This window comes from Chiloscyllium punctatum, chromosome 8 (assembly GCF_047496795.1).
Source record: "Chiloscyllium punctatum isolate Juve2018m chromosome 8, sChiPun1.3, whole genome shotgun sequence".
Classification (NCBI taxonomy): Eukaryota; Metazoa; Chordata; class Chondrichthyes; order Orectolobiformes; family Hemiscylliidae; genus Chiloscyllium; species Chiloscyllium punctatum.
The window spans coordinates 130847100-130919188 of NC_092746.1; the positions used below are offsets into that span (position 1 = coordinate 130847100).

Sequence of the window (72089 nt, forward strand, 5' to 3'; positions counted from 1 at the left end):
CAGGAGTGCAAGAGTACAGGAGTGCAGGAGTACAGGAGTGCAAGAGTACAGGAGTACAGGAGTTCAGGAGTACAGGAGTACAGGAGTGCAGGAGTACAGGCGTACAGGAGTACAGGAGTGCAAGAGTACAGGAGTGCAGGAGTACAGGAGTGCAAGAGTACAGTAGTGCAGGAGTTCAGGAGTACAGGAGTACAGGAGTGCAGGAGTACAGGAGTGCAAGAGTACAGGAGTGCAGGAGTATAGGCGTACAGGAGTACAGGAGTGCAAGAGTACAGGAGTGCAGGAGTACAGGAGTGCAGGAGTACAGGAGTGCAAGAGTACAGTAGTGCAGGAGTTCAGGAGTACAGGAGTACAGGAGTGCAGGAGTACAGGAGTGCAAGAGTACAGGAGTGCAGGAGTATAGGCGTACAGGAGTACAGGAGTGCAAGAGTACAGGAGTGCAGGAGTACAGGAGTGCAAGAGTACAGGAGTACAGGAGTTCAGGAGTACAGGAGTGCAGGAGTACAGGCGTACAGGAGTACAGGAGTGCAAGAGTACAGGAGTGCAGGAGTACAGGAGTGCAAGAGTACAGGAGTGCAGGAGTACAGGAGTGCAAGAGTACAGTAGTGCAGGAGTTCAGGAGTACAGGAGTACAGGAGTGCAAGAGTACAGGAGTGCAGGAATGCAGGGGTGCAGGAATAAAGGAGTGCAAGAGTACAGGAGTGCAGGAATAAAGGAGTGCAAGAGTACAGGATTACAGGAGTGCAGAAGTACGGAAGTGCAGTAGTACGGCGGTGCAGGGGTACAGGGGCGCAGGAATGCAGGGGTACAGGGATGCAGGAGTGCAGGAGTACAGGAGTGCAGGAGTGCAGGAATAAAGGAGTGCAGGAGTGCAGGAGTACAGGAGTACAGGAGTACAGGAGTGCGGGAGTGCAGGATGTTGCAGCTGTACAGGACCTGGAATGGTGAATAGGTCGTACGAGGATAGGTTGAGAGTTCTCGGCCTTTTTTCATTGGAACAGCGAAGGATGAGGGGTGACTTGATAGAGGTTTATAAGATGATCAGGGGAATAGATAGAGTTGACAGTCAGAAACTTTTTGCCCGGGTAAAACAGAGTGTTACAAGGGGACATAAATTTAAGGTGAAGGGTGGAAGGTATAGGGGAGATGTCAGGGGTGGGTTCTTTACCCAGAGAGTGGTGGGGGCATGGAATGCGCTGCCTGTGGGAGTGGCAGAGTCAGAATCATTGGCGACCTTTAAGCGGCAATTGGATAGGTACATGGATAGGTGCTTAAGCTAGGACAAATGTTCGGCACAACATCGTGGGCCAAAGGGCCTGTTCTGTGCTGTATTGTTCTATGTTCTATGTTCGAGGAGTACAGGAGTGCAAGAATACAGGAGTACAGCTGTGCAAGAGTGATGGAGTACAGGAGTGCAGGAATGCAGGAGTGCAGGAGTGCAGGAGTACAGGAATACAGGAGTGCAGGGGTGCAGGAGTGCAGGAGTACAGGAGTGCAGGGGTGCAGGGGTGCAGGAGTGCAGGAGTACAGGAGTACAGGAGTACAGGAGTGCAAGTGTACAGGAGTGCAGGAATGCAGGGGTGCAGGGGTGCAGGAGTGCAGGCGTACAGGAGTGCAGGAATAAAGGTGTGCAAGAGTACAGGAGTGCAGGAATAAAGGAGTGCAAGAGTACAGGAGTACAGGAGTACAGGAGAGCAGGAATGCAAAACTGAAAGAGTACAGGAGTGCAGGAATAAAGGAGTGCAAGAGTACAAGATTACAGGATTGCAGGAGTACAGGAAAACAAGAGTGCCGGAATACAGGAGCGCATGAGTACAGGAGTATAGGAGAGCAAGAATAAAGGAGTGCATGAGTACAGGAGTGCAGGAATACAAGAGTGCAGGAGTACAGGAGTATAGGGGTGCAGGAGTATAGGAGTGCAGGAGTATGGGAGTGCACAAGTACGGGAGTGCAGGGGTACGGGAGTGCAGGAGTACGGGAGTGTGGGGGTATGGGAGTGCAGGGGTACAGGAGTACGGGAGTGCGGGAGTGCAGGAGTACAGGATTGCGGGAGTACAGAAGAGCAGCACATTGGGAGTACGGGAGTGCAGGAGTACAGGAGAGCTGGGGTATGGGAGTACGGGAGTATGGGAGTGCAGGGTTACAGGACTACAGGAATCCAGGACTGCAAGAGTACAGGAGTACAGGGGTGCAGGAGTACAGGAGTGCTGAAATAAAGGAGTGCAAGAGTACAGGATTACAGGACTGCAGGAGTACAGGGTTGCTGGAGTACAGGAGTGCAAGAGTTTAGGTGTGCAAGAGTACAGGAGTGCTGGAGTACAAGAGTGCAGGAATACAGGAGTGCAAGAGTATATAGTGCAAGAGTATAGGAGTGGTGGAGTACAGATGTGCAGGAGTATAGGAGTGCAAGAATACAAGAGTACAGCAGTGCAAGAGTGCAGGAGTACAGGAGTGCAGGAGTGCAGGAGTACAGGAGAGCAGGAATGCAGGACTGCAAGAGTACAGGTGTACAGGAGTGCAAGAGTACAGGATTACAGGAGTGCAGGCTGCAAGAGGAGCAGGAGTGCAGGAATACAGGAGTGCAGGAATGCTGGAGTGCAGGAACACAAGAGTACAGGACTGTAAGAGTACAGGAGTGCAGGAATACAGGACTGCAATAATACAGGAGTGCAAGAGTACAGGATTACAGGAGTGCAGGAGTATAGGAGTGCAGGAGAACAGGATTACAGGAGTACAGGAGTGCTAGAGTACACTAGAGTACAGGAGTGAAGGAGTACAGGAGTGCAGGAATGCAGGAGTGCAGGAATACAGGAGTGCATTAGTGCAGGAGCGCATGTGTACCAGAGCACGAGTACAGGAGCACATGTGTACAGGAATACAGGGGTGCAGGAATACAGGTGTGCATGAGTCCAGGAATGAAGGAGTACTGGCGTGCAGGAATACAGGAGTCCAGGAGTACAGGCATGTAAGAATACAGGAGTGCAAGAGTGCACGAGTACAGGAGTGCAGGAGTGCATGAGCACAGGAGTACAAGATTACAGAAGTACAGGAGTGCAGGAGTACAAGAGTGCAGGAGTACAGGAGTATAAGTGCAGGAGTGCTGGAGTACAGCACCACATCAGTGCAGAAGTGAAGGAGTGCACGAGTAAAGGAGTAGATGAGTACGGGATACAAGAGTACAGGAGTACAGGAGTGCTGGAGTAGAGGTGTACAGCAATACAGGAGTACAGCAGTGCAGGAGTATAGCAGTGCAGAGTACAGGTGTGCAGAGATGCAGCAGTGCAGGTGTACAGCACAACAGCAGTGCAGGAGTACAAGAATACAGAAGTGTATTGCACGGGCCGCACAGTGGCTCAGTGGTTAGCAATGCTGCCTCACAACACGAGGGACCGAGTTCGGTTCCAGCCTCGGGTGATGGTCTGTGTGGAGTTTACACATTCTCCCTGTGTGTGTACCTGGGTTTCCTCCCACAATCCAAAGATGTGCAGCTTTGGGTGGGTTAGCCATGCTAAATTGTCCATAGTGTTCAGGGCTGTATAGGTTAGGTGCATTAGTCAGGGGTAAATGTACAGTAATTGTGTGGGGAAATGGGTTTGGGTGGGATACTAATCGGAGGGTCCGTGTGGAGTTGTTGGGGCCGAAAGGCCTGTTTCCACATTGTAGGGATTCTAAGGAGTACAGTGAATAGTGTTTAATGTCAGCACACATGGTGACATCTCAGGCACCATGTTACCTGAGTGAGGATTTAAGGACAAAGTAGTAAGAGAGACGAGAATTAAAAAGTTGAGAATTACTTCATAGAATAGTAGAAAAATAAAGAAATCAGTAACGGTTTATAATCTTCCATAGTTTAAACTAGGAAATTAGTGGAACACTTTAAATGTTCTATGTTATTTGAAGGTCATTTGCTTATCTCGCTCTCCGAGAGACCTCAGCGTCTGTTCTCAGCGTGGCTGCTACCAATACCATCACTGCTACTGAAACTGTTGCCTCTCTGATCTCCCCCAGTGCCTCAGGAACATGTTCCAGGCAGGATCCAGCAGAAAGCTGCTTCAGATCTGATATGGTAAAAACAATGACTGCAGATGCTGAAAACCAAATACTGGATTAGTGGGGCTGGAAGAGCACAGCAGTTCAGGCAGCATCCAACGAGCAGCGAAATCGACGTTTCAGGCAAAAGCCCTTCATCAGGAATAAAGGCAGTGAGCCTGAAGCGTGGGGAGATAAGCTAGAGGAGGGTGGGGATAGGGAGAGAGTAGCATAGAGAGCTGCAGCATAACAATGAGAGTTGGTGGTAGAGCCCATGGTGCAGGATTGAAGTGCCGAAGAGTCATGTCCGTGGATCGGAGATGTGCCATGAGGGATTTTAAAGGCTGGGATATATTAGATGCCAATGTCCATGTGTTTGGGATGTACACAGTCAGTTTCCATGGAGCATACCCTGAGAGATTGGTGCCTAATGTGCAGTGAATTCCCTAAATACCCACTCTGCTTTCCGGGTCAAGTTTTCCTAACATCGGGTTTGTTTGAATTTGGTAAGAACAAGGCCCAAGAGCAGGAGGAGGCCATTCACCCCTTCGGGTCTGCCTTACCATTTGATACAATCATGGCTGACCTCATTCTCAGCCTCAACCCCAATCTCCAGAGCCCTTCAGACCCTTCCTAATTAACAATCTGTCTCTCTCCATTCAATTTACTCAATATCCCAGTATCCACCACATCCTGAGGGAGGGAATTCCACACATTCATGAACGGTTTGTCCACTTTTGGAACATTGTGTGCAATTCTGGTCTCCTTCCTATCAGAAGGATGGTGTGAAACTTGAAAGGGTTCAGAAAAGATTTACAAGGATGTTGCCAGGGTTGGAGGATTCGAGCTACAGGAAGAGGCTGAATCGGCTGGGGCTGTTTTCCCTGGAGTGTCAGAGGCTGAGGGGTGACCTTATAGAGATTTATATAATCATGAAGGGCATGGTTTTGGCAAATATCCACAGTCTTTTTCCCCAGAGTGGGGTAGTCCAAAGCTAGAGGGCATAGGATTAGGGTGAGAGGGGAACGATTTGAAGGGAACCAAAAGGGCAACTTTTTCACACAGAGGGTGATGTGTGCATGGAATAATCTGCCAGAGGAAGTGGTGGAGGCTAGTACAATTACAGCATTTAAAAGGCATCTAGGTGGGTATATGAAAAGGAAGGCTTTAGTAGGATATGGACCAAATGATGGCAGATGGGATTAGGTTAATTTAGGATACCTGGTCAGCATGGATGAATTAGAGCAAAGGGGCTTGTTTCCATGCTGTACGTCTCTATGACTCTGAAAGAAGTAATTTCGCTTCATCTGTTTTAAATCTGCTACCCTTTATCCTAAATGATGACTTCTTGTTCCAGAGTGCCCACATGAAGAAACATCCCCAGTATGTTTATTTCATCAATCCCCTTTGGCATCTCATACATCACTGTGGAACAATAAGAATGTAAATATTACAGAGGTGTGTTGGGCTGTGAGTGTTTCCCAATTAAAAATGAACATCCGTTGGGATCTCACCGATGCTTCATGAGAATCCTGCAGCTCTGTTTGTGAGAACCAAGCCATTGGGGGAGACTCCACACAGATGTTGTTTAATTGATCCAATTATAGACTCATCATCAGACAAAAACCTTATGTCCAACTCATCCGCACTGACCAGACAGCTCAATCTGACTTAGACCCATTTGCTTCTTAGAAGGTGGAGGGACCTGCAACTTTCCAATGCAGAGGGACAGATCCTATATCTAGGGAATTCTGAAAGATTATAATTAGGTAATCTACAATAATCCTCTGCTTCCTTTAACATCGGGTCCCAGGGATTTCCTCACTTTTTAATTCCATTATTTTACTGAATTCTTTGCAGTTCCATTGGTGCCTGGCTGCTGTGTTTGTGCTGTATCTGGTGTATGGGTTTTGCGATTTCAGAGTTTTACACCCAGCATCCCTTGCTGTTTGGCCAAGTTAGCAATCTATGTGCGTTTTAGCTTTCAGGAGCTGCTACATAGCCTCCCTTTTGAATGGAAATAATCTTATGCAAATGAAGTTCAAACCTAATTGTAAAAGTTGGTTATGTTTATTGTCAGGGGACAATATGTGTTCTTGTGAAAGCCATTGTTTACACTGGTTAAGCCTACCGTACAACTGTATATACAAAAACGGAAAACTCCTGTCGCAATAATCCATTCCAGATTGATGTGCATAGACAATATTCAGTCATCAGAACAAATCGAAGTGATAATATTGACAATCCCGGGAGTTCCATCCACCTTAAAGCCCCAGTATGGATGCATCATATTATTCATAGTGAGAGTGCGGACCTCTGCAGGGCAGCACGGTGGCTCAGTGGTTAACACTGCTGCCTCACAGTGACCTGGGTTCAATTCCCGCCTCAGGCGACTGTCTGTGTGGAATTTGTACATTCTCCCGGTGTCTATGTGGGTTTCCTCCCACAGTCCAAAAATGTGCAGGTCAGGTGAATTGGCCGTGTGAAATTGCCCGTAGCGTTAGATATAGGGGAATGGGTCTGGGTGGGTTGCTCTTCAGAGGATCCGTGTGGACTTGTTGAGCTGAACTAATCTAATCTAATCGAATCTCTTCAACCTGTAATCTTAACAGATTCATGGAGGTGTACAGACCAGAGACTGAACAGGCTGGGGCTGTTTTTCCTGGAGCGTCGGAGGCTGAGGGGTGACCTTATAGAGGTTTACAAAATTATGAGGGGCATGGATAGGATAAATAAACAAAGTCGTTTCCCTGGGTTGGGGGAGTCCAGAACTAGAGGGCACAGGTTTAGGGTGAGAGGGGAAAGATATAAAAGAGACCTACAGGGCAAAATTTTCACTCAGAGGGTGATACGTGTATGGAATGAGCTGCCAGAGGAAGTGGTGGAGGCTGGTACAATTGCAACATTTAAGAGGCATTTGGATGGGTATATGAATAGGAAGGGTTTGGAGGGATATGGGCCAGGTTATGGCAGGTGGGACTAGATTGGGTTGGGATATCTGGTTGGCATGGACGGGTTGGACCGAAGGGTCTGTTTCCAGGCTGCATATCTTTATGACTCTATCCTATCTACCTGTGACTCTACTTTCAAGGGACCATGAACCTGCAATCCAAGATCTCTGTTCAGCTACTCTCCCCAGGACTTTATCATTAAGTAATTAAGTGTAAATCGTGCTCTGATTTGCCTTTCCAAAATACAGCACCTCACATTTATCTAAATTAAACTCCATCTGCCACTCCTCAGCCCATTGGCCCATCTGATCAAGATCCCATTATGATCTGAGGTAACCTTTTTCACTGTCCACGACACCTCCAATTTTGGTGTCATCTGCAAACTTACTAACTCTACCTCTGGTTAGTAGCTATATTAATTTAACTGCTGGTATCCTGAGGTATATTAAGGTAAGTGCAATTAGGTTTGCAGCTAGATATGAGAGGACCTGAATTCACAGTTGACACTGTATGGGCACAATATAGAGGCCTGTTTTCTCGAGTGGTGCCAATCAATTGTCCCCTGACTCTCCACAGCATATGGGAGGGCATCATGGTAACCCATCCAAATACCATTTACTTATAATTCCAATATTTTCAACTTCAAAGCTCCTCAACCCAGCTTTGTCTCTCTGGGGGCAGATGTCAGAGGTAGTTTCTTTACTCAGAGAGTAGCATGGAATGCTCTGCCTGCAACAGTAGTAAACTCGCCAACTTTAAGGGCATTTAAATGGGCATCGGATAGACATATGGATGAAAATGGAATAGTGTGGGTTCGATGGGCTTCAGATTGGTTTCACCGGGTTGGTGTACCATTGAGGGCCAAAAGGCCTGTACTGCGCTGGAATGTTCTATGTTCAATGTTTACTATCCAAATTAGCCAAATCAAGAGTATGATCTAGTGGTACCCCTGCTGTGTTTCCTGTGGCTGGATTGGTAAGGAGTTCCCTTCTCTTCCGTCCATTAGCTGCTGGTCTGGGTTTTCCCACATATTTCCATGTCCCTCAACTCATTATTCTGTGGGTCAGGTAGGAAAATAATCATTTTAATGGGAAGGACACCACTCCAATAACTGTATCCCTGATACATCTATTATAATTGGCATTAGCTCGTGGTAAATATTATCAAACACAATTTTACCTGTGTCTGGATATGGGTTTTGTGATTTCAGAGTTTTACTTGGCCAATATACCCAGCATGCTTTGCTGTTTGGCTAAGTTAGCAATCTATCTGTGTTTTAGCATTCAGGAGGCTGCTACATATCCCCCCTTTTGAACCAAAAGAATCTTATACAAATGAAGTTTCAAACCTCATTGTAAAAATTGGTTATATTTATTGTCAGGGGATCCTCTGTGTTCTTGTGAAAGCCACTGTGTACCTATGCGTTTAATTTTAGTTCTTTGTGAGGGCCTGGTGTGTGTGCGTGGGACAAGAATAGAAGCAAGGACTATTTTCTAAATGGGGAGAAATTTCAGAAGTCTGAATTGCAAAGAGACTTGGGAGCTCTCGTTGAGGATTCTCTCAAGGTAAACTTGCAGGTTTAGTCAGTACTTAGAGGAGAAAGTGAGGACTGCAGATGCTGGAGATCAGAGCTGAAAATGTGTTGCTGGAAAAGCGCAGCAGGTCAGGCAGCATCCAAGGAACAGGAGAATCGACGTTTCGGGCATCAGCCCTTTAGTCAGTACTTAGGAAGGCAAATGCAACAATGGCATTTATTTTGAGAGGACTTTAATATAAAAGCAGGGATGTACACCTGAGGCTCTATAATGCTCTGGACAGACCACACTTGGAGTATTGTGTGAATTTTGGACCCCATGTCTCAGGAACGATGTACTGGTGTTGGAGCATGTTCAGAGGAGGTTCACGAGAATGGTTCCAGGAATGAAAAGCTTTACATATGAGGAATGTTTGATGACTCTGGGTTTATACTTGATGGAGTTTAGAAAGATGAGGGGGATCTAATTGAAACATACAGAACATTTAATGTCCATGGCAGAGTGAATGTTGGGAAGATGTTTCCATTAGCAGGAGAGACTCAGACCTGAGGGCAGAGCCTTACAGTAAAGGGAAGACCTTTTAGAATGGAGATATGGTATTAGGGAAATGTGAGTGTATTGTACCTTCAAGAGAATTAAAAGCTAGCAGAACTACCTGACAGCACCAAGTGTTCTGAACAAGATACAATGTCACATTTTGGTCCAGCAGCTAGTGTAGCTGGATGCCTGGAGACAAAAACAAATTTGAAGTAAACTAATCAGCTTAAATTATACCCCTCCAAAAAAAACCTCCAATGGAGTTTGAGTTTAGTAAATTGGCAATATTAAAAGGCAATAACACAATCTGATGCTTTGGGAGTATAAATTGAACAGTTGGGAGGAGAACTGCCAGAAGACCAACAGATGTTGGCTGCTAGTCAGAAGTCAGAGATGTAACTGTCTAAAGAAGGCATTTGTACAGAGAAAAACCTGAACACCGATCTGGAGAGCACTCTACAGAGGAAGGTAAAGAGAAGATTCAACCGCTGGCTGGTTTTGAAGTTTGAATTTTTCAGTAAACCTTAATTGAGGGGTTTTATCGGACTAGTATTATAGAACGGAAAGTAAAAGATAGGTATGGGGAAGGAGGTGTAAACAGTTGTTAGTTAATTATTGTCTGTTGTACTTTAAGTAATAAAGTTGTTAATATTTACTTTAAATAGTTCTTGACCTCTCAAATTTTTACAGATAACTGCACAGATTGAATCTGTTCTGTGTTGCTAGTTTAACTTAAGCAGGAAGTTTACCCTGTGTCATAACATTTTGGAGGCTGGTTGCTGGGACTTGAACAACTTAGGGAGCTTTTGTCCACAATTTAAACAGTTTGGGTCTTGGATGTGCAATTTGAACTGGTTTAGATTTGAATATATTTGGCGGATATCAGCAGATTTAAGCACCTGCAGGTTCGTGTCCAAGATAAAACATAGGTGAGACAATTTGTTTAATTTCAGTGAATTGTGGCTGATTAAATTAAAGGTGCGAGAAAGGTCTCTTAAAATTGCTGAATAGCTTCTGGGATTTGAAGATGATTCTCAAATTGGCCAAGTAAGTTAAGAAGGAAAGAAAAAGGCCATACTTTTAGAATGAGCAAATGTGCTAAATTTAAGTTTAACTTAGGACAAAAATAAAGCAGAAATGGAAAGAGAATTACTCAAGCACTTAGGTGTGTCAGAGAAACAGACAAATGCAGTAGAGTTAGAAAACTGAAATTACAATTGAGGAAAATGGAGTTAGAAGACAAACAAAGGGAGAGAGAAAGAGAAAGAGAGAAAGGACAAAAGATAGAGAGAAGGTTCTTAGTTAAGCAAAGAAAGAGAGAAGAGAAAGAGAGAGAGAATTTGAACTTGAGAAATTGTGACTTAGCAAAGTCAAGTTAACAGGATGGAGATTAAAAGAGAAGGTAGTGATGTATACAAATATGACAAAACTCTGCCACATTTTGATGAGGAAGATGTTGAAGCCTTCTTTATTTCATTTGAAAAATTGGCTTAGCAGATGGAGTGGTCCGAGGACTTATAGGTAATGCTAGTTCAGACTAAATTGGTAGGCAGAGCTAGTGCAGTATTTGCAGTGCTGTTGGATGAAGGATCAAGAGATTAAGAAGAGGTTAAATACACTATTCTAAGTGCTTACAAGTTGTTACCAGAAGCATATAGACAGCGGTTCGGAAACACAAATAAGGAACCAGGTCAGACTTATGATGAGTTGGAAAGAATTAAATATATTCATTGTGATAGATGGGTGTGTGTTTGAAAAATAGATAAGACATTTGAGGCTCGATGAGAGATTATTCTGCTGGAGGAGTTTAAAAACTCACTTCCAGAGATGATAAGAATTCACACGGAGGAACAGAAAGTTCAGGAAGTGAGAAGGGCAGCAGAATGAGCAGATGAATATGCCCTGGTGCATAAGACAAGCTTCCGGCCAGACTTTCATCCTGTGAGCATAAGCAGTTGGGAGAAGGGGTGATCCTCTACTCCTAAACCAACAGTAGAGAGCACTGGTAAGAATTGACCACAGGTTAAAAAAGAAGCCTAAGAGGGTGGAAAGGAGGTGAACGGCCCCAGGTGTTTCCACTGTGGCAAAGTAGGACATGTGAAGTCACAGCACTGGGCATTAAAGAAAGATACTGTGGGAAAAGATGTGGTCAAGGAACCTAAGTATTTGTGAAGCTAGTGAAGGAAACACCAAGAAGAGTCGAAGAGCTGCAGCCCCGGCAAGGTCTGGGCATGGACTTAGTACCTGATCTCTGCAAAGAATTCGCCTCTGGGTAAAGTTAACTCAGAAAGAACACAGGAAGAAAGACAAGAAGTTATAATTTTGAGAGATACAGGATCTAACGAGTCGTTGATTGTGAGAGATGAACGAACATGCACACTTTCTTTTATGTGTCCGAGAGTGTGGTAATTTGAGGGATAGATGGACAGAAATTTTGTTTCCCCTATGTAGGATCAGATTGGGGTGCCAACTCAAGACTGGGGAAGTAACAGTGAGAGTGATTGACAGAGTTTCAGTTCCAAGAATTCAGTTTGTTCTTGGGAATGGTTTGACAAGGTGGGAGTGAGACCCCATGTTGTGGAGAAGCAAAGAGTAGAGAGAAAGGTGAAGGAGTTGAGGTTCAGTTAGTGAATACCCTGCTTGATGTAATGGTGCAGGAAAACTCTGAACAGGCAGAGGGTCAAAGAAGAACAAAGAGAACAAAGAACATTTACAGCCCAGGAACTGGCCCTTCGGCCCTCCAAGCCTGAGCTGATCCAAATCCACTGTCTAAACCTGTCGCCCAATGTTTAAGCATCTGTATCCCTCTGCTCCCCACCTAATCATGCGTCTATTCAGATGCATCTTCAATGAATCTACCATGCCCATTTCTGCTACCTCTGCTGGCAACGCGTTCCAGGTGCCCACCACCCTCTGTATATAGTACTTACCACGTATATCTCCCTTGGGCTTTTCACCTCTCACCTTGAAAGCGTGACCTCTCGTTATTGAATCCTTCACCCTGGGAAAAAGCTTGTCTCTATCCACCCTGTCTATACCCTTCATGATTTTGTAAACCTCAATCAGGTCCCCCCTACAATCTCCTTTTTTCTACTGAAAAAGAACCTAAACTACTCAACCTCTGTTAATAGCTGGCACCTTCCATACCAGGCAACATCCTCGTAAACTTTCTCCGCACCCTCTCTAAAGCGTCCACATCCTTTTGGTAATGTGGCGACCAGAACTGTACACAGTATTCTCAAGGTCTTGTACAATTTTAACATGACCTGCCAGCTCTTATACTCAATACCCCGTCCGATGAAGACAAGCATACGATATGCCATCTTGACCACTCTATCCACCTGTGCAGCAACCTTCAGGGTACAATGGACCTGAACCCGCGGATCTCTCTGTTCATCAACTTCTCCCAAGGATCTTCTATTTACTGTATAGCTTTCTCTAGCATTAGACTTCCCAAACTTCATAAACCTCACATTTGCCTGGATTGAACTCCATCTGCCACTTTTCCGCCCAACTCTTCAGTCTATCTATATCCTCCTGTATTCTCTGACAGTCCCCTATGCTTTCTGCTACTCCACCAATCTACGTGCCATCTACAAACTTGTTGACCAGACCAACAATGCCCTCTTCCAGATCATTGATGTCTATCACAAACAACAGTGGCCCCAACACTGACCCCTGTGGGACACCACTGGTCACCTTTCTCCATTTTGAGAAACTCCCTTCAACTACTATTCTCTTTCTCCTGTTGCTCAACCAGTTCTTTACCTACCTCGCTCGAACACCCTGCACACCATGTGACTTCACTTTCTCTATTAGAAATGGGTCTGGGTGGGTTGCTCTTCAGAGGATCGGTGTGGACTTGTTGAGCTGAACTAATCTAATCTAATCTAATCTAATCTAATCTCTTCAACCTGTAATCTTAACAGATTCATGGAGGTGTACAGACCAGAGACTGAACAGGCTGGGGCTGTTTTCCCTGAAGCGTCGGAGGCTGACGGGTGACCTTATAGAGGTTTACAAAATTATGAGGGGCATGGATAGGATAAATAAACAAAGTCGTTTCCCTGGGTTGGGGGAGTCCAGAACTAGAGGGCACAGGTTTAGGGTGAGAGGGGAAAGATATAAAAGAGACCTACAGGGCAACATTTTCACTCAGAGGGTGATACGTGTATGGAATGAGCTGCCAGAGGAAGTGGTGGAGGCTGGTACAATTGCAACATTTAAGAGGCATTTGGATGGGTATATGAATAGGAAGGGTTTGGAGGGATATGGGCCGGGTTATGGAAGGTGGGACTAGATTGGGTTGGGATATCTGGTTGGCATGGACGGGTTGGACCGAAGGGTCTGTTTCCAGGCTGTATATCTGTATGACTCTATCCTATCTACCTGTGACTCTACTTTCAAGGGACCATGAACCTGCAATCCAAGATCTCTGTTCAGCTACACTCCCCAGGACTTTATCATTAAGTAATTAAGTGTAAATCGTGCTCTGATTTGCCTTTCCAAAATACAGCACCTCACATTTATCTAAATTAAACTCCATCTGCCACTCCTCAGCCCATTGGCCCATCTGATCAAGATCCCATTATGATCTGAGGTAACCTTTTTCACTGTCCACGACACCTCCAATTTTGGTGTCATCTGCAAACTTACTAACTCTACCTCTGGTTAGTAGCTATATTAATTTAACTGCTGGTATCCTGAGGTATATTAAGGTAAGTGCAATTAGGTTTGCAGCTAGATATGAGAGGACCTGAATTCACAGTTGACACTGTATGGGCACAATATAGAGGCCTGTTTTCTCGAGTGGTGCCAATCAATTGTCCCCTGACTCTCCACAGCATATGGGAGAGCATCATGGTAACCCATCCAAATACCATTTACTTATAATTCCAATATTTTCAACTTCAAAGCTCCTCAACCCAGCTTTGTCTCTCTGGGGGCAGATGTCAGAGGTAGTTTCTTTACTCAGAGAGTAGCATGGAATGCTCTGCCTGCAACAGTAGTAAACTCGCCAACTTTAAGGGCATTTAAATGGGCATCGGATAGATATATGGATGAAAATGGAATAGTGGGGGTTAGATGGGCTTCAGATTGGTTTCACCGGGTTGGTGTACCATTGAGGGCCAAAAGGCCTGTACTGCGCTGGAATGTTCTATGTTCAATGTTTACTATCCAAATTAGCCAAATCAAGAGTATGATCTAGTGGTACCCCTGCTGTGTTTCCTGTGGCTGGATTGGTAAGGAGTTCCCTTCTCTTCCGTCCATTAGCTGCTGGTCTGGGTTTTCCCACATATTTCCATGTCCCTCAACTCATTATTCTGTGGGTCAGGTAGGAAAATAATCATTTTAATGGGAAGGACACCACTCCAATAACTGTATCCCTGATACATCTATTATAATTGGCATTAGCTCGTGGTAAATATTATCAAACACAATTTTACCTGTGTCTGGATATGGGTTTTGTGATTTCAGAGTTTTACTTGGCCAATATACCCAGCATGTTTTGCTGTTTGGCTAAGTTAGCAATCTATCTGTGTTTTAGCATTCAGGAGGCTGCTACATATCCCCCCTTTTGAACCAAAAGAATCTTATACAAATGAAGTTTCAAACCTCATTGTAAAAATTGGTTATATTTGTTGTCAGGGGATCCTCTGTGTTCTTGTGAAAGCCACTGTGTACCTATGCATTTAATTTTATTTTTTGTGAGGGCCTGGTGTGTGTGCGTGGGACAAGAATAGAAGCAAGGACTATTTTCTAAATGGGGAGAAATTTCAGAAGTCTGAATTGCAAAGAGACTTGGGAGCTCTCGTTGAGGATTCTCTCAAGGTAAACTTGCAGGTTTAGTCAGTACTTAGAGGAGAAAGTGAGGACTGCAGATGCTGGAGATCAGAGCTGAAAATGTTGTTAGTTAATTATTGTCTGTTGTACTTTAAGTAATAAAGTTGTTAATATTTACTTTAAATAGTTCTTGACCTCTCAAATTTTTACAGATAACTGCACAGATTGAATCTGTTCTGTGTTGCTAGTTTAACTTAAGCAGGAAGTTTACCCTGTGTCATAACATTTTGGAGGCTGGTTGCTGGAACTTGAACAACTTAGGGAGCTTTTGTACACAATTTAAACAGTTTGGGTCTTGGATGTGCAATTTGAACTGGTTTAGATTTGAATATATTTGGCGGATATCAGCAGATTTAAGCACCTGCAGGTTCGTGTCCAAGATAAAACATAGGTGAGACAATTTGTTTAATTTCGGTGACTTGTTGTTGATTAAATTAAAAGTGCGAGAAAGGTCTCTTAAAATTGCTGAATAGGTTCTGGGATTTGAAGATGATTCTCAAATTGGCCAAGTCAGTTAAGAAGGAAAGAAAAAGGCCATACTTTTAGAATGAGCAAATATGCTAAATTTGAGTTTAACTTAGGACAAAAATAAAGCAGAAATGGAAAGAGAATTACTCAAGCACTTCGGTGTGTCAGAGAAACAGACAAATGCAGTAGAGGTAGAAAACTTAAATTACAATCGAGGAAAATGGAGTTAGAAGACAAACAAAGGGAGAGAGAAAGAGAAAGAGAGAAAGGAAAAAAGATAGAGAGAAGGTTCTTAGTTAAGCAAAGAAAGAGAGAAGAGAAAGAGAGAGAGAATTTGAACTTGAGAAATTGTGACTTAGCAAAGTCAAGTTAACAGGATGGAGATTAAAAGAGAAGGTAGTGATGTATACAAATATGACAAAACTCTGCCATATTTTGATAAAGAAGATGTTGAAGCCTTCTTTATTTCATTTGAAAAATTGGCTTGGCAGATGGAGTGGTCCGAGGACTTATAGGTAATGCTAGTTCAGACTAAATTGGTAGGCAGAGCTAGTGCAGTATTTGCAGTGCTGTTGGATGAAGGATCAAGAGATTAAGAAGAGGTTAAATACACTATTCTAAGTGCTTACAAGTTGTTACCAGAAGCATATAGACAGCGGTTCGGAAACACAAATAAGGAACCAGGTCAGACGTATGATGAGTTGGAAAGAATTAAATATATTCATTGTGATAGATGGGTGTGTGTTTGAAAAATAGATAAGACATTTGAGGCTCGATGAGAGATTATTCTGCTGGAGGAGTTTAAAAACTCACTTCCAGAGATGATAAGAATTCACACGGAGGAACAGAAAGTTCAGGAAGTGAGAAGGGCAGCAGAATGAGCAGATGAATATGCCCTGGTGCATAAGACAAGCTTCCGGCCAGACTTTCATCCTGTGAGCATAAGCAGTTGGGAGAAGGGGTGATCCTCTACTCCTAAACCAACAGTAGAGAGCACTGGTAAGAATTGACCACAGGTTAAAAAAGAAGCCTAAGAGGGTGGAAAGGAGGTGAACGGCCCCAGGTGTTTCCACTGTGGCAAAGTAGGACATGTTAAGTCACAGCACTGGGCATTAAAGAAAGATACTGTGGGAAAAGATGTGGTCAAGGAACCTAAGTATTTGTGAAGCTAGTGAAGGAAACACCAAGAAGAGTCGAAGAGCTGCAGCCCAGGCAAGGGCTGAGCATGGAGTTAGTATCTGATCTCTGCAAAGAATTCGCCTCTGGGTAAAGTTAACTCAGAAAGAACACAGGAAGAAAGACAAGAAGTTATAATTTTGAGAGATACAGGATCTAACAAGTCGTTGATTGTGAGAGATCTGAGAACATGCACACTTTCTTTGATGTGCCCGAGAGTGTGGTAATTTGAGGGATAGATGGACAGAAATTTTGTTTCCCCTATGTAGGATCAGATTGGGGTGCCAACTCAAGACTGGGGAAGTAACAGTGAGAGTGATTGACAGAGTGTCAGTTCCAAGAATTCAGTTTGTTCTTGGGAATGGTTTGACAAGGTGGGAGTGAGACCCCACGTTGTGGAGAAGCAAAGAGTAGATAGAAAGGTGAAGGAGTTGAGGTTCAGTTAGTGAATACCCTGCTTGATGTAATGGTGCAGGAAAACTCTGAACAGGCAGAGGGTCAAAGAAGAACAAAGAGAACAAAGAACATTTACAGCCCAGGAACTGGCCCTTCGGCCCTCCAAGCCTGAGCTGATCCAAATCCACTGTCTAAACCTGTCGCCAAATTTTTAAGCATCTGTATCTCTCTGCTCCCCACCTAATCATGCGTCTATTCAGATGCATCTTAAATGAATCTACCATGCCCATTTCTGCTACCTCTGCTGGCAACGCGTTCCAGGTGCCCACCACCCTCTGTATATAGTACTTACCACGTATACCTCCCTTGGGCTTTTCACCTCTCACCTTGAAAGTGTGACCTCTCGTTATTGAATCCTTCACCCTGGGAAAAAGCTTGTCTCTATCCACCCTGCCTATACCCTTCATGATTTTGTAAACCTCAATCAGGTCCCCCCTACAATCTCCTTTTTTCTACTGAAAAAGAACCTAACCTACCCAACCTCTGTTAATAGCTGGCACCTTCCATACCAGGCAACATCCTCGTAAACTTTCTCCGCACCCTCTCTAAAGCGTCCACATCCTTTTGGTAATGTGGCGACCAGAACTGTACACCGTATTCTCAAGGTCTTGTACAATTTTAACATGACCTGCCAGCTCTTATACTCAATACCCCGTCCGATGAAGACAAGCATACTGTATGCCATCTTGACCACTCTATCCACCTGTGCAGCAACCTTCAGGGTACAATGGACCTGAACCCGCGGATCTCTCTGTTCATCAACTTCTCCCAAGGATCTTCTATTTACTGTATAGCTTTCTCTAGAATTAGACTTCCCAAACTTCATAAACCTCACATTTGCCTGGATTGAACTCCATCTGCCACTTTTCCGCCCAACTCTTCAGTCTATCTATATCCTCCTGTATTCTCTGACAGTCCCCTATGCTTTCTGCTACTCCACCAATCTACGTGCCGTTTACAAACTTGTTGACCAGACCAACAATGCCCTCTTCCAGATCATTGATGTCTATCACAAACAACAGTGGCTCCAACACTGACCCCTGTGGGACACCACTGGTCACCTTTCTCCATTTTGAGAAACTCCCTTCAACTACTACTCTCTGTCTCCTGTTGCTCAACCAGTTCTTTACCCACCTCGCGAGAACATCCTGCACACCATGTGACTTCACTTTCTCTATTAGTTTACCATGAGGAACCTTATCAAACACCTTACTAAAGTCCATGTATATGACATCAACAGCCCTTCTTTCATCTATCAACTTGGTCACTTTCTCAAAGAACTCTATTAAGTTGGTAAGCCACGATCTCCCTGCACAAAACCATGTTGCCTACCACTGATAATCCCATTCTTTTCCAAATATAAATAGATTTTATCCCTCAGTACCTTCTCCAGCAACTTTCTCACCACTGACGTCAGGCTCACTGATCTGTAGTTACCCGGAATATCCCCCTACCCTTCTTGTACATGGGGACAACATGAGCAACCTTCTAGTCCTCTGGCACCTCACCTGTGTTTAAGGATGCTACAAAGATATCGGTCAGGGCCCCAGATATTTCCTCTCTCGCCTCCCTCAGCAACTTGGGATAGATCCCATCCGATCCTGAAGAATTGTCCACCTTAATAACCTTTAGCATACCCAGCATATCGTCCCTACTTATGTCAACGTGATCCAGACTAATCAACATCTCTAATCTCAACATTCATCATGTCCCTCTCTTAGTGAACACTGATCCAAAGGAACCATTCAGAATCTCACCTTTTTTCTCAGGTTCGACACACAGCCTTCCTTCATTTTCCTTTAGTGGACCAATCCTTTCTCTAGATACCCTCTTGCTTCTTATATAAGAATACAAGGCTTTGGGATTCTCCTTCATTCTGCTCACTAAAGCTATTTCATGACCCCTTTCAGCCGCTTGATTCCTCGTTTAAGGCTGGTCCTACTCACCCAATATTCCTCCAGAGCCCATTCTGTTCTTAGCTGCCTGGACATTATGTACACTTCCCTTTTCCTCTTGGCTAGTCGTACGATTTCTCCTGTCATCCACGGTTCATGAATCTTGCCTTTCCTATCCTTTGTCTTCAACGGGACATGCCTATCTTGCACTATCTTTAACCTATCTTTGAAAGCTTCCCACATCTCAAATGTGGACTCCCCTTCAAATAGCTGTGTCCAATCCACATTTTCCAGCTCCTACCTAATTAATCTTCGGGTAAGTGTCCTCCAAGGCAGCCTTCGAGATACACAACTACACAGAATCGCCAAGCAGAAACTGATAGCCAAACTCCATACCCATGAAGACAGCCTCAACTGTGAGCATGGGTTCATGTTGTGCTATTTGTAACCCCACTGTACAGTTTTGTATTTGTGAAGTCTTCCTTATTGCCCTGTTTTGACACCATCATGTGATAACTTGCTATGATCTCTCCACCTTCATTAGTTTGTACAGTTTTGGATTACTTCTTACTTTGGTGAGATCCTTGGCATGTTGGCACTTTACTCACACCGTCTGACACTCTTGATCACCTGCAGAGACTTATTACCCAGCCTATCGACACTCCTCACACCATTTGTATGACCTTGTGATCTCTATGCCTGGACATTCTGTGCCGATGTGCCTCCCTGCACTTCACCTGATGAAGCCTGTAATTTCAAATAAATGTGTTGGACTACAACCTGGTGCCTTGTGACCTCTGAGATTGTATCAGGCAAGACAGGTATGCAAGCTATTTCCATGATTGACTGGAATGAATGAATGCTGATGGATGCAAGGTTTCAGATGAAACAATAGCTCAGAGTTTCAGATGAACTGTTTATGAATCAGCCCAGCTCCTCAGATTGGCTCAATCAATCAGAAAATTACAATATCTGATACTGCTTTACATTACACCTTTTCCTGAAACAGAAACGAATTTACATGGAGGAACTAAAATATGTAAATGACATTGCTGTATCAAACTGCCCGAACTACATTGGAGGAATTGACATGTCAGTTACCTGCTGACAAAGTAAATGACAGTGAGCCTGAGCATTTGGGAGTTTTTGAACTGTATATAAAAGGGAGACTTGGCCCAGAGGAGCTAACACTCCAGAGACAACATCAGTCCATGAAGAAGGAACGTTGGGAGAGAGAACATCAACATTGACCTTAGCTCAGCCAGCTACAACCAGGGTAATACAATCGTCTTTACCATCTAGTGCTGCCGAAGCAGATTTTAATCCAGTGTAAGAATGTAATAATTTAAGAACCGTGAGGTTACTTAGGAAATAGAGGAATAAAAACAATATACAGCATCTGTTTCAATGATAATAATCTGAACTTTTCATCTCTTTATTTTTCTGATTTATTGGTATGATTTAGTACTTTTGAAAGTCTGTAATGCTAGACATTTTATTTCTTTATTTTTGAATCTTTTTTCCTGAAGAATTTGTACTGAAGAATCTGTACCTAGGTATCTTTGTACCAAAAATGCCATTGTAAGTGTTGACTTGTAAATGTTTCACTGTACACATGTGAATACATGTGACAAGAAACCTAATTCGATTCAGTTCAAGTTAAATCACAGCCCGTGCTCAAATACATCTCATTATCAGTCAGTATGCAAGTAAATCTGAAAACCTTGTAACTTTGTTTACCTAGTTCCCAATCCCAACCATCCTGCAGCCACGTCTCAGTAATCGCTACTATCTCATAATCTCCAATTTGAATTTGTGCCTGCAGCTCATTTATTTTATTCCTTACACTCTGTGCATTTATATAGCGAACCCTTATTTGGGCCACATGCTGTAACCTGTCCCTCAGCACTGGTGCTTTATTCATCTGTGTATTCTTTCTCTTTTCCAGTTTAATCAATGTACTTATAGCTTTGCCATTAGCTGCTGTATCTGAAATAGGATTGTTGATTGTTTCTTTACTCAAACATGTTCCTTGATTTTGAAACTTCATTGACTTCAAGCATACTGGAAATTCTTTGCAAGTCTTGAAGAATTGCTATGGAACTGATTAGGTCTCTGGTTGGGATGCCCTTCAGAAGCTCAGGGCAGACTCAATGGGCTGAATGGTCTCTTTCCACACTGTAGGGATTCGATGAGTCTATGATTCTGGAGACAGACAATGGGTCTGGAAAATATCAAGCTCCCAGACTCTTCTCTCTGATGTTCCCTCTTGATCTACCCATGTCCCTCATAGAGTATTAGAGATGTACAGCACAGAAACAGACCCTTCAGTCCAACCCATCCATGCTGTCCAAATATCCTAAACTAATCTAGTCCCACCTGCCAGCACCCAGCCCATATCCCTCCAAACCCTTCCTAATCATATACCCATCCAAATGCCTCTTAAATGTTGCAATTATACAAGCCTCCACCAAATCCTCTGGCAGCTCATTCCATTCACGTACCACCCTCTGTGTGAAAAGTTGCCCCTGAGGTCCATTTTAAATCTCTCCCCTCTCACCGTAAACCTACGCCCTCTAGTTCTGGTCTCCCCCACCCCGGGGGAAAAGACCTTGTCTACTTACCCTATCCATGCCCCTCATGATTTGATAAACCTCTATAAGGTTACTCCTTAGCCTCTGCGCACCAGGGAAAACAGCCCCAGCCTATTCGGCCCTCTCTTATCCCTCACCTCCAGGCTGCTCCTTGACATCACCATCCCAAAGTAGGCTGCTATTTGTCACTCTACACTGATGCCATCCAGCTCTACCTCTCCACCAGCCCTCTCCAACCCTGCACCGTTGTGAAATGATCAAACAGCTTCTCGGATATCCCGGACTGGGGAGCGTAAACATTAAATGTTATGAAGACTGAAGCTGCTGAGCCTTTGACCGACCTGTTCTGTCCCCATGAGGCTCAGTGTTGTACTTTGTTTTGAAATGGTCAGCACCTTGGGATGTTTGATTATGGTTTGATTCTCAGTCCTCTGTCCTGTCACCATCAGACTGGGGAAAGCCACCTCCATGTGACCACATCATTACTGCAATTACATAGCCACCGTTTCCAGAACAACTGTAAGAATGTGTGTGTTTCTCTTAATCACCCAGTGATGTGAAATTTGACTCCTCACTTTGAAAGGATTGATTTTATCGGGAGACTGCCTTGCTCTGTGGTCTGTGTCTCTCTCACCAGCCCTGTTCTGATCTCTTCACCCCCTCCCCTTCCCTCTGTACCCCAGCCCTCCCCACTCTATGCCTCTCCCATCTGCACAACCCCCCTCCTCTCTGTCAGGCACGCCCCTCTTCCCTCTGCACATGTTCAGGAATGAATCTTGTTGCACGCAGTCCCAACCTCCTTGGGCCTGTCTGAAACACAGTGGCTCCATGTTCAGTTTCTACTCCCGGTGAGGGCCTGTTCACAGATAAAGTGTTTTTCTCTTTCTTCATTCTCAGGGTGTGGGTGTCTCTGGCTAGACCAGCATTTACTGCCATCCCTTACTGCCCAGAGGACAGTGAGCAGTCAACCACATTGGTGTGGGTCTGGAGTCACAGGTAGGCCAGTTTCCTTCCCTAAAGGACATGACTGAACCAGGAGGGCTTTTTTGACAAATAATTCATGATCATTAGACACTTAATCCCTGATTTGTTTTTTATTGAATTCAAATTCCTCCATCTTCCATGGCAGGACTCAATCCAGGTTCCCAGAACCTTATCTGGATTAATGTTTCTCGAAATGGAGAAAGGTGACCAGTGGTGTTCCACACGGCTCAAGTGCTGGGACCTCTGTTGTTTGTAATATACATCAATGATCTGGAAGAGGGCACTGTTGGTCTGATCAGCAAGTTTGTAGATGGCACGTAGATTGGTGGAGTAGCAGAAAGCATAGGGGACTGTCAGAGAATACAGGAGGATATAGATAGACTGGAGAGTTGGGTGGAGAAGTGGCAAATGTGAGGTGATGCATTTTGGGAAGTCTAAATCTGGAGTGAATTATATAGTAAACGGAAGAGCCGTGGGAAAAGTTGATGAGCAGAGAGATTTGGGAGTGCAGGCCCATTGTACCCTGAAGGTTGCTGCACAGGTGGATAGAGTGGTCAAGAAGGTATATGGTATGCTTGTCTTCATCGGACGGGGTATTGAGTATAAGAGCTGGCAGGTCATGTTAAAGTTGTACAAGACTTTGGTTTGGCCACATTTAGAATACTGTGTACAGTTCTGGTCACCACATTACCAAAAGGATGTGGACGCTTTGGAAAAGGTGCAGAGAAGGTTTACAAGGATGTTGCCTGGTATGGAAGGTGCTAGCGATGAAGAGAGATTTAATAGGTTAGGATTGTTTTCATTAGAAAAAAGGAGATTGAAGGAGAACCTGATTGAGGTTTACAAAATCATCAAGGGTATAGACAGGGTGGATTGAGATAAGCTGTTTCCCAGGGTGAGGGATTCAATAACAAGAGGTCACGCGTTCAAGGTGAGAGGTGAACAGTTTAAAGGGAGATATACGTGGCAAATACTTCACACAGAGGGTGGTGAATGCCTTGAACGCGTTGCCAGTCGAGGTGGGAGAGGCAGGCACGGTAGATTCATTTAAGGTGAGTCTGGACAGATGCCTGAGTAGGTGGGGAGCAGAGGGATACAGATGCTTAGGGATTGGGCGACAGGTTTAGACAGTGGACTTGGATCAGCTCAGGCCTGGAGGGCCGAAGGGCCAGCTCCTGGGCTGTAAATTTTCTTTGTTCTTTCTTCTTTAACTCAGCAAGAATAGCAAGAGGCCTTTGACTGCAAACATTTCTTACTCATGCATTTATCCAAATATCTTTTAAATGTTGTAACTGTACCCGCATCCACCACTTCCTCTGGAAGTTCATTCCACATGTGAACTACACGGAGTCTAAAATAAATTGCCCCAATATCCTTTTTATACCTTTCTTCTCTCACCTTAAAAATATGCCGCCTGGTCTTGAAATTTCCCACTCGACAGAAAAGATATCTGCCATTCACTTTATCTATGACCCCTCATTATTTTATAAACCTGTATAAAGTCACCTCTCAAGTCACCTTTGCCCCAGTGAAAGCAGCTCCTGCCTATCCAGCCTCTCCTGGTAACGCAAGCCCTCACTTCCCAGCAACATCCTGGTAAATTGCTTCTGAACTCTCTCTCTCTCTCTCTCTCTCTCTCTCTCTCTCTGAAAGAAGGCAAGGCAGTGGCAGTCTGGAGACTGGACCTCTATGTTGCAGAGGCTGAACGGCAACTCTTCGACACCACGTCCTAATTCCCCCTTGACTGCGACCCCACCGTGACCCATCAGACCAAAATCACTCACACTATCTGAGCACTCATCACCTCCGGTGATTTTCCCTCCATTGCCTCCAAACACATAGTTCACCCCCCCCGCACTGCCCAGTTCTACCGGTACCCCAAGATCTACAAGTCCAACTACCCCGGCTGACCCATTGTCTTTGCATGTTTCTACCCCTCAGAACTCATCTCATCCCACTTCGACTCCATCCTCTGTCCTTTAGTTCAGGCACTTCTCACCTACATCCGTGACATCAACCACATCCTCCATTTCTTCAGTAACTCTCGGTTCCCTGGTCCCCAGCACTTTATCTTCACTATGGATGTGCAGTCCTTATACACATCCATACTCCACAAGGATGGCCTCCAGGCCCTCAGCTTCTTCATCTCCAACAGACCCATCCAGTCCCCCTCCACCAATACTCTCCTCCATTTCTCCAAACCTTTAATAACTTTTTCTTTAACTCCTTCCATTTCCTCCAAATCCAGGGGGTGGCCATGGGAACCCAGATGGGCCCCAGCTATGCCTGCCTCTTTGTTGGTTATGTCAAACAGTCCATCTTCTGTCGTTACACCAGCACCACTCCCCACCTCATCCTCCGCTACATTGATGGCTGCATTGGCGCCATCTCGTGCTCCCATGAAGAGGTTGAACAGTTCATCAACTTCACCAATACATTCCACCCTGACCTTAAATTCACCTGGACTATCTCTGACACCTCCCTCCCCTTCCCGGACCTCTGCATCTCCATCAACGATGACCAACTCAACACCGACATTTTTTTTACAAATCCACTGACACCCATAGCAACCTGGATTACACCTCCCCACACCCTTCCTCGTGCAAAAATGCTATCCGGTATTCCCAATTCCTCTGACTCTGCCACATCTGCTCCCAGGAGGACAAGTTCCACCACAGAACACACCAGATAGCCTCCATCTTTAAAGACCACAATTTCTCTTCCCACGTAGTTGAAGATGCCCTCCAAAGGATCTCATCCATGTCCCACACCTCTGCTCTTGAACCCCACCCCTCCAACTACAACAAGTACAGAACCCCTTGGTCCTCACCTTCCACCCCACCAACCTCTGCATAAACCACATCATCCGCCAACATTTCCGCCACCTACAAGCGGACCCCACCAGCTGGGATATATTTCCCTCCCCACCCCTAACCACTTTCTGCAAAGACAGTTCCCTCTGTGACTACCTGGTCAGGTCCATGCCCCCTAAAACCCACCCTCCCATCCTGGCACTTTCCCCGTCACCTCAGGAATTGCAAAATTTGTACCCACACCTCAACCCTCACCCCCATCCAAGGCCCCAAAGAAGTCTTCCACATCCATCAAAGTTTCGCCTGTGCACCCACCAATATCATTTATTGTATCCGTTGCTCCCAATGCAGTCTCCTCTACATCGGGGAGACTGAGCGTCTTCTTGCAGAGCGCTTCAGAGAACATCTCCGGGACACCCACACCAATCAACACCACTGCCCAGAGGCCGAACACTTCAGCTCCCCCTCCCACTCTGCCAAGGATATACAGGTCCTGGGCCTCCTCCATCGCCACTGCCTCATCAACCGATGCCTGGAGGAAGAACGCCTCATCTTTTGTCTCTGAACCTTTCAATCCCAGTGCATCATTGTGGACTTTACCAGTTTCCTCATTTCCCCTTCCCCCACCTTACCCTCGTTCCAACTTTCCAGCTCAGCACTGTCCTCATGACCTGTCCCACCTGTCAGTCTTCCTTCCACCTATCTGCTCCACCCTCCTCTCCAACATATCACCTTTAGCCCCACCTCCATCACCTGTTGCACTTTCAGCTACTTTCTCCCCAGCCCCACCCTTCTCCCATTTATCCCTCCAGCCCCGAGGCTCCCAGCCTCATTCCTGATGAAGGGCTTTTGCCCCTCGGATGCTGCCTGACCGGCTGTGCTTTTCCAGCATTCCACTCTCGACTCTGATCTTCAGCATCTGCAATCCTCACTTTCTCCTGCCAGTCCACCTTACTTTGACAAATAAACAACAGTAACACATTTACTTCAAAAGGAAAGGAGACAAAATATAACTAACTCGAGGCCAATTGGTTTGGGAAATGTTATTGGAAAAACATTAGAATCTATTCTAAGAGAGTATTTAGAAAAACATAGATGGCTAATGTTACTTCAATATTCAAAACGGGAAGCAGACTCAGATGTACAGCACGGAAACGCATCTTTTGGTCCAGCCCGTCCATGCCGTCCAGATATCCCAACCCAATCTAGTCCCACCTGCCAGCACCCGGCCCATGTCCCTCCAAACCCTTCCTATTCATATACCCATCCAGTTTCCTTTTAAACATTGCAATTGTACCAGACTCCACCACATCCTCTGGCAGCTCATTCCATACACGTACCCCCCTCGGAGTGAAAAAGTTACTCCTTCGGTCTCTTTTATATCTTTCCCATCTCACCCTAAACCTCTGCCCCCGAGCTTTGGACTCCCCCAGCCCTGGGAAAAGACTTTGTCTATTTTTCCGATCCATGCGCCTCATGACTTTATAAACCTTTATAAGGTCACCCCTCAGCCTCCGATGCTCCAGGGAAAACAGCCCCAGCCTGTTCAACCTCTCGCTGTAGCTCAAATCCTCCAACCCTGGCAACATCCGTGTAAATCTTTTCAGAACCTTTTCAGGTTTCACAACATCTTTCCGGTAGGAAGGAGACCAGAATTGCTCCCAATATTCCAACAGTGGCCTAACCAATGTCCTGTACTGCCGCAACATGACCTCCCAACTCCTGTACTCAATACTCTGACCAATAAAGGAAAGCATACCAAACGCCTTCTTCACTATCCTATCTACCTGCGACGCCACTTTCAAGGAGATATGAACCTACACTCCAAGGTCTCTTTGTTCAGCAACACTCCCTTGGACTTTACCTTTAAGTGTATAAGTCCTGATAAGATTTGCTTTCCCAAAATGCAGCACCTCACATTTATCTGAATTAAACTCCATCTGCCACTTCTCAGCCCATTGGCCCATCTGGTCCAGATCTGTTGTAATCTGAGGTAACCCTCTTCGTTGTCCACTACACCTCGAATTTTGGTGTCATTTGTAAACTTACTAACTGTACCTCTTATGCTCACATCCAAATCATTTACATAAATGATGAAAAGTAGAGGGCCCAGCACCGATTTTTGTGACACTCCACTGGTCACAGGCCTCCAGTCTGAAAAACAACCCTCCACCACAATCTTCTGTCATCTACCTTTGAGCCAATTCTGTGTCCAAATGGCTAGTTCTCCCTGTATTCCATGAGGTCTAACTTTGCGAACCCATGGGGACCTTGTCAAATGCCTGACTGAAGTCCATATAGATCACATCTATCCCTCTGCCCTCATCAATCCTCTTTGTTATTTCTTCAAGAAACTCAATCAAGTTTGTGAGACATGATTTCCACACACAAAGCCATGTTGACTATCCCGAATCAGGCCTTGCCTTGCCAAATACATGTACATCCTGTCCCTCAGGATTCCCTCCAACAACTTGCCCACCACCGAGGTCAGGCTCACTGGTCTATAGTTTCCTGGCTTGTCCTTACCACCCTTCTTAAACAGTGGCACCACATTAGCCAGCCTCCAGTCTTCTGGCACCTCACCTGTGACTATTGATGATACAAATATCTCAGTAAGAGGCCCAGCAATCACTTCTCTAGCTTTCCACAGAGTTCTCGCGTACACCTGATCAGGCCTTGAGCATCTATCCACATTTATGCGATTCAAGACATCCAGCACTTTTTCCTCTGTCAAATCTGAGAGGATGTTTCTCTCATGCGAGAGTCCAGAACCAGAGGACACTGTTTTAGAAAAAAATGGGCACTAATTTAAGACATGAGAAGGAATTTCCTCTCGGAGAGTTCTGGGTCTTTGGAACTCCTTGCCACAGAAAGCTGCAGCAGCAGTGTATATTTAAGACTGAGGTAGATAGATTTTTTTTTGGGAATGAAGGGTTACAGGGAAAGTGCAGGAACGTTGGATCAGCTATGATCCTATTGAACGGCACAGCAGGGTCAAGGGGCTGAGTGGTCTCCTCAGAGAGCTAGGAGAAAGTGAGGACTGCAGATGCTGGAGCTCAGAGCTGAAAAATGTGTTGCTGGAAAAGCGCAGCATCCAAAGAGCAGGAGAATCGATGTTTCGAGCATAAGCCCTTCTTCAGGAATTCCTGAAGAGAGCTTCAGTGCAGAGGGATTTGGGTGTCCTTTTGCATCAATCATAGAAAACTAGGATTCAGCTTGAGCAGGTAATAAGGAAGGCTAATGGAATGTTGCCATGTATTGTTAAAGGGATGGAGTGTGTAAGTAGGGGAGTGTTGCTGCAATTGTACAAGGTATTAGTGAGACTGCACCTGAACCATTGTGGAGAGTTCCTCCTTTATTTGAGGAACATTGGAGGCAGTTCAGAGAAGGGTCACTAGATTGATTCCAGGCATCAGGGGTTTCCAGACATGCAGAGATTGAGCAGTTTAGGCCCGTTCTCTCTGGAGTTTAGAAGAATGAGAGGCGATCTCACTGAATCTATAAGCTGCTAAAGGGGATTGACAAAGTCGATACAGAGAGGATATTTCCTCACATGGCTATCTAGAATGTGAGGTGATAGCTTTAGGATAAGGGGTAGCAGATTTAAACAGAGGTAGGGAGGAATTACTTTGCTCAAAGGGTCATGATTCTGTGGAATTCCCTCCCCCCCCACCCCCACCCCCCCGCTCCCCCCCCCCGCCCCACTGAGTACGGTGGATGCTGGGACATTAGTAAATTTAAGGAGGAGACAGATAAATGTTTATTTATTATTGGGTTGTATGGTTATGGAGAGCAGGCAGGGAAGTGAAGTTGAGGCTGAGAATGAAATCAGCTGTGATCATTTCAAAGGTGGAGCAGATTCAAGGGGCTGAATGGCCTACATGTGCTCCCAGTTCTTAAGGTCTTCACTCTCCCTGATACATTGTGGAGTCATAAATAACTTTTATCCTTTTTTTCAGAGACAACTGAAGGAAACGACCATCCGAACACAGTGCTCAGCCCATCAGTATGGCAGGAACAGCAGTAGATTCCCTGCAACTGGCAAAAGCCAGCACCGAGGTTGCAACTGCAGTGGTTGCAGTGAGAAATGCGATGTCAGTTGTTGAGAGTTTAGGAAAACTCGCCTCTGCTGCTGGAGCAGTAGGAGCCATCTTTGGGGTAGCAGCAGCAATTGTTAAACTTGCTATGGGTAATGTGGAGAGTGAGGAGCTGAGATATATGAAGGAGCAGTTCCAGATAGTCAGGAACCAGCTGGATATCATTTCAGATCAGATTCAGCAAGTGCTTCAGGCTATCGAACAAAGTACAGTTAATAATCAGTACTTCCCCGTTGAGGAGAATCTGAAAAACCAATTCAGGAAGTACATGGACATCCTGAACGCAAATCCGGAATACCGGGAGAAGGAGAAAGAAGAATTCCTCACACACTTCAATGAGACTAAAGGTGACCAGAACCTTCACACTCTCTATGATGCAGTGATGGGGTATTCTGCCATCTTTGGCAAACCCATTCTGGAAACTGCCATGCAATATGACCAGAGGAACCGGAGTCTGATGGAGGGGCTCTGCTGCCGCCTCAAAGAGCTCTTCTGTATTGGCCTGATTGCCCTGGTGGGTCACTCTGCTATCACTGGGACCGATGTAGAGGCATTAAAGAGAGAGTGGAATGAGAAAATGGGCAAAGTAGAGAATAAAATGAAATCCATGATAGATAAGTGCATCAATGAGTTTGCTGAGCAGGCAGAAATAGATGTTGAGAAAATGATAATTGAAAAGGGTGGAAGAAATAACTGTGAATGTGTAAGTTACATTCTCAATGGTTTATCAAAGAAATATGACTGGGTTAAATGGTCTGTACGGGTCTATAACTCTGTCAGTGGCTTCGACAATCACTGTGTCATTGGCCCCAATTATTTTCACTTTTTCAGACGCAATGGGGTTAATGCTGTTGTCTCCTATGCAATTGATCCAAAACCAATTAATGAAAGTTCCATAAAGCAGTTAATGGAGGGGAAAGATGGCTGGTCTGATGCAAGAAAAGTTGCAGAACATGTGAACAATAACCTTCCCTCTGGGTATGTTGTCCATGTAGTGAGACGCTTCAAGGGTCTGTGGAACCACAGTAACTTTCCTGCAAGTTGTCATTTCTGGGAAAATTACTCAGGTGTCACCCTGTGTGTCCATTCCACATAAAGATCCTCCTGAGTTTTCCAGTTCCTCCTCCCCTGAGTTGATGCTGCTGTGCTTCAGGGGATGAGGTTTTGATTTTTGGATACATTACTCTATCATTGATCAGCATCTATTCCACAAGAAAGTAATGAAATCTTCAATCAATTCTCTGAAGTTTGATTACGTATTTGACCACTTATCTCTCCCTGACTATGATACACCCAACAGCAAGTTTGTCTCTTTTGTCCTTTTGTGTAATTGGTAAAAAGCTATATTCATTTGATGATCTCTCCAAGATGGCGTTCCCTCCTCACTGTGATAATTGATTCTTTGATCAATATAGTGAAACCTCTTTTCTCTTCCATCCCTCTCTCGATCTCACCTGAATGCCCAATAATGTGATGCTGCTAGTCATGGCAATCTTTCAGACAAGTCTCAGTTACAGCTCTGACATCATACTCCTACAAGGAGCATGCTCCTGTGTCTGTTCAGATCGAACCCATCCAACTTAGACAGGGCCCACCGTCTCTAGAATTGAAAGCTTGGTTTCCTGCACCATCTCTCCAGTGACACATTGATCTACTCTACCCTTCCATTCTCATACTCTCTACTCCATGACACGAAGAAACACCCAGAGGTTGCTATCTTTAAAGGTCTGCCTTTCAATTTCCAACCTAACTCCCTCTGTCTACTTGCAGGACCTCATTTCTCTTTCTCCCTCTGATCACTGGTCCCAATATGGACCATAAATTCCAGCTGATCACTGTTCCCCCTCCCAGTGCCTTTCAGTTATTCCATGACAAATCAGGGTCTGACACCCAGGAGGCAACACATCGATACATCACGGCTTTGAAATGCCCTCACAAGTGACTCCCCGATCACTACCGCCCTTCCACACTTCTTCCTCCCTCACCCTCACCCTGAGTATCTGGAACACCCACAATGCCATGGCATTGGCTCTGGCCGGGCTCCACAAATGAACCATCATTTTGGTTTGCAATTGACCTACATTTGGGGAACAGGGTCCCCACCCCCTCCCCTCAGTGACACTGTCACAGGGTCCCCACCCTCCCCTCAGTGACACTGTCACAGGGTCCCCACCCCCTCCCCTCAGTGACACTGTCACAGGGTCCCCACCCCCTCCCCTCAGTGACACTGTTACAGGGTCCCCACCCCCACCCCCTCAGTGACACTGTCACAGGGTCCCCACCCCCTCCCCTCAGTGACACTGTCACAGGGTCCCCACCCCCACCCCCTCAGTGACACTGTCACAGGGTCCCCACCCCCTCCCCTCAGTGACACCGTCACAGGGTCCCCACCCCCTCAGTGACACTGTCACAGGGTCCCCACCCCCTCCCCTCAGTGACACCGTCACAGGGTCCCCACCCCCTCAGTGACACTGTCACAGGGTCCCCACCCCCTCCCCTCAGTGACACTGTCACAGGGTCCCCACCCCCTCAGTGACACTGTCACAGGGTCCCCACCCCCTCCCCTCAGTGACACTGTCACAGGGTCCCCACCCCCTCCCCTCAGTGACACCGTCACAGGGTCCCCACCCCCTCAGTGACACTGTCACAGGGTCCCCACCCCCTCAGTGACACTGTCACAGGGTCCCCACCCCCTCCCCTCAGTGACACTGTCACAGGGTCCCCACCCCCTCAGTGACACTGTCACAGGGTCCCCACCCCCTCCCCTCAGTGACACTGTCACAGGGTCCCCACCCCCTCAGTGACACTGTCACAGGGTCCCCACCCCCTCCCCTCAGTGACACCGTCACAGGGTCCCCACCCCCTCAGTGACACTGTCACAGGGTCCCCACCCCCTCCCCTCAGTGACACTGTCACAGGGTCCCCACCCCCTCCCCTCAGTGACACTGTCACAGGGTCCCCACCCCCTCCCCTCAGTGACACTGTCACAGGGTCCCCACCCCCTCCCCTCAGTGACACCGTCACAGGGTCCCCACCCCCTCAGTGACACTGTCACAGGGTCCCCACCCCCTCCCCTCAGTGACACTGTCACAGGGTCCCCACCCCCTCAGTGACACTGTCACAGGGTCCCCACCCCCTCAGTGACACTGTCACAGGGTCCCCACCCTCCCCTCAGTGAATCTCACTGCCTGACTGAGCTGTTATTTTCAGACACTGACTTACTGCTTTCCATTTGGGATTATGTCTGAGTGGGCCCATTCATCATAAAGCAGACCGGAGTTGTTAATGCTGTGGAGAGTATTGAGAGAGTAGAGAGAGTTCGGAAAGCCCATTCACTTATCACTGCCAAATGACAAGGCTCCATTGGGAATCTCCACATTGCTAGATTGCAGTGGTACCATACTGTATGGTACATTGGACGGACAGTGTCCTGTGTCTAATACACTGTTTATCCTTGATAGAGTCATAGAGATGTACAGCATGGAAACAGACCCTTCGGTCCCACCCGTCCATGCCGACCAGATATCCCAATCCAATCTAGTCCCACCTGCCAGTGAGGATCTAAAATTTGAATTTAGGCAATTTGAATTTATGTAGATTTTTATTTACTCAAAATGGTTTCTTGATTTAAAAGAATACTATAAAATGGCCCGTGAACCTGTACTGCTGATTTACAGAACTAAGCTGAAATTCAAAGATAAGAAGACAATAGAGTTTTCAAAAGCTGAATACTGACACATTAATTGATCATTTGAGCTAAGCTTGAACCAGTATACGGCATGACAATTTACATAAATAAGATATCTTTTACCATCGAATCCCATTGGATTAGCCTCTCTTCAATCATGTCACCTTATTATGGTTGATTGGACCTTTCTTGTAATGAAGAACCCTTTCCCAAGAAATATCATTGGATTAACTTGCTGTAAATCATGTCACCTTATTATATGTGATTGGTCTTTCTTGTAATTAAGGCTGTACTATTTCTTAAAAAGCATATAATGTGTAATTTTCGAATGTAATTGTGCAACTTCACCACAGAACACAGAAGCTTCAATCTCTGTGTTGCTGGAATGAATTGCATCAAGGTTCCTTCATTCAATAAACTAATGACCCTTGCTTTTTGAATAGACCACATTTGTCGATTCTTTTGACCGAACTCGAACCAAGAGGCCCCTCACCATCTGAGGAGCAGGAAAATTGACGTTTCAGGCAAAAGCCCTTCATCAGGTATATGAAGGGCTTTTGCAAAATGTCAATTTTCCTGCACCTTGGAAGCTGCCTAAAATGCTGTGTCATATACCTCTCCACCTCTCTAATCTCGTGTTGGAGAGGTAGTCGTTGGTGTCTGAATCTGACAGAGTGGGCGCTGTATTAGAGTGGAGATGTCACTCCAGCAGACTTGTACTAGCTGGGTGGTGGGGGGGGGGGGGGGGGGTTTGAAAAATGTGGTGCTAGAAAAACACATCCGACGAGCAGGAGAATCGACGTTTGGTGAAGGGGGGGCAGGAGGGTAACGATGCTGTACACAATCGGGAGCAGCACATACAGAAGGTCCTGACCAGGGCTACAATACCCACAAGAACAGAAATAAGGGGTATCAGACCGTGGAGCAGAGCTGTGCCCCGTGAGCCAAGCCAGGATGTTGCCCAGCTCCACAAGTTCCAATGGGACTCCTGTCCATGTAGGACAGCAGCAGCCTATCAGATGTGGTGCGCCAGGTCAGTTATATTTTCACTGGTCTCAGAAATGTGGGTACAGCAGTCTACGCCAATGAGGGCGCATGTGCCCCCTTTTTCAATCAGCAAGTAGTCCAGGGCCATTCGATTTTCATTCAGCTGGGCAAACACATCAGCCGTGGCATTCACCATCTTCTCTGGTGTGGGAGCCAGCTGATGTACCTCTATGTCCAGGCGCAGGGTTGGGTACGTGGGCACAAATAGGGAGGGAACCTTGTCTGGGCCAGTTAGGGTGTATTTGCTGCAGGTAATAAGCTTCTGGAGGGGAGAGGACTGGGAATGGTCAATGAGTGGTCCCACGTACCTGATGAAACAGCTCCCAGTCCCTAACATTGGCAGCCCAGCCAGGGGTATACCTTCTGGCTGCAGACAAAATAAGTGCCGCTGTATGTTTTCAGGTGGTAGGTTTGGTCTCCTGTCCTGATGGTAGTGAAACTGGAATTGTGGGCAAACTTGTTCATTTGGGGGTGGGGGGAGGCGCGGGGTGCAATTCACAATGCTGCCCTCTGCCATGGGCCGGTGCATTGCGGAGGTCAGGAGCAGGGAGTTGGAGCATTAGCTGGGGCAGATGGCTGGCTTCTTGACAAGCAGATATTCCCTATGGATGGTCCTGTCCAGTGGTATCAGTGATGATCAATGCTGGGGGTTCATGCGAGAGGTTATGGACTGGGGTGAACCACCTAGTCAATTTGTCAAGCTGGTACTCTGTGGATTTCCAGCGGTCTGGGCTATTAGTTATGTGAATGGCCGGTTTGGTTGACATCCACATGACCAAGAATCTTTCCATTGACCCAGTCCTCTGCCTTCCTGTTATTCTTCCCAAAGTGTATCACCTCACATTTATCTGCATTGAACTCCATTTGCCATCTCTTTGCCCAATTCTGCAGTTTATCCAAGTCCCCCTGCAATCTATAACACTCTTCCACACAGTCCTCTACTCTGACTTTAGTGTCATCTGCAAACTTACTCACCCATTCACCTCTGCCTGCATCTAAGTAGTTTATAAAAATGACAAACAGCAGTGGTCCCAAAACAGATCCTTGGGGCACACCACTAGTCACCGGACTCCAGGCTGAATATTTTCCAACTACCACTCACTGCCTTCTTTCAGAAAGCCAGTTTCTAATCCAAACTAGTAAATAACCCTCAATCCCATGCCTCCACACTTTCTCTCGTAGCCTTCCATGTGGAACCTTAAGGATTTGCTAAAGTCCATGTACACCAAGTCAACTGCCCTACCCTCATCCACATGGTTGGTCACCTTCTCAAAAACCTTAATGAGGTTTGAGAGACACTACCTGCCCTTGATGAATCCACGTTGACTATTTCCAATCAAATTGTTGCCTGCTAGATGATTACAAATCCTCTCTTGTAATATTTTCCAAAACTTCCTCCAACAGACGAAAGGCTCACTAGTCTATAATTACCTGGTTAACCACTACTGCCCTCCTTGAACAGGGGCACAACAGTTGCAATCCTCCAGTCCGTGGTGCTAAACCTGTAGACAATGACGACTCAAAGATCAAGGCCAAAGGCTCCACCAGCTCCTCCCTAGCTTCTCAGAGAATTCTTGGAAAAATCTCATCCGACCCAGTGGACCTATCTATTTTCACACCTTCTAGAACTGATAACACCTCCTACTTGCTAACTTCAATCCTTTCTAGTCTAATAGCCCATATCTCAGTCTTCTCCTCTACTGCAGTCTCCTTTTCATGAGTGAAAACCGATGAGAAATATTCATTTAGCAACTCTCTGATCTCCACAGGGTCCACACATAACTTCCCACTTCTGTCTTTGACTGGCCCGATTCCTACCCTAGTCATCCTTTTATTCCTCTCATACTGATAGAAAACTTGAGAGTTCTCCTTTATTTTACCTGCTAAAGACTGCTCGAGTCCTCTTTGGTCTTAACTCTAAATCCTTCCTAGCTAATCTGAAACTCTCCATCACCTCATCTTAACCATCATGCCTCAATGTCACATAAGTCTCCCTCTGCCGCTTAACAAGAGATGCAATTTCTTTAGCAAATCACGGTTCCCTTACCTAATCACTTCCACCCTGCCTGACAGGGACATACCTACCAAAGATACGCAATATCTGTTCCTTAAACCATATTTTCATTGTTTCCAGCCCCTGCATTTTGCTGCCCCATTCGATGCATCCTAGGTCTTGCCTAATCAGATTATAATTGTCCTTCCCCATCTATAACTCTTTCCCTGTGGTATGTACCTATCCCTTTCCATCGCTAAACTAAAAGTAAACGAACTATGGTCACTATCTGCAAAGTGCTCACCTATCACTAAATCAAATACCAGGCCTATCATTACCAAGTACCAGATCCAGTGTGGCCTCCCCTCTTGTCGGCCCTTCCCCTTCGACATACCTGTGTCAGGAAACCCTCCTACACACATTGAACAAAAACTGATCCATCCGAGGTATTAGAGTTATAGCATTTCCAGTCAATGTTGAGGAAGTTAAAGTCCCCCATAATGACCACCCTCTTCCTTTCTCTCCTGCCCAGAATCCTTTTGCTAATCCTCTCCTCCTCCTCCCTGGAACTCTGCAGACGCCTATTTAAAAAAATCTCTCAGCAGTGTGACCTCTCCTGTTTCAATGGTCAGCCCATACCACCTCAGTAGAGGAGTCCTCAGCAAAAGTTCTTTCAGCCACCATTAAACCATCCTTGATTAACAAGGCCACACCTTCCCTGATCTTAAGATGCAAACCCTGGAACCTGCAACATCCATTCCTGACTTAATCTATCCACGTCTCTGAAATGTCCACAACATCGAAGTCCCAGGTACCTATCTATGCTGCAAGCTCACCTATCTTATTCCGGATACTTCTGGCATTGAAGTAGACAAACCTCAAACCAGCTTGCTGTCTACCAGCACACTCCTGTGACCGTGAAATCCTGTCCGTGCCTACCCGACTCTCATCCTCCTGAGTACTGGAACTTCAACACAGGTTCCTACCTTCCTGCTGAGTTAGTTTAAACCCAACTGAATAGCACTAGCAAACCTCCCACCCAGGGTGTTAATACCCCTTTGGTTCAAGTGAAGACCATCTCCAGAATGAGCCCCAATTATCTATAACCCTGAAACCCTCCCTCCTGCACCATCCCTGCAGCCACATGTTCAGCTGATATCTCTCCCTGTTCTTTGCCTCAGTATCATGTGGCATGGGTAACAATCCAGAGATAACAACTGTTTGTTCTCACTCTCAGCTTCCACCCTCGCTCCGAGAAATCCTGCCTTACATCCCTATCTCTCTCTCTATTTATGTTGTTGGTACCTATGTGGACCATGACTTCGGGCTGGTCACCCTCTTCCCTTCAGAATGATAAAATGATAGAGGGACAGGTAGCATTGAGGAGGCGGCAGAAGGATTTGGACGGTTCAGGAGAGTGAGCAAAGAAGTAGCAGATGGAATACAACGTGGGAAAGTGTGAGGTGATGCACTTTGGTCGGAAGAGTAGAGGCATGGACTATTTTCTAAATGGGGAGAAAATTCAGAAATCTGAAATGCAAAGGGACTTGAGAATTCTAGTCCAGGATTTTCACAAGGTAACCTTGCAGGATGAGTCAGTGTTCAGAAGGCAAATGCTATGATGGCTTTTATTTTGAAAGGATTTGAATATAAAAGCAGGGATATATATATATATATATATATCTGAGGCTCGATAAGGCTCTGGTCAGACCACATTTGGAGTATTCTGTGCAGTTTTGAGCCCAGTATCTCAGGAAGGATGTAACTGGCCCTGGAGCGGGTTCAGAGGAGGTTTACTCCAATGGTCCCAGGAATGAAAATCTTAACGTATGAGGAACATTTGAGGACTCTGCCTATACTCGATGGAGTTTAGCAGGAAAAGGGGGAGGATCTAATTGAAACTTACAGAACACCGAATGGCCTGGACAGAGTGGATGTTGAGAAGATATTTCCACTGGTAGCAGAGAGCATACACCGAGAGTAAGGGAAGACCTTTTAGAACAGAGAGAAGGAGAAACTTCTTCAGCCACAGAGTGGTGAACCTATAGAGTTCACTCCTACAGAAGGCTGTGGAGGCCAGATCATTGTGTGTACTTAAGATGGAGATAAACAGGTTCTTGATTGTCACGGTGATTAAAGGTTTAAGGGGAGAAAGCAGGAGAATGGGGTTGAGAAACATATCAGTCATGATTGAATGGCAAAGCAGACACGATGGGTTGAATGGCCGAATTTCTGCTCCTGTGTGTTATGGTCTTACAATACTCTAAACGCAGCCCAATAAGGGTTTTTATCGCTATGACATGGTTCGCCAAGTCTTGTACTCCATGCCTAGTCAATGAAGACAAGCATGCCCTTCTTCATCACCTTGGCCACCTGTGTTACCACTTATAGGAAACTATGGTCCTGCACGCCCAGATCCCTCCTTGAGTTAATGTTCCAAGAGTTCTGCCATTTACAATATAATTCACATCTAAATTTGATCCTCTAAAATGCATCACCTCACATTTGTCTGGGTTAAACTCCACCTGCCCTTTCTGTGCCCAAGTCACCAATGAATCTATATCGCGTTGTATCGTTTCACAGTTGTCAGCAATTGAATCAATCTTCATGTCATCTGCAAATGGATGAATCAGACCACCCAAATTTCCTTCCAGATCATATCACTACAAACGGAGGATCTAAGACTAGACTTGTGGGAACACCGCTAATTACCAGTCTCCATATGGGGCTTCTCAATGTCAGGAACCTTACTCACTCAACTTCCACTCCCCCCAACCTGCTCTTAGTTTGTGCTCTAATCTATCCTTCACCCTTTTCAATAATTACAGGTTAATTATTTCCTCCTTTTATCACCTCCAGTGATAAATCCTAATCTCAGTTAAGTCTCAAATACAGTCACATAGATGGGTTAACTCCAGGAAGGGTAAGAGAGGTAGGCAGCTAGTGCAGGAGTCTTCTGTGGATATACCCATTTCAAACAGGTATGCTGTTTTGGAAAATGTAGGGGGTGATGGATTCTCGGGGGAACGTAGCACAAACAGCCAAGTATCTGGCATTGAGACTGGCTGTAATGCAACAAGGGGTACGTCGGCTACCAAGAGATCAATTGTGTTAGGGGATTCTGTACAATAGACAATAGGTGCAGGAGTAGGCCATTCTGCCCTTCGAGCCTGCACCACCATTCAATATGATCATGGCTGATCATCCTTAATCAGTATCCTGTTCCTGCCTTATCTCCATAACCCTTGATTCCACTATCTTTGAGAGCTCTATCCAACTCTTCCTTAAATGAATCCAGAGACTGGGCCTCCACTGCCCTCCGGGACAGAGCATTCCACACAGCCACCACTCTCTGGGTGAAGAAGTTTCTCCTCATCTCTGTCCTAAATGGTCTACCCCGTATATTTAAGCTGTGTCCTCTGGTTCAGCACTCACCCATCAGCGGAAACATGTTTCCTCCATCGAGAGTGTCCAATCCTTTAATAATCTTATATGTCTCAATCAGATCCCCTCTCAGTCTTCTAAACTTGAGGGTATACAAGCCCAGTCGCTCCAGTCTTTCAGCATAAGGTAATCCCACCATTCCAGGAATTGACCTCGTGAACCTACGCTGCACTCCCTCAATAGCCAGAATGTCTTTCCTCAAATTTGGAGACCAGAACTGCACACAGTACTCCAGGTGTGGTCTCACCAGGGCCCTGTACAGCTGCAGAAGAACCTCTTTGCTTCTATACTCAATCCCTCTTGTTGTGAAGGCCAGAATGCTATTAGCCTTCTTCACTACCTGCTGTACCTGCATGCTTACCTTCATTGACTGGTGTACAAGAACACCCAGATCTCTCTGTACTGCCCCTTTACCTAAATTGGTTCAATTTAGGTAGTAATCTGCCTTCCTGTTCTTGCCACCAAAGTGGATAACCATACATTTATCCACATTAAACTGCATCTGCCATGCGTCTGACCACTCACCTAACCTGTCCAGGTCACCCTGTAATCTCCTAACATCCTCCTCACATTTCACCCTGCCACCCAGCTTAGTATCATCAGCAAATTTGCTAATGTTATTACTAATACCATCTTCTATATCATTAATATATATTGTAAAAAGCTGTGGTCCCAGCACTGATCCCTGCGGTACCCCACTGGTCACTGCCTGCCAATTCGAAATGGAGCCGTTTATCACTACTTTGTTTCCTGTCAGCTAACCAACTTTCAATCCAATCTAGTACTTTGCCCCCAATACCACGCACCCTAATTTTACTCACTAACCTCCTGTGTGGGACTTTATCAAAAGCTTTCTGAAAGTCTAGGTACACTACATCCACTGGATCTCCCTCGTCCATCTTCAGAGTTACATCCTTAAAAAAATTCCAGAAGGTTAGTCAAGTATGATTTCCCCTTCATAAATCCATGCTGACTCTGACCTATCCTGTTACTACTATCCAGATGTGTCGTAATTTCATCCTTTATAATAGACTCCACCATCTTTCCCACCACTGAGGTCAGACTAACTGGTCAATAATTTCCTGCTTTCTCTCTCCCTCCTTTCTTAAAAAGGTGGTACAACATTAGCCGCCCTCCAATCCACAGGAACTGATCCCGAAACTATCGAACTCTGGAAAATAATCACCAACGCATCCCCGATTTCTCGAGCCACCTCCTTCAGTACCCTGGGATGTAGACCATCAGGCCCTGGGGACTTATCAACCTTCAGAGGTCAGAGGTACAGACAGATGTTTCTGTGGCCAGCAGAGAAAAAGCAGAATGGTGTGTTGTTTCCCTGGTGCCAGGATCAAGGATGTCTCAGAGAGGGTGCAGAATGTTCTCACGGGGGAAGAGGGACCAGCAGGAGGTCATTGGTTCCAATGTGGACAACATAGGAAGGGAAAAGGTTGAGATTCTGAAGGGAGATTAGAGAGAGTTGGGCAGAAATTCAAAAAGGAGGACCTCGAGAGTAGTAATATCTGGATTACTCCCAGTGCTATGAGCTAGTGAGGGCAGGAATAGGAGGAGAGTGCAGATTAATACATGGCTGAGGAGCTGGTGTATGGGAGAAGGATTCACATTTTTGGATCATTGGAATCTCTTCTGGGGTAGAAGTGACCTGTACAAGGAGGACAGATTGCACCTAAATTGGAAGGGGACTAATATACTGGCAGGGAAATCTGAGAACAGAAGTGAGTCAAACAGTCAGAGCAGGCAGGGACAAGGTAGGACTAATAAATTAAACTGCATTTATTTCAATGCAAGAGGCCTAACAGGGAAGGCAGATGAACTCAGGGCGTGGTTAGGAACATGGGACTGGGATATCATAGCAATTACGGAAACATGGCTCAGGGATGGGCAGGACTGGCAGCTGAATGTTCCAGGATACAAATGCTACAGGAAGGATAGCAAGGGATGCAAGAGAGGAGGGGTAGTGGCATTTTTGATAAGGGATAGCATTACAGCTGTGCAGAGGGAGGATATTCCCGGAAATACACCCAGGGAAGTTATTTTGGTGGAACTGAGAAATAAGAAAAGGATGATCACCTTATTGGGATTGTATTATAGACCCCCCCAATAGTCAGAGGGAAATTGAGAAACAAACTTGTAAGGAGATCTCAGTTATCTGTAAGAATAATAGGGTGGTTATGGTAGGGGATTTTAACTTTCCAAACATCGACTGGGACTGCTATAGTGTTAAAGGTTTAGATGGAGAGAAATTTAAGTGTGTACAAGACAATTTTCTGATTCAGTATGTGGATGTACCTACGAGAGAAGGTGCAAAACTTGACCTACTCTTGGGAAATAAGGCAGGGCAGGTGACTGAGGTGTTAGTGGGGGAGCACTTTGGGGCCAGCGACCATAATTCTATTCGTTTTAAAATAGTGATGGAAAAGGATAGACCAGATCTAAAAGTTGAAGTTCTAAATTGGAAAAAGGCCAATTTTGACGGTATTAGGCAAGAACTTTCAAAAGCTGATTGGGGACAGATGTTCGCAGGTAAAGGGACGGCTGGAAAACAGGAAGTCTTCAGAAATGAGATAACCAGAGTCCAGAGAAAGTATATTCCTGTCAGGGTGAAAAGGAAAGGCTGGTAGGTCCAGGGAATGCTGGATGGCTAACGAAATTGAGGGTTTGGTTAAGAAAAAAAAGGAGGAAACATGTCAGGTTTAGAAAGATAGATCGAGTGAATCCTTAGAGTATAAAGGCAGTAGGAGCATACTTGAGGAAAATCAGGAGGGCAAAATGGGGACATGAGATAGCTTTGGCAAATAGAATTAAAGGAGAATCCAAAAGAGTTTTTACAAATATATTAAGGACAAAAGGGTAACGAGGGAGAGAATAGGGCCCCTCAAAGATCAGCAAGGCGGCCTTTTTATGGAGCCACAGGAAATGAGGGGAGATACTAAATGAATATTTTGCATCAGTATTTACTGTGGAAAAGGATATGGAAGATATAGATTGTAGGGAAATAAATGGTGGCATCTTGCAAAATGTCCAGATTACAGAGGAGGAAGTGCTGGATGTCTTGAAACAGTTAAAGGTGGATAAATCCCCAGGACCTGATCAGGTGTACCCGAGAACTCTGTGGGAAGCTAGAGAAGTGATTGCTGGGCCTCTTGCTGAGATATTTGTATCATCGATAGTCACAGGTGAGGTGCCAGAAGACTGGAGGTTGGCTAATGTGGTGCCACTGTTTAAGAAGGGTGGTAAAGACAAGCCAGGGAACTATAGACCAGTGAGCCTGACCTCGGTGGTGGGCAGGTTGTTGGAGGGAATCCTGAGGGACAGGATGTACATGTATTTGGAAACGCAAGGACTGATTTGGGATAGTCAGCATGGCTTTGTGCGTGGGAAATCATGTCTCAAATTTGATTGGGTTTTTTGAAGAAATAACAAAGATTGATGAGGGCAGAGCAGTAGATGTGATCGATACGGTCTTCAGTAAGGCATTTGACAAGGTTCCCCATGGGAGACTTATTAGCAAGGTTAGATCTCACGGAATACAGGGAGAACTAGCCATTTGGATACAGAACTGGTTCAAAGGTAGAAGACAGAGGGTGGTGGTGGAGGGTTGTTTTTCAGACTGGAGGCCTGTGACCAGTGGAGTGCCACAAGGATCGGTGCTGGGTCCTCTACATTTTGTCATTTATGTAAATGATTTGGATGTGAGCATAAGAGGTACAGTTAGTAAGTTTGCAGATGACACCAAAATTGGAGGTGTAGTGGACAGTGAAGAGGGTTGCCTCAGATTACAACAGGATCTTGACCAGATGGGCCAATGGGCTGAGAAGTGGCAGATGGAGTTTAATTCAGATAAATGCGAGGTGCTGCATTTTGGGAAAGCAAATCTTAGCAGGATTTATACATTTAATGGTAAGGTCCTAGGGAGTGTTGCTGAACAAAGAGACCTTGGAGTGCAGGTTCATAGCTCCTTGAAAGTGGAGTTGCAGGTAGACAGGATAGTGAAGGCGGCGTTTGGTATGCTTTCCTTTATTGGTCAGAGTATTGAGGACAGGAGTTGGGAGGTCATGTTGCAGCTGTACAGGACCGTGGTTAGGCCACTGTCGGAATATTGTGTGCAATTCTGGTCTCCTTCCTATCGGAAAGATGTTGTGAAACTTGAAAGGGTTCAGAAAAGATTTACAAGGATGTTGCCAGGGTTAGAGGATCTGAGCTACAGGGAGAGGCTGAACAGGCTGGGGCTGTTTTCCCTGGAGCATTGGAGGCTGAGGGGTGACCTTGTAGAGGTTTACAAAATAATGAGGGGGACAGATAGGATAAATAGACAAAGTCTTTTCCCTGGGGTCGGGGAGTCCAGAACTAGAGGGCTTAGGTTTAGGGTGAGGGGGAAGATATAAAAGAGATCTAAGGGGCAACTTTTTCCACCCAGAGGGTGGTACGTGTATGGAATGAGCTGCTAGAGGATGTGGTGGAGGCTGGTACAATTGCAACATTTAAGAGGCATTTGGATGGGTATATGAATAGGAAGGGTTTGGAGGGATGTGGGCTGGGCGCTGGCAGATGGGACTAGATTGGGTTGGAATATCTGGTTGGCATGGATGGGTTGGACCGAAGGGTCTGTTTCCATGCTGTACATCTCTATGACTCTAACTAACTGTATGATGCTGAACCTGTCCTGAAGATTTTCCTTCAGATTAACATCACAGAAATAACTCGAGGCTGGTATCCCATCACCGAGCCACCCTTCATTCACACACACAGCAATAGAGTCTTGCCCAGCTTGCTCAGAGCCAGGTCCCAGTGAACAGAACTTCGGACTCTCCTGTTTTATTTTAATTAAAAACAATTGATAGTTTACAAAACAGTTCACAGTAACAGCTGTATACAGAGAAGCCAGGCCCCGAACCCTACCATACGACCAGTTTTCAGGGAAACGAGGAACTTCAAATCCCAGTTTCTATCATTACAAAACAGTAACAATGACATATGTACATACAAGACAGTCCAATTGTATAAGACAGTGCATACAGTACAGACCCTCAAACCCAGCAAGCCCCCCCCCCCCCCCCCCCGATCCTTCTCACCTTCCAGCCACTCTAAGGCAGCCTGCCCCTACGCACCTTTCAGCTCTCGGTCCACTTCATGCCGCTTCCAGTTCTCTGTCCACCTTGACACACCTTCCGACCACCTCTCGGACAACCTGCCCCAGTACTTGCCCAGGGTGACAGTGCTGAGGGCGGCCTAACCGTCTTCGGGCTCTGTCTGCCCCGACGTACCATTGGGCTCTCACCCACCCCGATGTGCCATCAGGCCCGTGGACTGCCCTGGCACACCATCTGACCACCTCTAAGACAGCCCACCCCCTTTCCCTGGGACGACAGTGCACAGGGCAGCCGACAAGCCTTCTGGCTCTCGGCCATTCTGACACCTTCCAACCACCTCTAGGACAGCCCGTCCCGATTACCCCCTTCTCGGGATGACTGCGCTCAGAACAGCCGACCCATCTTCTAGTTCTCAGGGCAACCAGCGTTGGGGAGGCCTACCCACCCTCCGGCTCTCAGGGTGACAGCTTTCAGGACAAGCGAGGGTGGAGTCCCCAAGCGAGGGCAGCAAATGCAGACCCCAAAGCACACAGATATTCAATCTCCATGGAGTCCTGGCCCATACTTGAAGAACCAGGCCCACTCATAGGAACACAGTACATTGTAAAGGTGCTGTTAACTCTCAGGGGTTTGGTCCACTCCTGACAAAGTTCTTCTCCCAAACTCCAGGATACAGCAAGTGCTCACCTCCCAGCGCACACACAGGTGTTCAACCTTCAGAGGCCCAGTCTCAGGGCTCAGCCTCCCCACAGGAACAGCTCATCGGGAAGGTAGTGATTTCTCACAAGGGCTCAGTCCAAACACCAAAAAACAGTGAAGACACATACAAAAAAAAACACCGAGTGTCCAAGGGCTAAGTCCTGCCACAAAATCCACATTTCTCTTTTTTACTTTGGGAAAAGGACAAAGAGGAACAGGCTGGAACCAGCCAGTGAAACAACAATCCCCTAATGAGAACAGAGTTACACCTGAAATACACTGTATGCATCAGGAGTTTAGAAAATCAGTCCTCACTAAAGGAATACCACTGGCTAAATTTTTTTTGAGTGCGAGCAGCAGCTAAGGTAAGACTGTTTGTTTTAAAAGTACTTACCGGTAGCGGCCAGCGGTGTTTTTTTTTCACTCTCTCTTCACAGAAAGAGCGGGAGCAGCAGGGGGAAGTGACGATGACCAGAGAGGCAGCCGAGACCCGGAAGCAGGTAGAGCGTAAGCTTACCTGGGTAGGTTTGTTTCCCCTTTAAAAGCGCGCTACTCAGAAGGGAAGGGTGGAGAAGAGCAGAGCAATAATAATTGGGGACTCGATAGTTCGGGGCACAGATAGGCGGTTTTGTGGGAACGAGAGAGACTCACGTTTGGTATGTTGCCTCCCAGGTGCAAGGGTACGTGATGTCTCTGATCGTGTTTTCCAGGTCCTTAAGGGGGAGGGGGAGCAGCCTGAAGTCGTGGTCCATATTGGCACCAATAACATAGGTAGGAGGAGGGCTGAGGATGTTAGACAGGCTTTTAGGGAGCTAGGTTGGAAGCTCAGAGTTAGAACGAACAGAGTTGTTGTCTCTGGTTTGTTACCCGTGCCACGTGATAGAGAGTCGAGGAATAGGGAGAGAGAACAGTTAAATGCGTGGCTACAGGGATGGTGCAGGAGGGAGGGATTTCGGTTTCAGGATAACTGGGGTTCTTTTTGGGGAAGGTGGGACCTCTATAAACAGGATGGTCTGCACCTGAACCTGAGGGGCACCAGTATCCTTGGGGGGAGGTTTGCTAGTGCTCTTGGCGGGGGAGGGTTTAAACAAACTCTGCAGGGGCATGGGAACCCAGACTGTAGCTTTAGGGTGCAGGACCTGGAGTGTAGGGAGGTTAGGAATATGGCATCAATCTTAAAGGAGGGTGCCTGTAAACAGAAGAGTGGCTTGAAGTGTGTATACTTTAATGCCAGAAGTATACGAAATAAGGTAGGTGAACTCGCAGCGTGGGTTGGTACCTGGGACTTCGATGTTGTGGCTATTACGGAGACGTGGCTAGATCAGGGACAGGATTGGCTGTTGCAGGTTCCAGGGTTTAAATGTTTTAGTAGGGTCAGAGGTGGGGGCAAAAGAGGGGGGGTGTGGCTTTGCTTGTCAAAGATAGTATTACAGCGGTGGAAAGGAAGATGGACGAAGATTTGCCATCTGAGGTAGTTTGGGTTGAGGTTAGGAATAGGAGAGGTGAGGTCACCCTGTTAGGAGTCTTTTACAGGCCTCCTAATAGTCCTAGAATCGTTGAAGAAAGGATTGCGAAGATGATTCAGGAGAAGAGTGACAGTAATAGGGTGGTTGTTATGGGAGACTTTAACTTTCCTGATATTGATTGGGAAAGCCATAGCTCAGGTTCGTTAGATGGGTCAGTGTTTGTGCAATGTGTGCAGGAGAGTTTCCTGACACAATATGTAGATAAGCCAACAAGAGGTGAGGCCATACTGGATTTGGTTCTGGGTAACGAACCAGGCCAGGTATTAGAACTAGAAGTAGGTGAGCACTTTGGGGACAGTGACCACAATTCGGTGACTTTTACTCTACTGATGGAGAGGGATAAGTGCGTACTACAGGGCAAGAGTTATAGCTGGGGGCAGGGAAATTATAATGCGGTGAGGCATGATTTAGGATGTGTGGATTGGAAAAGTAGATTCCAAGGCAAGAGCGTAATTGATATGTGGAACTTGTTCAAGGAGCAACTATTGAGTGTCCTTGATAAGTACGTACCTATCAGGCAGGGAGGAAAGGGTCGTGTGAGGGAGCCGTGGTTTAATAAGGAGTTGGAATCCCTTGTTAAATGGAAGAGGGCGGCCTTTGTAAAGATGAGGCGTGAAGGTTCAATAGGGGCGATTGAGAGTTATAAGGTAGCCCGGAAGGACCTGAAGAGAGAGCTAAGAGCAGCAAGGAGGGGACATGAAAGGTCCTTAGTTGGTAGGATTAGGGAAAACCCTAAGGCTTTCTATAGGTATGTTAGGAATAAAAGAATGACTAGGGAAGGAATAGGTCCAATCAAGGATAGTAATGGGAAGTTGCGTGTGGAGGCTGAAGAGATTGGGGAGGCACTGAATGAATACTTTTCGTCAGTATTCACTCAGAAATAGGACATTGTTACCGATGTGATTACTGAGTCACAATTAATTAGAATGGACGGCTTTGAGGTATGTAGAGAAGAGGTGTTGGAAATTCTGGCAAGGGTGAAAATAGATAAGTCCCCTGGGCCTGATGGCATTTATCCTAGGATTCTCTGGGAAGCAAGGGAGGAGATTGCAGAGCCATTGGCCTTGATTTTTGTGTCCTCGTTGTCTACAGGAGTAGTGCCAGAGGACTGGAGGCTAGCAAACGTGGTTCCCTTGTTCAAGAAGAGGAGTAGGGATAATCCTAGTAACTAAGGACCTTTCATGTCCCCTCCTTGCTGCTCTTAGCTCTCTCTTCAGGTCCTTCCGGGCTACCTTATAACTCTCAATCGCCCCTATTGAACCTTCACGCCTCATGCTTTTCTAACGCAGTATGTAGATTGTCCAACCAGAGGGGAGGCCATATTGGATTTGGTACTCGGTAACGAACCGGGACAAGTGGTGGGCTTGTTAGTGGGTGAACATTTTGGTGATGGCGACCACAATTCTGTCACTTTCACCTTGGTTATGGAGAGGGATAGGTGCACACAACAAGGAAGTTTTTACAATTGGGGGAAGGGAAATTACGATGCTGTAAGACAGGATTTGAGGAGCATACGTTGGGAGCATAGGCTGTCAGGGAAGGATGTGGTGGAAATGTGGGACTTTTTCAAGGAGCAGATACGACGTGTCCTTGATATGTATGTACCGATCAGGCAGGAAAGAAATGGTCGTGTGAGGGAGCCTTGGTTGACGAGGGAGGTTGAATGTCTAGTAAAGAGGAAGAAGGAGGCTTACATAAGGTTGAGGAAACTAGGTTCAGACAGAGCAGTGGAGGGATACAGGATAGCCAGAAGGGACCTGAAGAAAGGGATTAGGAGAGCTAAGAGAGGGCATGAAAAATCCCTGGCGGATAGGATCAAGGATAACCCCAAGGCATTCTATGCGTATGTGAGAAACCTGAGAATGACGAGAACGAGGGTAGGTCCGATCAAGGACAGTGGTGGGAGACTGTGTATTGAGTCGGAAGAGATAGGAGAGGTCTTGAACAAGTACTTCTCTTCAGTATTTACGAACGAGAGGGACTGTATTGTTGAAGAGGAGAGTGTGAAACGGACTGATAAGCTAGAAGAGATATCTGTTAGGAAGGAAGATGTGTTGGACATTTTGAACAACTTGAGGATAGACAAGTCCCCCGGGCCTGACGGGATATATCCTAGGATTATGTGGGAAGCAAGAGAGGAAATTGCAGTACCGTTGGCAATGATCTTCTCGTCTTCACTGGCAACGGGGGTGGTACCAGGGGACTGGAGAGTAGCGAATGTTGTGCCCCTGTTCAAAAAAGGGAATAGGGATAACCCCGGGAATTACAGGCCAGTTAGTCTTACTTCTGTGGTAGGCAAAGTAATGGAAAGGGTACTGAGGGATAGGATTTACGAGTATCTGGAACGGCACTGCTTGATTAGGGACAGCCAGCACGGATTTGTGAAGGGTAGGTCATGCCTTACAAGTCTTATTGAATTCTTCGAGGAGGTGACCAAGCATGTGGATGAGGGTAGAGCAGTGGATGTAGTGTACATGGATTTTAGTAAGGCATTTGATAAGGTTCCCCATGGTAGGCTTATGCGGAAAGTCAGGAGGCATGGGATAGAGGGAAATTTGGCCAATTGGATAGAAAACTGGCTAACCGGTCGAAGTCAGAGAGTGGTGGTAGATGGTAAATATTCAGCATGGAGTCCAGTTACAAGTGGAGTTCCGCAGGGATCAGTTCTGGGTCCTCTGCTGTTTGTAATTTTTATTAATGACTTAGATGAGGGAGTCGAAGGGTGGGTCAGTAAATTTGCAGATGATACAAAGATAGGTGGAGTTGTGGACAGTGAGGAGGGCTGTTGTCGGCTGCAGAGGGACTTAGATATGATGCAGAGCTGGGCTGAGGAGTGGCAGATGGAGTTCAACCCTGCCAAGTGTGAAGTTGTCCATTTTGGAAGAACAAATAAGAATGCGGAATACAGGGTTAATGGTAGGGTTCTTGGTCAGGTGGAGGAACAGAGGGATCTTGGGGTCTATGTACATAGATCTTTGAAGGTTGCCACTCAGGTGGATAGAGTTTGTAAGAAGGCCTATGGAGTATTATCGTTCATTAGCAGAGGGATTGAATTCAAGAGTCGTGAGGTGATGTTGCAGCTGTACAGGACTTTGGTTAGGCCACATTTGGAGTACTGTGTGCAGTTCTGGTCGCCTCAATTTAGGAAAGATGTGGAAGCTTTGGAGAGGGTGCAGAGAAGATTTACCAGGATGTTGCCTGGAATGGAGAGTAGGTCATACGAGGATAGGTTGAGAGTTCTCGGCCTTTTCTCGTTGGAACGGCGAAGGATGAGGGGTGACTTGATAGAGGTTTATAAGATGATCAGAGGAATAGATAGAGTAGACAGTCAGAAACTTTTTCCCCGGGTACAACAGAGTGTTACAAGGGGACATAAATTTAAGGTGAAGGGTGGAAGGTATAGGGGAGATGTCAGGGGTGGGTTCTTCACCCAGAGAGTGGTGGGGGCATGGAATGCGCTGCCCGTGGGAGTGGTAGAGTCAGATTCATTGGCGACCTTTAAGCGGCATTTGGATAGGTACATGGATGGGTGCTTAATCTAGGATAGAAGTTCGGCACAACATCGTGGGCCGAAGGGCCTGTTCTGTGCTGTATTGTTCTATGTTCTATGTTCTATTAAGGATTATCCCTACTCCCTAACTATAGGCCAGTGAGTCTCACTTCTGTTGTGGGCAAAGTCTTAGAGAGAATTGTAAGGGATAGGATTTATGCACATCTGGATAAGAATGATGTGATCAAGGATAGTCAGCATGGTTTTGTGAAGGGCAGGTCGTGCCTCACAAACCTTATTGAATTCTTTGAGAAGGTAACTAAGGAGGTAGATGAGGGAAAAGCGGTAGATGTGGTATATATGGATTTTAGTAAGGCGTTTGATAAGGTCCCCCATGGTAGGCTACTGCAGAAAATACAGAGATATGGCATTGAGGGTGAGTTGGAGGTTTGGATTAGGAATTGGCTGGCTGGAAGAAGACAGAGGGTAGTAGTTGATGGCAAAGGTTCATCTTGGAGTGCTGTCACTAGCGGTGTTCCGCAAGGATCTGTTTTGGGACCATTGCTGTTTGTCATTTTTATAAATGACCTGGAGGAAGGGTTAGAAGGTTGGGTGAGCAAGTTTGCTGATGATACGAAAGTCGGAGGAGTTGTAGACAGTGAGGAAGGATGTGGCAGGTTACAGCGGGATATAGATAAGCTGCAGAGCTGGGCAGAAAGGTGGCAAATGGAATTCAATGTAGCTAAGTGTGAGGTGATTCACTTTGGTAAGAGTAATAAAAAGATGGATTACTGGGCTAATGGTAGACTACTTGGTAGTGTGGAAGAGCAGAGGGATCTTGGTGTCCATGTACACAGATCTCTGAAAGTTGCCACCCAGGTAAATAGTGCAGTGAAGAAGGCATATGGCATACTGGCTTTTATTGGTAGAGGAATTGAGTTCCGGAGTCCTGAGGTCATGCTGCAGTTGTATAAGACTCTGGTGCGGCCGCATCTGGAATATTGTGTGCAGTTTTGGTCGCCATATTATAGGAAGGATGTGGAGGCACTGGAACGGGTGCAGAGGAAGTTTACCAGGATGTTGCCTGGTATGGTAGGAAAATCCTATGAGGAAAGGCTGAGGCACTTGGGGTTGTTTTCATTGGAGAATAGAAGGTTTAGGGGTGACTTGATAGAGGTGTACAAGATGATTAGGGGGTTAGATAGGGTTGACAGTGAGAACCTTTTTCCACGTATGGAGTCAGCGATTACAAGGGGGCATAGCTTTAAATTAAGGGGGGGTAGATATAGGACTGATGTTAGGGGTAGGTTCTTCACTCAGTGAGTCGTAAGTTCATGGAATGCCCTGCCAGTAGCAGTAGTGGACTCTCCCTCTTTATGGGTATTTAAGCGGGCATTGGATAGGTATATGGAGGATAGTGGGTTAGTGTAGGTTAGGTGGGCTTTGATCGGCGCAACATCGAGGGCCGAAGGGCCTGTACTGCACTGTATTCTTCTATGTTCTATGTAAATAATTCAGCCAGTTCAGGAATCAGGTTTTTCCCTCCAAAAAAAAAGAAACCAACAGTAACACACTGACTGTGGCCCAGCCAGCACAGAGTCAGTTCCCTACATTGAAAAGACTCAATCTCCTGTTTATATATTTTTTTATTTTATTAAAACATTACAAAACAGTTTTCAATAAACAATTAGCATTTACAGCTGTATACAAAGAGCAATTTTACAAGGGAAGGGAGCAGCAAAGCCAGGCCCCAAACCCTACCGTTCAACCAGTTTACAGGGAAATGAGGACAAACCTCAAATCCCAGTTTCAAACATTACAAGATAGCAACAATGAGATTTGGACATAAAGATAATCCAATTACAGAATAGAAAGTGCGTACAATACAGACCCAGCAAGCCCCCATCCCTCCTATCTTCCAACCACTCTAAGGCAGCCCACTCCAACGCACCTTCCAGCTCTCTGTCCACCCCATGCCCCTGCCAGTTCTCGGTCCACCCTGACCCACCTTTTGACCACCTCTAGGACAGCCCACCCCAGTACCCACCCAGTGTGAGAGCACTGAGGACAGCTACCCACCTTCTGTCTCTTGGTCTGCTCCTACATACCATTGGGCTCTCACCCAGCGGCCAGTGGGCTACCCTGACACAGCCGGTCCCCTTCCCCAGGGAGGGCAGCTCACAAGCTTTCCGGATCTCAGTGTGAGAAATAAAGCTCACACACTTCAATAATTTCAGTCCGAGACAAGATTGAATCAGTAGTGTCATTTATTTTACACTTGCAAGTGGGTGTGATGTCCAGTGTCTATAAGGCAGAGGACATACACAACATTTATATGATTTGATTTCTTTTGTTTTACATTGCTCCTCCCCTGCTTACATCTTCCACTTCCCCAAGACCGGCCCCCATTACCCCTGTTTATCTCTTGCCTTATCCGGCCTTGTCTGTGACAAAATGCTTATTTCTGGCCTCAAGGCCGTTTGACCTCATCCTGCTGTGGGTCATTGTTGGGCATATTCTCTCTTCATTATCTACCCCCTCCATCTGTGCCTTTCCTGAGGCTGTTCTGATCCCTATGACCCTTTTAATTGGGGTTTGATCCTCTGTCTCTGTAAAAGTGGGAAACAGATGTTTATACCTACTGTTTGTACAGGCGTATCTAGCTTAACTTCATCCCCTCACAACATCTTATCTATTTGCCCGTAATGTGACTGCAAAAAATGATAGACATTTCATTCTGGCATACCATTTTAGCTAATACAAAAACAATTATGTAGTTCCTCCACATCGTTTCCATTCTTGTTGGCTCAGCTCTTGGCTAAAACAATTACACACTGGTGGGAGTTCATTTTACTCTGTAAAATGGAATTGCAGAAGGAACATTAAATTTACCTATAGCCCACAATTTCCCCTTTTCTTTAATTACCATTGTTTCATCAAGGCTGTTTCAATCAGTCTTTGGGTGAGCCCTTGTATCATACCCTGTATACAACAGCCAATGGCCACCAATACCCCGACTACTACTATCAGGGAAGTAAGGATAGAAACCACCACCCCCTTCTACCTTCCAAACCAGGACTCAAGCCATCCTGAGAGATGTGTCTACTCCTGGATTCTCAGCCAGTTCCTCTGAGAAGGTAGTCAATCCCCTTAAGGCCCGAGTAATTGAACCATCAGGTGCAGTGTTATTAGGAATAAAGGTACAACAGCTTCCTCCTAACATCACCCTTTTTCTGCTAAAATCATCTCAAGGGCCATTCTGTTTTCCCATGCCATCCGACTTGTCGCATCAAGCTGGTCTGATATTCCTTTAACCGCATCTCTTGTATAATTTATAAATCGCTGTTGATTATAGAAAATGTAATTTATCCAATCTACATTTTTATTAATTGTTACCCACCAGAAGAGAGCTGACTCAAAGCCTGCTGCAATCTGGTTACGAGCCTTGAACTCATCAGGTACCCCCCTAGGGACTCCTACAGAATCGAGATAAATCCTGTCATCGAAAGTAGTGTCTAACAGTAATCTCTTACCCCTTCCCTTTTTCCCTACTATCTTTTCCTTCTCAAATGCCAGGGTAAATGGAATTGCCAATTGTACACATCCCTCTCCAATTGAGGGGTAGCGTGGGTCTCAGTATTTTGCCTCCACAGTCCCACCACAGATCCACTCGGGGAACCTCTAGTGCTGAGTAGCTCCCTCCCTTCTCCGTTTCGGTGACATTCTTAATTTCAGCTCCCCCCAAATCTCTTGACCGACTTGTACCTCGTCTACGCACACACGACATGTGATTTCCAACTGCGACGGAAAATGTGGGGGTGGGGAACTTTTTCATCTTTCTTCTCCAAGGGAGGGAACATCAGAGATAGGGAGGTACAATTCCTATCATTCCGCGCAGTCTCATCCTGGTACAGGGCTATCATACATTTCATGCCCTTCCTGTCTCCCTTCCACCCGAGTGGAAAGGGAACCACCTGGGCCACTGACTGACCGGAGGCGCGTGTATAGCAATTGCTTTCGTTCAGACTTTTTACAGTCTACTTTACCCATTCAACCCAGGCATTTACATCCCCATACCCAGTTTCTATTTCAATGGTCTGTTTCAAGTCCTTTACCTCTAAATTTTCCTACTTTAGGATCATCAGGAGGGGTGAAAGGTTGTATCTTATTACCCAGTAGTTCTACCCATTTTCCCTGTCTTACACTAGTTTGAAAAACAACAGCCAAGAAATCCTTCCCATTTGCTTTCATTTCTATCCCAAATGTTTCATTTAATTGTATCTCATAGGTGCCTGCCCCCCCCCCCGATTACTTTGTGCCATGTGGTTTTCCTTATTGTCAGGTATATTGGGTTACACTCTTTATCAGGACAATCGCGAGCTGGTTGGAAGGGGGCCCAGTGTACTGTCACAATACCATTATACTAAGTACCGCCCCCATAGGACTTAAGATGTATCTCAGAGCTGCGGTACTGTCTCTGATTATCTACATCCCCACAATTTACTAAGCTGCATACATCAGCGTCTATTACTTGTGGATTATCAGACTCAGGAACTGTTAATAATACATATGAACATGATATTTGACAAAATCCCAATACTAGAGGGCGAGCATCATAACTCTAAGCATTCCCAGTATTCTAAACAGCATGCTGAAGCACAAAAAGACTTAATATACAATCTTACAGAAATATTCCCACGCTCGCGTCGCCACTGTATAATCAGTTACTCAAAGTCACTTTAGTCTGAGTTTCAGCGGGTCTTGCGTTGATTCGGCTGTCCAGACTTCTTCCTCCACGGGAGGGTCCACTGGCCCTTTGATCCGAGTGTAATGAGTCCAGCCTTTCCCCACCGTCCTTATTGCCGTTTCGGTCGTCAAAAGAGCCTGGTACGGCCCTTCCCAGACCAGCTGCAATTTAGCCTCTGTCCATGATTTTACTAAGACCCAATCTCCCGGCTGGATGGGATGAACGGTGAATTGGAGGGGTGGAGTCTGTGCCAATAAACCCTGACAAAGAGGAGAAGCCCAGTATATACTTCTTTTTAAAAAAAGCTTTAGTTTCAGGAATTGGTAATTCTCCATTCGTTCCCAAGGAAGGGAATCCAAATAAGATTTCATAGGGGGATAGTCCGAAATCTTTCCTCTGCCAAGGGACAAGCCCAAAAGGCATCCTTTAAATCTATCACATTAAACCATTTGTGGTCATGAGGAATCTTACTGAACATATAGGGGTTTGGCACCACTGGGTGCCTGATCTGAACTATAAGATTTAATGTTCTCAAACCCTGCACCAATCGATAAGTTCCATCGGATTGCCGCACTGGTAGTATTGGGGTATTATAAGGAGACTCAGCTTTCGGCTAAAACAATTACACACTGGTGTGAGTTCATTTTACTTTGTAAAATAGAATTGCAGAAGTAACACTATTTACCTATATCCCACATCTGCCTGCCCCTACGTGCTTCCTGGCTCTCGGCTGCTCTGACATCTTCCGACCACCTCCAGGATAGCCCGTCCCGATTACCCCTGAGCACTGTCGTCCCGAGAAGAACAACCTACCCACCTTCTGGCTCTCAGAGCGACTGGCCTACCCACCCTCTGGCTTTCGTGACAGCCTACCAACCTTCAGGTTCACAGGATGGCCTACCACCCTCCAACTCTTGGGGTGACAGCTTTCAGGATGACCCTTGAGCCTCCCAGCTCACAGCAAGGCCTGCCTGACCCAGGGGGACACAAGACAGTGCAGGTGATTACCCCAACAAACAGCATGATAGAGTTAATTACGGGAATAAAACGAGTCCTTTCTGATACAGAGCCCAAATATAGGGAGTCTTCACAATATAGAGTCCATTCCCAGGAACACAGAGTCCACTCCAGTTTACAAGGTGCATTGTCAGAAATGGAGTCCATTCCAAACTGCAGAACAGGGTCCACAACCATGGGCAGAGTCCACTCCCAGAGACAGCAAATGCACACCCCTAAGCACACAAGCGTTCAGTCTCCATGGAGTCCTGGCCCATCCTTAGAGAACCAGGCCCACTCACAGGAACACAGTACATTGTAAAGGTGCAGTTAACTCTCAGGGGTTTGGTCCACTCCTGAAGGCAAGGTCTTCTCCCAAACTCCAGGATACAGCAAGTGCTCACCTCCCAGCACACAGACAGGTGTTCAACCTTCAGAGGCCCAGTCCCAGGGCTCAGCCTCCCCACAGGAACAGCTCATCTGGTAAAATGTATGTCATCCACAAAGGCTCAGTCCAAACACCAAAAACAGTGAAGCCACTTCCTCAGAAAGCTCAAGCAGTAAGCACATCGTCTCTATTTATAGCTCAACCGTTCCCGCCCTTTCCTCTGCCATTGGTTGTTGGGTGACACGTGACTCACACTGCACCAATCAGAGCAAAGCTGCTGGCAGTTGGGCGGGGTGAAGGCGAACTGTTTGAAAAAACGACGCCAAGATTTGTCCCTCGTGTTGGGGGGAGTCACGTGGACTCATTGGGAATGGGAGAGGAGGCAACTTTGACTTTATGTTTTTGAGTGTTCACCTGAATGATGGAAATAGCACAACATCAGGGCTCACGTTTTCCTTTCACTGAGATCAGCTTGTTAACGCGGATGAAATGATATCAGTCCGAGCCCAGAGTGCGGTTCAACAATCGGTAACGTTTATTGATACAGTAACACCGGCGGAGACCAACCGAGGTCCGAATCTCGGCTGTTCTGCTGTTCCCGCGCGCTGCTACACATTATATACCTTTCTTTATCAGGATGTGAGGATTTTGAGTATGAATGGGATGATAGTTCCTCATCATCGCTGGAGTAGGTGCTAATGGTGGGTTTCCTGCCGTCCCTGGAGAGTTACAGTGTACACACAATTGGGTGCTCATTGGATTATGTAAACGGGTCCGGGTACTATCTGCTTGTCTCTCTCTGTGAGGGCTGGAGGCCAGCACCCCCCTTTGTTCCCTTGGGGTGCTGGTGTGTATTAGTCTGTTCGGTCCTGTCTGGTGGATGCCTGTCCTTTGTGTCAGGATGGTTCTGTATTGATGAATATGGGTGTGTTTCAGTCAGTCTCTTGATTTGATTAGGAGATAGGTTTCCATATTAATTAGCTCCGGAGTTTCGGTCTCTGAGTCATGGTTAGTGTCTGCCCTAGTGTGGATTTGATCTGTCCTCTGGCTCCCATCTCCCGGTCACGTGGGTGGACTGGCAGCTGCTGAGATCTGTGGGTTTAAGCTGCGGCTGCCGTTTAAAACACAAAATGAATTCCTATCGTTTTACCGATGTAGGCATAGTCCCGTGGCAAATGTGGGGTGGCTCTGATGCCCACTTGCAAGCTCAATATGAACACGTTGATTCAAGAGCAAGATGGTGCCTGAGGAGGGCATTTGTCAAATGAAAGATGGGAGTGACGAAGGGGCAGCCATTTGGCTCAGATACATGGGAACATTATTGGTGATTATTTTCCAGAGTTCGATAGATTCAGGATCAGTTCCTGCGGATTGGAGGGTGGCTAATGTTGTACCACTTTTTACGAAAGGTGGGAGAGAGAAAGCAGGAAATTATAGATCAGTTAGTCTGACCTCAGTGGTGGGAAAGATGCTGGAGTCTATTATAAAGGATGAAATTATGACACATCTGGATAGTAGTAACAGGATTGGTCAGAGTCAGCATGGATTTATGAAGGGGAAATCATGCTTGACTAATCTTCTGGAATTTTTTGAGGATGTAACTCTGAAGATGGACGAGGGAGATCCAGTGGATGTAGTGTACCTGGACTTTCAGAAAGCTTTTGATAAAGTCCCACATAGGAGGTTAGTGAGCAAAATTAGGGCGCATGGTATTGGGGGCAAAGTACTAACTTGGATTGAAAGTTGGTTGGCTGACAGGAAACAAAGAGTAGTGATAAACTGCTCCATTTCGAATTGGCAGGCAATGACCAGTGGGGTACCGCAGGGATCAGTGCTGGGACCGCAGCTTTTTACAATATATATTAATGATATAGAAGATGGTATTAGAAATAACATTAGCAAATTTGCTAATGATACTAAGCTGGGTGGCAGGGTGAAATGTGAGGAGGATGTTAGGAGATTACAGGGTGACCTGGACAAGTTAGGTGAGTGGTCAGATGCATGGCAGATGCAGTTTAATGTGGATAAATGTATAGTTATCCACTTTGGTGGCAAGAACAGGAAGGCAGATTACTACCTAAATGGAATCAATTTAGGTAAAGGGGCAGTACAGAGAGATCTGGGTGTTCTTGTACACCAGTCAATGAAGGTAAACATGCAGGTACAGCAGGTAGTGAAGAAGGCTAATAGCATGCTGGCCTTCATAAGAGGAATTGAGTATACAAGCAAAGAGGTTCTTCTGCAGCTGTACAGGGCCCTGGTGAGACCACACCTGGAGTACTGTGTACAGTTCTGGTCTCCAAATTTGAGGAAACACATTCTAGCTATTGAGGGAGTGCAGTGTAAGTTCACGAGGTCAATTCCTGGAATGGCGGGATTACCTTACACTGAAAGACTGGAGTGACTAGGCTTGTATATCCTTGAGTTCAGAAGACTGAGAGGGGATCTGATTGAGACATATAAGATTATTAAAGGATTGGACACTCTGGAGGCAGGAAACATGTTTCCGCTGATGGGTGAGTGCCGAACCAGAGGACACAGCTTAAAAATACAGGGTAGACCATTTAGGACAGAGATGAGGAGAAACTTCTTCACCCAGAGAGTGGTGGCTGTGTGGAATGCTCTGCCCCAGAGGGCAGTGGAGGCCCAGTCTCTGGATTCATTTAAGAAAGAGTTGGATAGAGCTCTCAAGGATAGTGGAGTCAAGGGTTATGGAGATAAGGCAGGAACAGGATACTGATTAAGGATGATTAGCCATGATCATATTGAATGGTGGTGCAGGCTCGAAGGGCAGAATGGCCTACTCCTGCACCTATTGTCTATTGTCTATTGTCTAACACAAACAACTAGAAGTTCCCTCCAAGCCACTCATCATCTTGACTTGCTGTTCCTTCACTGTCACAGTGTCAAAATCGTGGAATTCCCTCCCTAAAAACATTGTGAATCTACCTACAGTGCAAGGACTGCAGCGGTTCAAGAAGGCAGATCACCGCCACCTTCTCAAGGGACTTCTTGGGATGGGCAATAAATCTTGCGCCCAGCCAGCAGTGCCCACATCCTGTGATTGAAGTTTAAAAAGCCCCACAGGTGTGAAGACACAAGGATAGTGTGCAGACCAAGATAAACAAAAGAACAGAATCTTAAGGAATTCTTCTCCTATCCAACATTTCATGATGATCAACATCTGGTAAGTTAATTGGCCATCACTGATGAAAATCACTCATCAGGGATCCTGTGTACATCATCATGTACACAGAGCTATTAGAAAACAGAGGCAGAATGAGAGAGAGTCCATATAGATTTATGAGGAGGAAATTATGCTTGACAAATCTGTTGGAATTTAATGAAGATGTAACTAGTAGAGTTGACAAGAGAGACCCAGTCGATGTTGTACATTTGGACTTTCAGAAAGTGTTTGATAAAGTCCCGTATGAGAAATTATTGTGCAAGATTAAAGCACATGGGATTGGGGGAAGTGTATTGAGATGGATCGAAAACCTGGTTGGCAAAGAGGAAATAAAAATTAGGAACTAATGGGTCCTTTTCCAATTGGCAGGCAGTAACTAGTACCACAAGGATCAGTGCTGGGACCCCAGCAAATCACAATATATATTAATGGTTTGGATGAGGGAACAAAATGTAACATCTCAAAGTTTGTAATGATACCAAGTTGGGTGGGAGGGTGAACTGTGATGAGGATGTAAAGATCCTTCAGCATGATCTGGACAGGTTGGGTAAGTGCACAAATCAATGACAGTATAATTTGGATAAGTGTGAGGTTATTCACTTTGGAAGTAAAAACAAGAAGGCAGATTCCGACCTGAATGGGTATACATTGGGAGAGGGGAGTGTGCAGTGGGACCTGGGTGTCCTTGTGCGCCACTTGCTGAAGGTCAGCGTGCAGGTGCAGCAGGTGGAAAGTCCTGTGCAACTGCAACATGACCTGCCAACTCTTAGAGTCTTAGAGTCATAGAGATGTACAGCATGGAAACAGACCCTTCGGTCCAACCCGTCTATGCCGACCAGATATCCCAACCCAATCTAGTCCCACCTGCCCCCACCCGGCCCATATCCCTCCAAACCCTCCTTATTCATATACCCATCCAAATACCTCTTAATTGTGCAATTGTACCACCCTCCACCACATCCTCTGGCAGCTCATTCCATACACGTACCACCCTCTATGTGAAAATGGTGCCCTGTAGGTCTCTTTTATATCTTTCCCCTCTCACCCTAAACCTATGCCCTCGAGTTCTGGGCTTCCCGATCCCAGGGAAAAGACTTTGTCTATTTATCCTATCCATGTCCCTCATAATTTTGTAAACCTCTATAAGGTCAGCCCTCAGCCTCTGACACTCCAGGGAAAACAGCCCCAGCCTGTTCAGCCTCTCCCTGTAGCTCAAATCCTCCAACCCTGGCAACATCCTTGTAAATCTTTTCTGAACCCTTTCAAGTTTCACAACATCTTTCCGATAAGAAGGAGACCAGAATTGCACACAATATTCCAAATGTGGCCTAACCAATATCCTGTACAGCCGCAACATGACCTCCCAACTCCTGTACTCAATACTCTGACCAATAAAGGAAAGCATACCAAATGCTCCTTCACTATCCTATCTACCTGTAACTCCACTTTCAAGGAGCTATGAACCTGCATTCCAAGGTCTCTTTGTTTAGCAACACTCCCGAGGACCTTACCATTAACTGTATAAGTCCGGCTAAGATTTGCTTTCCCAAAATGCAGCACTTCGCATTTATCTGAATTAAACTCCATTTGCCACTTCTCAGCCCATTGGCCTATTTGGTCAAGATCCTGTTGTAATCTGAGGTAACCTTCTTCGCTGTCCACTACACCTCCAATTTTGGTGTCATCTGTAAACTTACTGACTGTACCTCAATACCTTGTACTTCAACTCTTGTACTCAGTACCCCATCCGACGAAGGAAATCACGCTGTATGCCTTCTCAACCACACTACTGCTCTGCGTTGCCATCTTCAGGGAACAACGGACCTGAACACCCAGATCTCTCTGTGCATCAATTTTCCCCAGGGCTTTTCCATTTACTGTATAGTTCGCTCTGGAATTGCACCTTCCAAAACACATCACCTCGCATTTGTCCGGATTGAACTCCATCTGCCATTTTGCTGCCCAACTCTCCAATCTAACTATATTCTGCTGTATTCTCTGACAGACCCCTTTACTATCTGCTCCTCCACCAATCTTAGTGTCATCTGCAAACTTGCTCATGATGCAAGGTAAAAACAATGACTGCAGATGGTGGAAACCAGATTCTGGATTAGTGCTGCTGGAAAAACACAGCAGTTCAGGCAGCATCCAAGGAGCAGTAAAATCGACGTTTCGGGCAAAAGCCCTTCATCAGGAATAAAGGCAGAGAACCTGAAGGGTGGAGAGATAAGCTAGAGGAGGGTGGGGGTGGGGAGAGAGTAGCATAGAGTACAATAGATGAGTGGGGGGGGGGAATGAAGGTGAGAGGTCAAGGAGGAGAGGGTGGAGTGGATAGGTGGAAAAGAAGATATGCAGGTAGGACAAGTCAAGGAGACAGTGCTGAGCTGGAAGTTTGAAACTGGGGTGAGGTGGGGGAAGGGGAAATGAGGAAACTGTTGAAGTCCACATTGATGCCCTGGGGTTGAAGTGTTCCGAGGCGGAAGATGAGATGTTTTTCCTCCAGGCGTCTGGTGGTGAGGGAGCAGCGGTGAAGGAGGCCCAGGACCTCCATGTCCTCGGCAGAGTGGGAGGGGGAGTTGAAATGTTGGGCCACGGGGCGGTTTGGTTCATTGGTGCGGGTGTCCTGGAGATGTTCCCTAAAGCACTCTGCTAGGAGGCGTCCAGTCTCCCCAATGTAGAGGAGACCGCATCGGGAACAACGGATACAATAAATGATATTAGTGGATTTGCAGGTAAAACTTTGATGAATGTGGAAGGCTCCTTTAGGGCCTTGGATGGAGGTGAGGGAGAAGATGTGGGTGCAGGTTTTGCAATTCCTGTGGTGGCAGGGAAAGGTGCCAGGATGGGAGGGTGGGTTGTAGGGGGGCGTGGACATGATGCAACCTACACCTTCTTCCAAATCACTTCTATCTCTCATAAACAACAGTATTCCCAGCACGGATCCCTATGGAACATCACTGGTCACAGGTCTCCATTTTGAGAAGCTCCCTTCCACAACTACTCTCTGTCTCCTGTTGCCCAGCCAGTTCTCCATCTAGCTAGAACACCCTGGACCCCATGTGCCTTTGTCTTCTTCACCAGCCTACCATGGGGAACCTTATCAAACACCTTACTGAAGCAAATGGAATGTTGGCCTTTATGTCAAGTGGGTGCAGTATAAGTTTCAGAAAGTCTTCCTGCAGCTCTACAAGGTGCTGGTGAGAACACAATTGGAATACTGTGAGCACTTGTGGTCCCCTTATTGAGGGAAAAATACTATTTCATTGGAGGAAATTCAGAGAAGGTTCACGAGGATGATCCCTGGTATGGGAGGTTGGGACTCTACCAGGTCGGCTCTTTACTAACTGGAGTTTAGAAGAATGAGTGGTGATGTCATTGAAACATACAGGGGCTTGACAGGGTCATAGAGTCAGAGATATACAGCGTTGAAATAGACCCTTCGGTCCAACTCATCCATGCCAGCCAGATATCCCAACCCAATCTAGTCCCACCTGCCAGCACCCAGCCCATATCCCTCCAAACCCTTCCTATTCAAACCCATCCAGATGCCTCTTAAATGTTGTAATTGTACCAGTCTCCATCACTTCCTCTGGCAGTTCATTCCATACACACACCCTCTGCACGACAAAGTTGCCCCTTAAGTCCTGTTAGTGGGCGGCACGGTGGCACAGTGGTTAGCACTGCTGCCTCACAGCGCCAGAGACCCGGGTTCAATTCCCGCCTCAGGCGACTGACTGTGTGGAGTTTGCATGTTCTCCCCGTGTCTGCGTGGGTTTCCTCCGGGTGCTCCGGTTTCCTCCCACAGTCCAAAGATGTGCAGGTTAGGTGAATTGGCTATGCTAAAATTGCCCGTAGTGTTAGGTAAGGGGTAGATGTAGGGGTATGGGTGGGTTGCGCTTCGGCGGGGCGGTGTGGACTTGTTGGGCCGAAGGGCCTGTTTCCACACTGTAAGTAATCTAATCTGATCTAATCTAATCTGTTTATGTCTTTCCCCTCTCACCCTAAACCAATGCCTTCTAGTTCTGGACTCTCCGACCCCAGGAAAAAGACCTTCTCTATTTATCCTATCCATACCCCTCATGATTTTATAAACCTCTATAAGGTCACCCCTCAGCCTCCAATGCTCCAGGGAAAACAGTCCCAGCCTGTTCAACCTCTCCCTGTAGCTCAAATTCTCCAACCCTGGCAACATCCTGTGAATCTTTTCTGAACCCTTTCAAGTTTCACAACACCCTTCCGATCGGAAGCAGACCAGAACTGCACGCAATATTCCAAAAGTGGCCTAATCTATGTCCTGTACAGCTGTTACATGACTTCTGAACTCCTGTACTCAATACTCTGACCAATAAAGGAAAGCATACCAAACACCTTCTTCACGATCCTATCTACCTGCAACTCTACTTTCAAGGAACAATGAACCTGCACTCCAAGGTCTCTTTGTTCAGCAACATTCCCTGGGACCTTACAATTAACAGTACAAGTCCTGCTAAGAGTTGCTTTCCCAAAATGCAGAACCTCGCATTTATCTGAATTAAACTCCAACTGCCACTTCTCAGCCCATTGGCCCATCTGGTCCAGATCCTGTTGTAATCTGAGGTAACCCTCTTCGCTGTCCACTACACCTCCAATTTTGGTGTCATCTGCAAACTTACTAACTGTACCTCTTATGCTCACATCCAAATCATTTATATAAATGATGAAAAGTAGTGGACCCAGCACCGATCCTTGTGGCACTCCACTGGTCACAGGCCTCCAGTCTGAAAAACAACCCTCCACCACCACCCTCTGTCTTTGAGCCAGTTCTGTATCCAAATGGCTAGATCTTCCTGTATTCCATGAGATCTAACCTTGCCAACCAGTCTCCCATGGGAAACCTTATTGAACATCTTACTGGAATCCATATAAATCACGCCCACCACTCTGCCTTCATCAAACCTCTTTGTTACTTCAAAAAACTCTATCAAGTTTGTGAGACATGATTTCCCACGCATAAAGCCAAGTTGACTATCCCTCTGCTACATTGATGACTGTATCGGCGCTACCTCGTGCTTCCACGAGGAGGTTGAACAGTTCATCCACTTTACTAACGCCTTCCACCCTGACCTCAAATTCACCTGGACCGTCTCAGACTCCTCCCTCCCCTTCCTAGACCTCTCCATTTCTATTTTGGGCGACCAACTCAACACGGACATTTAGTATAAACCGACCGACTCCCACAGCTACCTAGACTACACCTCCTCCCACCCTGCCCCCTGTAAAAACGCCATCCCATATTCCCAATTCCTTTGTCTCCGCCGCATCTGCTCCCAGGAGGACCAGTTCCAAAACCGTACAACCCAGATGGCCTCCTTCTTCAAGGACCACAATTTCCCCCCAGACGTGGTCGACGATGCTCTCCACCACATCTCCTCCACTTCCCGCTCCTCCGCCCTTGAACCCTCCCCCTCCAATCGCCATGAGGACAGAACCCCACTGGTCCTCACCTACCACCCCACCAACCTCCAGATACATTGGATCATCCGAAGTAATTTCCGCCACCTCCAAACGGACCCCACCACCAAGGATGTATTTCCCTCCCCTCCCCTACCAGCATTCCAGAAAGACCACTCCCTCCGCGACTCCCTCGTCAGGTCCACACCCCCCACCAACCCAACCTCCACTCCCGGCACCTTCCCCTGCAACCGCAAGAAAGGCAAAACTTGCACCCACACCTCCCCCCCTCACTTCCCTCCAAGGCCCCAAGGGATCCTTCCATATCCATCACAAATTCACCTGCACCTCCACACACATCATTTACTGCATCCGCTGCACCCGATGTGGCCTCCTCTATATTGGGGAGACGGGCCGCCTACTTACGGAACGTTTCAGAGAACACCTCTGGGACACCCGGACCAACCAACCCAACCGCCCCATGGCTGAACACTTTAACTCCCCCTCCCACTCCGCCAAGGACATGTAGGTCCTTGGCCTCCTCCATCGCCAGACCGTGGCAACACGACACCTGGAGGAAGAGTGACTCTTCTTATGCCTAGGAACCCTCCAACCACAAGGGATGAACTCAGATTTCTCCAGCTTTCTCATTTCCCCTCCCCCCACCTTTTCTCAGTCCGAACCCTTGGACTCAGCACTGCCTTATTGACCTGCAATCTTCTTCCTGACCTCTCCGCCCCCATCCCCTCTCCGGCCTATCACCCTCACCTTAACCTTCTTCCACCTATCGCATTCCCAATGCCCCTCCCCCAAGTCCCTCCTCCCTACCTTTTATTTTAGTCTGCTTGGCACACCATCCTCATTCCAGAAGAAGGGCTTATGCCCGAAACGTCGATTCTCCTGCTCCTTGGATGCTGCCTGACCAGCAACACATTTTTCAGCAACACATTTTTCAGCTCTGATCTCCAGCATCTGCTGTCCTCACTTTATCCCTAATTAGTCCTTGCCTTTCCATATACATCCTGCCCCTTCAGGATTCCCTCCAACAACCTGCCCACCACTGACACCAGGTGCACTGGTCTATAGTTCCCTGGCTTGTCCTTACCACCTTTCTTAAACAGTGGTACCACATCAGCCAACCTTCAGTCTGCCGGCACCTCACCTGTGAGTATCGCTGATACAAATATCTCAGCACGGGGCCCAGCAATCACTTCCCTAACCTCCCACAGAGTTCTCGCGTACACCTGATCAGGCCCGGAGGATTTATCCACCTTTATGCATTTCAAGACATCTCCTCTGTCAAAGTTGCGAGGATGTTTTCCCTCATGTGAGAGCCTAAAACTAGAGTGCACTGTTTCAGAAAAAAAATGGGCACCGATTTAAGACGAAGATGAGAAGGAATTTCCTCTCAGAGAGTCCTGGATCTTTGGAACTCCTTGCCACGGAAAGCTGCAGGAGCAGTGTATATTTAAGGCTGAGGTAGATAGATTTTTGGGAATCGACAGGTTACAGGGAAAATGCAGGAAAGTTGTATCAGCCATGATCTTATTGAATGGCACAGCAGGGTCAAGGGGCTGAATTCCCTCAGAGATCGTTAGTGGAGAGGATCCGGGATGTCACCGATCGGGTTTATAGGATTCTGAAGGGGGAGGGTGAGCATCCAGAAATTGTGGTACATATAGGCACCAATGATATAGCCAGGAAGGGGATTGATGATCTGAAAATTAACTACAGAGATCTAGGTTGGAAGCTGAAGAGCAGAATGGGTAGAGTAGTGATCTCAGGTTTACTACCGGTGCCACGAGACAGTGAGGTGAGAAACAGGCCGAGTACAGCTTAACACGTGGCTGACAGGCTGGAGCAGGAGGGAGGGCTTCAGATACTTAGACCGTTGGGACGCCTTCTGGGGAAGGTGGGACCTGTACATGAAGGATGGGTTGTACCTGAACTAGAGGGGAGCAAATATCCTGGGTGGGAGGTTTGCTCGTGTGGTTTGGGAGGGTTTAAACTAGTTTGGCAGGGGGGTGGGAATCAAAGATACATATCTGAGAGGGGGGGTAGTTGCAGTTGGGGCAGTGACATGATGTCGCGAATCTATTGGGAAGGTTCTCACGTGAGAAAACAAAGGGATTGGTTAAAGTGTGTCTGCTTTAACGCAAGAAATAAGAGTGACGAACTTAGAGCATGGATCAGTACTTGGGACTATGATGTTGTGGCCATAACGGAGACGTGGGTTTCACAGGGACAGGAATGGTTGCAGATCTTGACCAGATGGGCCAATGGGCTGAGAAGTGGCAGATGGAGTTTAATTCAGATAAATGTGAGGTGCTGCATTTTGGGAAAGCAAATTTTAGCAGTTATGTACACTTAAGTATACACTTAATGGTAAGGTCCTAGGGAGTGTTGCTGAACAAAGAGACCTTGGAGTGCAGGTTCATAGCTCCTTGAAAGTGGAGTCGCAGGTAGATAGGATAGTGAAGGCAGCATTCGGTATGCTTTCCTTTATTGGTCAGAGTATTGAGTACAGGAGTTGGGAGGTTATGTTGCAGCTGTACAGGACATTGGTTAGGCCACTGTCAGAATATTGCGTGCAATTCTGGTCTCCTTCCTATCGGAAAGATGTTGTGAAACTTGAAAGGGTTCAGAAAAGATTTACAAGGATGTTGCCAGGGCTGAAGGATTTGAGCTATATGGAGAGGCTGAACAGGCTAGGGCTGTTTTCCCTGGAACGTCGGAGGCTGAGGGGTGACCTTATAGAGGTTTACAAAGTTGTAAGGGGCATGGGTAGGATAAATAGGCAAAGTCTTTTCCCTGGGTTGGGGGAGTCCAGAACTCGAGGGCATAGGTTTAGGGTGAGAGGGGAAAGATATAAAAGAGACCGACAGGGCAACTTTTTCACTCAGAGTGTGGTACGTGTATGGAATGAGCTGCCAGAGGAAGTGTTGGAGGCTGGTACAATTGCAACATTTAAGAGACATCTGGATGAGTTTATGAATAGGAAGGGTTTGGAGGGATATGGGCTGGGTGCTGGCAGGTGGGACTAGATTGGATTGGGATATCTGGTTGGCATGGACTGAAGGGTCTGTTTCCGTGCTGTACATCTCTATGACTCTATAACTCTAGATGTTCCAGGGTTTAGAACATTTAAAAAGAACAGGGAGGGTGGAAAAAGAGGAGGGGTTGTAGCATTGCTAATCAGAGAGTGCATCACAGCTACAGAAACAAAGGTTGTTGAGGAAGATTTGTCTACTGAGTCAGTATGGGCGGGAGTTAGGAACAGTAAGGGAACAGCCACCTCATTGGGGGTTTTCTATAGACACCCTAATAGTAATAGAGAGATTGAATAACTCAAAGGCAGGCAGATTTTGGAAAAATGCAGAAGTAGCAGGGTTGTTGTTATGGGTGACTTCAACTTTTCCAATATCATCTGGAACCTCCTTAGTGCAGGTGGTTTGGATGGAGCCGTCAGGTTTCCTTCCTCAGTATGTAGACAGACCAATGAGGAGAGAGCCCATTTTGGATTTGGTGCTCGGCAATGAGCCAGGACAGGTATCAGATCTCACGGTGGGAGAACACTTTTTGGTGACAGTGACCACAACTGCCTCACATTTACCACAGCCTTGGAGAGGGAAAGGAGCAGTTACCATGGGAAGACATTTAATTGGGGAAAAAGAAATTATGACGCTATGAGACAGGAGTTGGGAAATACAGACTGGGAGCAAGTGTTCCACAGAAAGGGCACAACAGACATGTGGAGACTGTTTTAAGGAGCAATTGTGTGAGTGATGCACAAATTTGTTCCTCCGAGACGGGCAAGAAGGGATAAGATTAAGGAGCCTTGAATGATGAGAACAGAGGAGCTTCTCATCAAAAGGAAAAAGGCAGTTTATATAAGGTGGAGGAAGCAAAGATTTAGCACAGTTTTAGGGGATTACAGGCTTACTAAAAAGGAGCTCAGAAATGGGCTGAGGAGAGTCAGGAGGGGGCACGACGTGAGGAATAAGAGAATGGTCAGGGAGAAGGTAGGGCCAGTCAGAGATAATGGAGGAAACTTGTGTGTGGAGTCTGAGCAGATGGGGGAAGCTCTAAATGAGGTTTTTGCTTTGGGTTTTCACTCAGGAAAGGGATCTTGTTGTGAATGAGAACTTTGAGGAGCTGGGATACAGGCTTGACCAGATCAAGATTGATGAAGGTGATGTGCTGGAAATTTTGGAAAACATTAAGATTGATAAGTCCCCAGGGCCAGACTAGATTTATCCCAGGCTGCTCCGGGAAGTGAGAAAGAAGGTTGCTAAGCTGCTGGCGAAGATCTTTGTCTCCTCACCCTCCACGGGAGTCGTACCGGAGGATTGGAAGGAGGCGAATGATGTTTCTCTTTTCAAGAAGGGCAATAGGGAAATCCCTGGCAGTTACAGACCAGTCAGTCTTACGTCTGTGGTCAGCAAGGTTTTGGAAAGAATTCTGAGGGATAGGATTGATGACTATTTGGAAAAACATAGTGTGATTAAAGGCAGTCAGCATGACTTTGTGAGGGGGCAGATCGTGCCTCACAAATCTTATTGAGTTCTTTGAGGAGGTGACGAGACAAGTTGACGACGGTCGAGCAGTGGATGTGGTGTATATGGACTTCAGCAAGGCATTTGATAAGGTTCCCCATGGTAGGCTCATTCATAAAGTCAGGAAGTGTGGGATACAGGGAGATTTGGCTATCTGGATCCAGAATTGGCTGGCTGACAGAAGGCAGCGAGTGGTTGTAGATGGAAAGTATTCTGCCTGGAGGTCAGTGTTGAGTGGGGTCCCGCAGGGCTCTGTTCTTGGGCCTCTGCTCTTTGTAGTTTTTATAAATGACTTGGATGAGAAGGTTGAGGAGTGGGTTAGTAAATTTGCCGATGTCACAAAGGATGGGAGAAGATTTGTAGCTTGGGTGCTCGTTGTTGTGGTCTGTTCGCCAAGATGGGAATTTGTCTTGCAAACGTTTCGTCCCCTGTCTAGGTGACATCCTCAGTGCTTGGGAGCCTCCTGTGAAGCGCTTCTGTGCTGTTTCCTCCGGCGTTTATAGTGGTCTGTCTCTGCCGCTTCCGGTTGTCAGTTCCAGCTGTCCGCTGTAGTGGCCGATATATTGGGTCCAGGTCGATGTGTTTGTTGATAGAGTCTGTGGATGAGTGCCATGTCTCTAGGAATTCCCTGGCTGTTCTCTGTTTGGCTTGCCCTATAATGGTAGTGTTGTCCCAGTCGAATTCATGTTGCTTGTTGTCTGTGTGTGTGGCTACTAAGGATAACTGGTCATGTTGTTTCGTGGATAGTTGGTGTTCATGGATACGGATCGTTAGCTGTCTTCCTGTTTGTCCGATGTAGTGTTTTGTGCAGTCCTTGCATGGAATTTTGTACACTACATTGGTTTTGCTCATGCTGGGTATCGGGTCCTTTGTCCTGGTGAGTTGTTGTCTGAGAGTGGCTGTTGGTTTGTGTGCTGTTATGAGTCCTAGTGGTCACAGTAGTCTGGCTGTCAGTTCAGAAATGCTCCTGATGTATGGTAGTGTGGCTAGTCCTTTGGGTTGCGGCATGTCCTCGTTCCGTTGTCTTTCCCTTAGGCATCTGTTGATGAAATTGCGGGGGTATCCGTTTTTGGCGAATACATTGTATAGGTGGTCCTCTTCCTCTTTTTGCAGTTCTGGTGTGCTGCAGTGTGTTGTGGCCCTTTTGAACAGTGTTTAATGCAACTTCGTTTGTGTGTGTTGGGGTGGTTGCTTTCATAGTTTCATAATTTCATAATTTAGGACTTGGTCTGTGTGTGTGTGGCTTTCCTGTAAACCTTTGTGGTGAATTCTCCGTTCGGTGTTCTCTGTACCATTCTCTTGAATTTGCGCAAAGTCTTACCGCAAATTCAACCCAAACTCTGGGTCAGATATGTGGATGACAACTTTGTAATCATTAAAAACACAGAAATAGAGAACACACACCGGATCATCAACGCCACACTCACAGGAATCCAATTCACTAGAGAGGAAGAAAAGGATAACCAACTCCCATTCCTAGACGTGATGGTACAGAGAACACTGAACAGAGAATTCACCACAAAGGTTTACAGGAAAGCCACACACACAGACCAAGTCCTAAACTATGAAATTATGAAACTACGAAAGCAACCACCCCAACACACACAAACGAAGTTGCATCAAGACACTATTCAAAAGGGCCACAACACACTGCAGCACACCAGAACTACAAAAAGAGGAAGAGGAACACCTATACAATGTATTCGCCAAAAATGGATACCCTCACAATTTCATCAACAGATGCCTAAGGGAAAGACAACAGAACGAGGACATGCCACAACCCAAAGGACTAGCCACACTACCATACACCAGGAGCATTTCCAAACTGGCAGCCAGACTACTGTGACCACTAGGACTCATAACAGCACACAAACCAACAGCCACTCTCAGACAACAACTCACCAGAACGAAGGACCCGATACCCAGCATGAGCAAAACCAATGTAGTGTACAAAATCCCATGCAAGGACTGCACAAAACACTACATAGGACAAACAGGAAGACAGTTAACGATCCGTATCCATGAACACCAACTAGCCACGAAACGACATGACCAGCTATCTTTAGTAGCCACACACACAGACAACAAGCAAGATGAATTCGACTGGGACAACACTACCATTATAGGGCAAGCCAAACAGAGAACAGCCAGGGAATTCCAAGAGGCATGGCACTCATCCACAGACTCTATCAACAAACACATCGACCTGGACCCAATATACCGGCCACTACAGCGGACAGCTGGAACTGACAACCGGAAGCGGCAGATACAGGCCACTGTAAATGCTGGAGAAAACAGCACAGAAGCGCTTCACAAGAGGCTCCCAAGCACTGAGGATGTCACCTAGACAGGGGACGAAACAGCTGCAACACAAATTCCCAGCTCGGCGAACAGAACCACAACGATGTCAC

General features: G+C 46.3%; 1 protein-coding gene across 3 annotated transcripts; it reads left to right on the plus strand.

Annotated features, from left to right (window-relative positions):
• The first annotated feature begins 15149 nt into the window (after positions 1-15149).
• Positions 15150-33511, plus strand: LOC140480923 (uncharacterized). Of its 3 annotated transcripts, XM_072576510.1 has the most exons (4): positions 15151-15287; positions 19901-20167; positions 22383-22481; positions 29242-33511. In XM_072576510.1, exon 4 carries the CDS (start codon positions 29291-29293, stop codon positions 30473-30475), a length of 1185 nt encoding a protein of 394 aa, XP_072432611.1. In that variant the 5' UTR covers positions 15151-15287; positions 19901-20167; positions 22383-22481; positions 29242-29290; the 3' UTR covers positions 30476-33511. The 3 variants fall into 3 exon arrangements, with proteins under 3 accessions (XP_072432613.1, XP_072432611.1, XP_072432612.1); XM_072576512.1 differs by lacking the exon at positions 22383-22481 and having other exon boundaries at positions 15150-15287; XM_072576511.1 differs by lacking the exon at positions 19901-20167.
• Positions 33512-72089: the final 38578 nt, after the last annotated feature.

Bases quoted from the DNA above. Each gene is read 5' to 3' on its own strand.
- LOC140480923 (XM_072576512.1), top strand. From the start codon at position 29,291: ATGGCAGGAACAGCAGTAGATTCCCTGCAACTGGCAAAAGCCAGCACC.